Below are 72089 nucleotides of genomic sequence, written 5' to 3'. Positions count from 1 at the left end.
TCCCCCCTGCTCTATGCAGCCTTTGGATATGGTGCCCTGAGTCTCAGCTGCTTCAGCTCTAGCCATGGTTAAAAGGTGCCAACGTACAGTTCATGCCATTGCTTCAGCAGGTGCAAGCCCCACGTTTTGGTGGCTTACACGTGGTGTTGGGCCTCCAGGTGCAAAGAAGTCAATAACTGGGGTATGGGGACCTCAGCCTAGATTTCAGAGGATGTATGGAAATGCCTGGATGTCCAGGCAGAAGTTTGCTGTAGGGGCAGAACCCTCAAGAGAACCTCTGCTGGCGCAGTGTGGAAGGAAAATGTGGGGCTGGAGTCCCCAGAGTCCTAACTGGGGCACCACCTAGTGGAGCTGTGAGAAGAATGCCAGCATCCTCCAGACCCCAGAATGGTAGATCCACTGACAACTTGTATCATGTGCCTGGAAAAGCTGCAGACGCTCAATGCCAGCCCATGAAAGCAGCCACGAGTGGGGACATACTCTGCAAAGCCACAGGGGCAGAGCTTCCCCAGGCTGTGGAGCCCACCTACTGCATCAGCATGACCTGGATGTGAGACATGGAGTCAAAGGAGATCATTTTGGAACTTTAAGGTTTAATGACTACACTATTGGATTTTGGAATTGCATAGGGCCTATACCCCTTTGTTTTGGCCAATTTCTCCCATTTGGAACAGGTATATTTACCCAATGCTCATACCTTCATTTTATCTAGGAAGTAACTGACTTGCTTTTGATTTTACAGGCTTATAGGCAAAAGGGACTTGCCTTGTCTCAGATGAGACTTTGGACTCAGGGCTAATCCTGGAATTAAGATTTTCAGGGACTGTTAGAAAGGCGTAATTGTGTTTTGAGTTGTGAGAAGATGAGATTTGGGAGGCACCAGGGCAAATGATATGGTTTGGCTCTGTCCCTACTTAAATCTCATCTTGTAGTTCCCATAATCACCATGTTTCATGGAAGGGACCCTGTGGGAGGTAATTGAATCACAGGGACAGTTATCTACATGCTGCTATTCTCTTGATAGTGAGTTCTCACAAGATCTGATGGTTTTATAAGGGACTTTCCCCCTCTTTATGTGGCACTTCTCCTTCCTGCCATCATGGGAAAAAGGATGTGTTTGCTTCCCCTTCCACCATGATTGTATGTTTCCTGAGGCCCCCCCAAGCTATGTGGAACTGAGTCACTTAAACCTCTTTCATGTATAAATTACCCACTCTCAAGCAGTTCTTTATAGCAGCATGAGAACAGAATACAGATGAAATGTTTTAATTTGCACTTCTCAATGTCTATTAAGTTTGAATATTTTCTCTACGTTCCCTGCCTACTTTCTACTGATTTGAAATATTTCTTTATAAGAAAATACTAATAGTTTATCTGTCATATATTATAAAATATATATCCCCAATGTCCTGTTTATATTCTGATATTGTTCATGATGCTTTCATCACATGCAAGTTTTCAATCTTAATATAATTAAGTCTATCAGTCCTTCCCTTTATTCATTTCCTTTGCTATGATTCAGCCTGATTTTCCCCCACACAAGTTCCTTTTAAGAATTTTTCTTTATCATCAACTCTTGGCATATTTTGAAGTTCCTTGTGTATTTTTGTCTGTATTTATCTTGCTTGAAGTTCATAGTACTTCCTCAATATGTAGGTTGAGGTCTTCAGTTTCATAAAATTATCAGTCATAACTGCTTCACATATCACCTCTATCCTCATCCTCATTTTCCTCTGAGATTAAAACCGTATATTAAAACTTTTCATCATAACCTGTGTGACTCTTAAGTTTTCCATTATTTCATCACTTTTCCTTGACTCTTACCTTGTTTTTCTTACCTGTCTTATCTGTTTTTTTCAGTTGTTATCTAAACCCAGAGTTTTAATTACAGCTGTGTTTTTCAATTCTAGAATTTCCATTTACTTTTAAAAAAGTTTCTAGCTCTCTCAGAAATTCCCCTTGTCTTTTAATTCCCTCAACACAGTAATCAAAGCTATTTTAAAAGTCTGTTATAACTTCCCCTATAACTTCCTTATATGTATTTTTCATGGATTTGTTTTTATTGTCTGCTCTTATTTTCTCTTGGTTTTCGCTTAAGTGTTCTGTTTTCATATACCTGGCTATATTTGACTAAGTGCTGAAAACCATTAATGAAAAATTTTATAAATAGTTGACGCTTTGGATGATATTTTTATCTTCCTTCAAAAACAGCTTATATTTTCTTCCCATGGGCCACGACTCTGGGAGTACTAACAATCCCACATCACTTACACCATCAGATATTTCAATGATTCAAAGGTAATTTTATGTCTCTCTGGGAGTCGTTCCTAATTCATGATTACCCAAAGGGTAATAAATCTTAACTCAGCTGCTTTTGAAATTGACAGCTGTCTTAAGAGGTAAGATGACACAAAATGCTGGGCTTATCCCCTTAAGCTTTTCTTTCCAGATTGTAGCCTCACAAATTCTCATTGACTTGGAAGCTCTACAATGCTTTCAAAATTGAGTTTTCTAGATTTTTTAAAATAAAACCTCAGCCTGATTTTTTTCTCTTTATTCTTAGTCTATCTTTGGATGTATGTAAGATTTTCTTAAGTTAAAAGAAATTGGTCAGGCTATATCTAGATATGATCTCTTAAAGTGATTCATTTGTCTAAAGCTTGCATGCAAACACGTGCTCTCCTACCCCACAACCAGATAATGGAAATACTTTTCTCTATTTCTTGAAAAATTACATCAGTTCCACTTACTCTGGTCTTTCATCCAAAAATACCTATTATCCACATACCGTGCTCTCTAATTTCCACCATGTATATTCAAATATTCTTGGTCAGCATTTTTCTCTTCGTCCTTTTAATCTGAATTCCAAAAATCTTCCCTGTTTCATCTGCTGATTCAATTCTCTACAATTTCAATTCTGCTCTTCATGTCTGACAGTAAATTTTAATGTATAATATTTGTGTTACAATTTTCTTACAAAATTCTTACTCTTTTTAATCTCATTTTATGATTTTCATTTCACCTTAGTCTCCCTTTGTGACTTTTTGCTATTAATTCATAGACTTCATGTGAACTTTTAAGGCTGTTGAATGGCTTCCTGAAGTCCTCTAAATCCTGCAACAGTTGTGTGCTCATCGTTTGAGTCTCTCACATACTGTTAGACATTTTCTTTTTATTGATTCATAATTTGTCTACTGCTAACTTCCACTTGGGGCAGCCATTTAAAAATATACATAGACAGGAAGAGAATGTGTTTATAGTCTCAGAATTTAGAAATAACTTAGGGTCACCATCAGAATATTTGGAGCTAGTAAAATTGAGTGTTTATATTACATTCTTGAAATTTTAGTAATAAAATGGATCCCAAGGTTGCATTTTTGTTTAAATATATGTAATGTTTGAAACTACCTTAATGCCAGCAGCACACTTTAGTTTGTATTTCTTGTTCAACAAACATAATGAAAGGATATGTGTACCTAATTTCTTACAGGGAATGGGGTAAAAAAAAAAGAAAGAAGAGAAATGTGTTAGTGAAGCAAAGTATGGGAGTGTACTAGTAGAGAAAAGTATAACCTATTTGAAAGATGCTTGATGAAAAAAATGGGAATTATTTGTCCTATTTCATCCATAGGCACTATGTGCAATGTTGTCAGTTAACTTATTTAAACTTAATTCCATCTGTGAAAACACTGTTTTAGTTCCTAAGTTGCCTAAATTTTGTGTATTAATGGGAAAATATGAGGAATGCTCTGCATTTGACATAAGAAAGTCCTTGTATAAATTCAAGGTGGATTATTAATGCTATATTTTTTACGTAATTATTATTCTCTGTGCTTCTCTAGGTCAATCTTTTATTAAATGCACAGAGAAGAATCCATTGGGATTGATGCATCTTCAAAAACATAGCTTATATAACAAATAGATACATTAAAAGCTGATAAGTGATACTTAGAACTGTTTCATGAAGTTACTAAATTAAAGGAACTTTCATATGTTTACATCTTTTCCTTACATAGTTTGCTGTCTTCTTAATTATACAAAGTTTTTGCTACCTTTGCTTGATTCTCCGATATCCCCATCATTAGATATTATTTGGTCTATTTTAGCAAACATCAATGCTTAAGATTGCCAGTGAGAATTATGAGGTAATTATAGCTCATGTTGGGGTATTTACTAGTAATATGTAGGGTCAGAAACGCACACACACACACGCCCAACACACACATCACCCCAGCTTTGTAGATGACTTGGTCCTTTAATTTTAGAGATTTTCTTTCTTAGCTTTTATAGTGTCAACCTGTGTGCAAGAGGCAGTGAAAATTCACTGTGACAATTGTTATATATTTTACATATGTATCATTTTATATATATATATATGTTATATATATCTGATATGATAGTAAAAGTTCTCATATCTTACACTTTGCACTTTCAGTTTTGTAGTAATGGAGATTAGGTGGAAATTTTTATTTTAATTTCAAGTCCCAACTTCACTAACCTCTGAAAAAGATACACAAAGAACCTTTCTCACAAGCCACTAGCACTGAGTTTACGTTTCATTTTCTGAAGCAGATTGTCTTCTATAATTGCATGCTTTGAACATTTTTAACATAGAAAACAGTCTTTAATTCAAATATCTGAAATAATACCTCCATTGATCTACAAACTAGTATCCGCTAGATTGCACACCTACTGATTAAATAGTACTGAAAAACAGAAACAGCATATTGTGTTAACTCAGAAATATGACAGAGAGGAATCATCTTTAAGGAGAGAAGCCTTATTCATCTGACTTCATCCCCTGCCATTATTCACCTGTAATATTTGGAGTAGACAATTTAGTTTGTCCCTTGGATTTAAGCTATTTGTCACTAAATTTCTACTGAGCCATGCTTACAAAAGAATTATTTTGAGAAGGCATGATGACTGCTAACAAAATTCGCCATTATGACTGGACCATCATGTCAGCAAACACTTAGTGCATGTGCTGTGTATCAGACATCATGCCAGGCAGTGGGGGACTAAAGAAATGAGAAAGACATGGTCCTTGCATCAACGGAGTTTTTCAGGGGGGACCAAAAAGTTTTTCTTAGTATACCAAATTTCATTCAGAAGGGAGAATTCAAAATAAAGTCTAGAAGACTAATGAGCCAAGCGAAAGGTGTTAAAATTCACAAGAAGTCCCAGGCTCTGAATATTTACATGGTAGCATTGGGATCCATCTGCCCAGCAAAATGTAGCCATAATCATAGCTGACATTTGGACGGCACATTTACAAAATTTTTTAATTCACAAATAGTAATTGTACATATTCATGAGGTATATACTGGTGTTTTGGTACACAATGTGTAGTGATCAGAGTAATTAATATCCATCATATCAAATATTTGTCCTTTCTTTGTGTTGGGAACATTCAGTACCTGCCTCCGAGCTATTTGCAACACTATATTATTGTCAACTATGGTCACCCTACAGTGATATAGAACAATTGAGTGTATTCCTCCTATCTGCTTGTAATTTCATATCCTTTAACAAATCTGCCTCTCCAGTCTCTACTATCCTCTACTCTATTATTTACTTCTAAGAGATCAACTTTTTAAAACTTCCACATGAGTGAGAGCATATGGTGTTTAACTTTCTCTTCCTGGCTTATTTCACTTATCATAGGGCCCACTAGTTCCATCCATTTTGCCACAAACTACAGATTTCATTATTTTTATGGCTGAATAGTATTCTACAGTGTATACGTGTCATATTTTCTTAATCCATTCATCTGTTGTTGGACAGCTAGGTTGATTCACTATCTTGGCTATTATGAATAGTTCTGCAATAAACATAGGGTCTCTTCAATATCATTATTTCCTTTCCTTTCCTTTGGATAAATGTCCAGTAATGGGATTGCTGAATCATATGTAGCTCTATTTGTAGTTTTATGAGAAACCTCCACACTGTTCTCCATAGTAGCTGTACTAGTTTACATTCCCACCAACATTGTAGAAGGGTCCTCCTTTCTCCATATCCTCTCCAGCATGTGTTATTGTCTGTATTGTTGATAATAGCCACCCTAATGGGGTAAAATGATACCTTATCATGGTTCTGATTTGCATTCCCCTGATGATTACTGATGTTGAATGTTTTTTCATATGTTTCTGGCCATTCGTATGTCTTTTTAAGAGAAATGTCTGTTAAGATCATTTTCCTGGTTTTTTAAAACTATAAGATCTGGGATACATGTACAGAACGTGCAGGTTTGTTACATAGGTATATATGTGCCATGATGGTTTGCTGCACCCATCAACCCATCATCTATGTTAGGTATTTCTCCTAATGTTATCCCTCCCCTAGCCGTTCACCACCTGACAGGCTCCAGTGTGTGATGTTCCCTCCCTGTGTCCATATGTTCTCATTTTTCAACTGCCACTTATGAGTGAGAACATGTAGTGTTTTCTGCTCCTGTGTTAGTTTGCTGAGAATTATGGTTTCCAGCTTCATCCATGTCCCTGTAAAGGACATGCACTCATCCTTTTTTATGGCTGCATAGTATTCTAAGGTGTATATATGCCACATTTTGTTTATCCAGTCTATCATTGATGGGCATTTGGGTTAGTTCCAAGACTTTGCTACTCTGAATAGTGCTGCAATAAATATATATATGCATGAGTCTTTACAGAATGATTTATAATCCTGTGGGTATATATCCAGTAATGAGATTGCTGGGTCAAATGGTATTTTTGGTTCTAGGTTCTTGAGGAATTGTAACACTGTCTTCAACAATGGTTGAACTAATTTACACTCCCACCAACAGTGTAAAAGCATTTCTACTTCTCCACATCCTCTCCAGCATCTGTTGTTTCCTGACTTTTTAATGATAGCCATTCTAACTGGGGTGAGATTGTATCTCATTCTGGTTTTGATTTGCATTTCTCTAATGACCAGTGATGAGTTTTTCATGTTTATTGGCCGCATAAATGTCTTCTTTTGAGAAGTGTCTGTTCATATTATTTGCCCACTTTTTGATGGTTTTTTTCTTGTAAATTTGTTTAAGTTCCTTGTAGATTCTAGATATTAGCCCTTTGTCAGATGGACAGATTGCAAAAATTTTCTCCCATTCTGTAAGTTGCCTGTTCACTTTTTTTTTTTTTTTTTTTTTTTTGAGACGGAGTCTCGCTCTGTCGTCCAGGCTGAGTGCAGTGGCGCAGTCTCAGCTCACTGCAAGCTCCGCCTCCCGGGTTCACGCCATTCTCCTGCCTCAGCCTCTCCGAGCAGCTGGGACTACAGGCGCCTGCCACCACGCCCGGCTAATTTTTTGTATTTTTAGTAGAGACGGAGTTTCACCGTGATCTCGATCTCCTGACCTCGTGATCCGCCTGCCTCAGCCTCCCAAAGTGCTGGGATTACAAGCGTGAGCCACCACGCCCGGCCTGCCAGTTCACTCTCATGATAGTTGTTTTTTTTGTTTGTTTGTTTGCTGTGCAGAAGCTCTTTAGTTTAATTAGGTCCCATTTGTCAATTTCAGCTTTTGTTGCCATTGCTTTCGGTGTTTTAGTTATGAAGTCTTTGCCCATGCCTATGTCCTGAATGGTATTGCCTAGGTTTTCTTCTAAGGGTTTTTATGGTTTTAAGTTTTACATTTCATTCTTTAATCCATCTTGAGTTAATTTTTGTATAAAGTGTAAGGAAGGGGTCCAGTTTTAGTTTTCTGCATATGGTTAGCCACTTTTCCCAACACCATTTTAAATAGGTAATTGTTTCCCCATTGCTTGTTTTTGTCAGGTTTGTCAAAAATCATATGGTTTTAGATGTGTGGTGTTATTTCTGGGGCTTCTATTCTGTTCCATAGGTGTATATATCTGTTTTAGTACCAGTACTACGCTGTTTTGGTTACTGTAGCCTTGCAGTATAGTTTGAAGTCAGGTAGCGTGATGCCTCCAGCTTTGTTCTTTTTGCTTAGGATTGTCTTGGCTATACAGGCTTTTTTTTGGTTCCATATGAAATTTAAAGTAGTTTTTTCTAATTTTGTGAAGAAAGTCAATTGTACCTTGATGGGGATACTATTGAATCTATAAATCACTTTCATGACATTGATTTTTCCTGTCCATGAGCATGGAATATTTTTCCATTTGTTTGTATCCTCTCTTATTTCCTTCAGCAGTGGTTTGTAGTTCTCCTTGAGGAGATCTTTCACATCCCCTGTAAGTTGTATTTCTATGTATTTGATTCTCTTTGTAGTAATTGTTCATGATTTGGCTTTCTATTATTGGTGCATAGGAATGCTTGTGATGTTTGCATATTGATTTTTTATCCTGAAACTTACTGAAGTTGCTTATCAGCTTAAGGAGATTTTGGGCTGAGATGATGGGGTTTTCTAAATATACAATCATGTCATCTGCAAACAGAGACAATTTGGCTTCCTCTCTTCCTATGTGAATACCCTTTATTTCTTTCTCTTGCCTGATTGCCCCGGACAGAACTTCCACTACTATATTGAATAGGGGTGGTGAGAGAGGGCATTCTTGTCTTGTGCCAGTTTTCAAAGGGAATGCTTCCAGCTTTTGCCCATTCAATATGATATTGGCTGTGGGTTTGTCATAAATAGCTTATTATTTTGAGACACGTTTCATCAATACCTAGTTTATTAAGAGTTTTTAGCATGAAAGGGTGTTGAATTTTATTGAAGGCCTTTTTGCATCTATTATGGTAATCTTGTGGTTTCTGTCATTGGTTCTGTTTATGTGATGGATTATGTTTATTGATTTGCATATGTTGAACCAGGCTTGCATTCCAGGTATGAAGCTGACTTGATCATGGTGGATAAGCTTTTTGATGTGCTGCTGGATTCGGTTTGCCAGTATTTTATTGAGGATTTTCACATCGACGTTCATCAGGAATATTGACCTGAAATTTTCTTTTTTTGTTGCATCTCTGCCAGTTTTTGGTATCAGGGTGATGCTGGCCTCATAAAATGAGTTAGGAAGGATTCCCTCTTTTTCTACTGTTTGTAATAGTTTCAGGAGGAATGGTACCAGCTCCTCTTGATACCTCTGGTAGAATTCAGCCATGAATCCTTCTGGTCCTGGGCTTTTTTTTTTTTTTTTTTTTTGGTTGGTAGGCTATCAATTACTGCCTCAATTTCAGAACTTGTTATTGGTCTATTCAGGGATTTGACTTTTTCCTGGTTTAGTCTTAGGAGCCTGTATGTGTCCAAGAATTTATCAATTTCTTGTAGATTTTCTAGTTTATTTCTGTAGAGGTGTTTATAGTATTCTGATAGTAATTTGTATTTCTATGGGATCAGTGGTGATATACCCTTTATCATTTTTTATTGTGTCTATTTGATTCTTCTCTCTTTTCTTATAAGTCTATCTAGTGGTGTATCTATTTTGTTAATCTTTTTAAAAAAAAAACAGCTCCCGTATTCATTTATTTTTTGAAGGGTTTTTGTGTCTCTATCTCCTTCAGTTCTGCTCTGATCTTAGTTATTTCTTGCCTTCTGCTAGTTTTTGAATGTGTTTGCTCTTGCTTCTGTAGTTCTTTTAATTGTGATGTTAGGGTGTCAATTTTAGATCTTTTCTGCTTTCTCCTGTGGGCATGTAGTACTATAAATTTCCCTCTACACACTGCTTTAGCTGTGTCCCAGAGATTCCGGTACATTGTCTTTTTTTCTCATTGGTTTCAAAGAACTTATTTATTTCTGCCTTAATTTCATTATTTACCCAGTAGTCATTCGGAAGTAGGTTGTTCAGTTTCCATGTAGTTGTGCAATTTTAAGTGAGTTTCTTAATCCTGATTTCTAATTTGATTGCATTGTGGTTGAGAGACTGCTATGATTTCTGTTCTTTTGCATTTGCTGAGGAGTGTTTTACTTCCAATTATGTGGTCACTTTTAGAATAAGTGTGATGTGGTGCTGAGAAGAATGTATATTCTTTTGATTTGGAGTGGAGAGTTCTGTAGGTGTCTATTAGGTCTGCTATGGTCTAGAGCTAAGTTCAAGTCCTGAATATCCTTGTTAATTTTCTGTCTTGTTGATCTAATATTGACAGAGGGGTGCTAAAGTCTTTCACTATTATTGTGTTGGAGTCTAAGTCTCTTCGTAGGTCTCTAAGAACTTGCTTTATGAATCTGGGTGCTCCTGTATTGGGTGCATATATACTTAGGATAGTTAGCTCTTCTTGTTGCATTGATCCCTTTGCCATTATGTAATGGCCTTGTCTCTTTTGATCTTTGTTGGCTTAAATTCTGTTTTATCTCAGACTAGGATTACAACCCCTGCTTTTTTTGTTTTTTTGCTTTTCATTTCCTTGATAAATATTTCTCCATCCCTTTGAGCCTATGTGTGTCTTTGCACATGACATGGATCTCCTGAATACAGCACACCGATGGGTCTTGACTCTTTATCCAATTTGCCAGTCTGTGTCTTTTAATTGGGGCATTTACCCATTTACATTTAAGGTTAATATTGTTACATGTGAATTTCAGATGCTAGCTGTTATTTTACCCATTAGTTGATGCAGTTTCTTCATAGTATTGATGGTATTTGCAATTTGGTTTGTTTTTGCAGTGGCTGGTACCGGTTTTTCCTTTCTATATTTAGGGCTTCCTTCAGGTGCTCTTGTAAGGTTGGCCTAGTGGTGAGAAAATCTGTCAGCATTTGCTTGTCTGTAAAGTGTTTACTTCTCCTTCACTTATGAAGCGTGGTTTTATTGGATATGAAATTCTGGGTTGAAAATTCTTTTAAGAATTATTAGGCCCCACTCTCTTCTGGTTTGTAGGGTTTCTGCAGAGAGATCTACTGTTAGTCTGATGGGATTCCCTTTGTGGGTAACCCGATCTTTCTCTCTGGCTGCCCTTGACATTTTTTCTTTCATTTCAACCTTGGCGAATCTGATTATCATGTGTCTTGGGGTTGCTTTTCTCTGGGAGTATCTTTGTGGTGTTCCTTTTCATTCTTTTTTCTCTAATCTTGTCTTAATGCTTTATTTCATTAAGTTGATCTCTAAATCTCGGATATCCTTTCTTCCACTTGATCGATTTGGCTATTGATACTTGTGTATGCTTCATGAAGTTCTTGTGTGGTGTTTTTCAGCTCCATCAGGTCATTTATGTTCTCTAAACTGGTTATTCTAGTTAGCAATTCCTCTAACCTTTTTTCAAGGTTCTTAGCTTCCTTGCATTGGTTAGAACATGCTCCTTTAGCTTGGAGGAGTTTGTTATTACCCACCTCCTGAAGCCTACTTCTATCAATTTGTCAAACACTCTCCGTCCAGTTTTGTTCACTTGCTAGCGAGGAGTTGCAATCCTTTGGAGGAGAAGAGGCTTTCTGGTTTTTGGAATTTTCAGCCTTTTTGTGCTGTTTTTTCCTTATCTTTGTAGATTTATCTACATTTGGTCTTTGATGTTGGTGAACTTCGCATGGGGTTTGTGTGTGGACATCCTTTCTTTTGATGTGATGCTATTCCTTTCTGTTTGTTAGTTTCCCATCTAACAGGCCCCTTTGCTGAACGTCTGCTGGAGTTTGCTGGAGTTCCACTCCAGACCCTGGTTGTCTGGGTATCACCAGCGGAGGCTGCAGAACAGCAAAGATTGCTGCCTCTTCCTTCCTCTGGAAGCTTCATCCCAGAGGGGCACCTGCCAGCCAGAACTCTCCTGTATGAGGTGTCTGTGAACCCTTGCTGGGAGGTATCTCCCAGTCAGGAGGCACAGGGGTCAGGCACCCAGTTGAGGGGGCAGTCTGTCCTTTAGCAGAGCTCAAGAACTGTGCTAGGAGATCTGCTGTTCTCTTCAGAGCTGGCAGGCAGGAACATTTAAGTCTGCTGAAACTGCACCCACAGCCACCCCTTCCCCCAGGTGCTCTGTCCCAGGGAGATGGGAGTTCTATCTATAAGCCCCTGACTGGGGCTGCTGCCTTTCTTTCAGAGTTTCCCTGCCCAGATGGGAGGAATCTAGAGAGGCAGCGTGGTTACAGCAGCTTTGCTGAGCTGCGGTGGGCTCCACCCAGTTGGAACTTCCAAGCTTTGTTTACACTGTGAGGGGAAAACCGCCTACTGAAGCCTCAGAAATGGTGGATGTCCCTCCCTCCACCAAGCTCAAGTATCCCACGTCAACTTCAGACTGCTATACTGGCAGCGAGAATTTCAAGCCAGTAGATCTTAGCTTGCTGGGCTCCAACGGGGTGGGATCCACTGAGCTAGACCACTTGGCTCCCTGGCTTCAGCCCCCTTTCCAGGGGAGTGAATGGTTTTGTCTCACTGGCACTCCAGGCATCACTGGGGTATGAAAAAAAAACTCCTGCAGCTGGCTCCATGTCTGTGCAAATGGCTGCCCAGTTTTGTGCTTGAAACCCAGGGCCCTTATGGTGTAGGCACCCAAGGGAGTCTCCTGGTCTGTGGGTTGCAAAGACCATGGGAAAATCATAGTATCTGGGCCAGAATGCACCATTCCTCATGGCACAGTCCCTCACAGCTTCTCTTGGCTAGGGGAGGGAGTTCCCTGACCCTTTGCAGTTCCTGGGTGAGGTAACGCCTCACCCTGCTTCAGTTCACCCTCTGTGGGCTGCAACTACTGTCTAACCAGTCCCAATGAAATGAACCAGGTACATTAGTTGGAAATGCAGAACCACCTTCTGCATTGATCTCACTGGGAGCTGCAGACTGGAGCTGTTCCTATTCAGCCATCTTGCCAGCGACCTCCTTTCCTGTTATTTTAGTTGGATTTTTTTTTTCTTTTGCGATGTCTGTTTTTTATATGTTCTGGATATTAATCCTATTGGATGAATAGTTTTCAAGTATTTTCTTTCATTCTATAGGTTATCTTTTCACTCTGTTGATTGTTTCTTTTGTGTTATAGCACTATTTAATCTATAAATTCATGTCCCTGCATGATTATATTTCATTTGCATAGTGACTCATTCACTTTTTAGCTACATGACCCTAAGCAAATCATTTACCTTCTATGAGTCTTAGTTTCCTTTTGGAAACAGGGATAATAGTGCCTATCTCTTAAGGCTGTTCAGGAGGTTAAATAAGCATAGCACTTAAAATAATTTCACTGAAAACTACAAGCTTTTGCTGAGATTAAAGTAAAGAATAGTAAATAAATAGAGGAAAATACCATATTCATGGACTGGAATAGTTAACATTGTCAAATTTAAGAAGCTAAATTTGCCCCCAGGTGATTGATCCAATCAAATTATCAGAAGGTATTTATAAAAATTGGTAAGCAGATTTTATTATTTACATGGAAATACAAAAGATCTAGAATTGTGAAAAAAATGTTGAAGAGCAAAGTTCAAGAATCTAGTTGAAAGCTATAGTACTATAAATATTATGTATTTATCAGTGAAAGACATAGAACAATGAAACATAGGAATACTTCTACATAAATACCATCACACAGTTTATTACAAAGATGCCATTACAAGTCACTGGGGAAGGATGTCCTTCTTAATAAATGTCGATTGGATGTTGATATAGGAAAAATGAAACTGACCCTCCTATCTTGCACCATAAAATTAAGATAGACTATAGACCAAATATAAAACATAAAATGATAAAATTTCTAGAAAAAAGAATAGGAAAACATCTTCAGAAGCCTTGCCAGAAGCAAATATTTTTAGACAGGACATAAAGATCAATAATCATAAAAGAAAGGATATATTAATTTTGGCTTCTTTAAAATTAAGAACTATGGGCCAGGCATGGTGGCTCACACCTATAATACCAGCACTTTGGGAGCCTGAGTTGGGAGGACCATTTTAGGACAGGAATTGAAGATCAGCCTGGGTAACATAGAGATACCTTGTCTCTACAATAAAAGAACTTGCCCAGCATGGTGGTGCATGTCTGTAGTTCCAGCCACTCAGGAGTCTGAGGCAGAAGTTTAAGGTTACAGTGAGTTATGATTGTGCCACTGCACTCCATCCTGTGTGATACAGTGAGACACTGTTAACTAAATATTAAGACCTATCAACAGAGTGAAAAGTCAAGACACAGAGGGAAAAGATATGGGCAAAACATATACTTTACAATGGACTATCACCTGTAATGTATAAAAACTCTTATAAACCAATAAATAATAAAAACAACAAAATTTAAAAGGCAAAAGACCTGAATTTCAAATAGAGGCTATCCAACTGGCCATTACACATATAAACAGTTGCTTATCATTATTAGTCAGAGAAATTCATATTAAAGCCATGACAAAACATTTTTAATAGAATGACTAAAATTAAAGACTAGCAATACCAACTGTTCATGAAAATACAAAGCAACTGGAACTCAAATTGTTGTTGCTGGTGGGAGTGAAAATTGGTATAGCCTGGTTGAAAAACCACTTGGCAGTTGATATTAAAGGTAAACATACATAATTCCTAGATCTAGCACCTTCCAACCATCCCGGTTATATACTCAAAAGAAATAAAAGGATTTCCACCAAAATATTTCTACAGGAATTTTCAAAGCAGCTTTATGCGTAATAGCAAAACCTGGAAACAGTCCAAATGTTCATCAATAACAGATTTGATATAGTATAGTCATATAATAAGACAGTACACAGGAGTAAACAAAACTAATTACTGTTACATGCAACATGGATGAATCTCACAAACATGTATGAAAAGAGCCAGGAAAAAAAGAATGCATCTTGTATGAATTCCATTTATATAAAAGTCAAGAATATCCATAACTAATCATATTAGTCCATTCTTACATTGCTAATAAAGACATACCCAAGGCTGAGTAATTTATAAAAGAAAGAGGTTTAATTGACTCAGTTCCATATCGCTGGAGAGGCCTCAGGAAACTTACAATCATGGCAAAAGGCACCTCTTCACAGGATGGCAGGAGAGAAAATGAGTGCCCAGCGAAAAGGGAAGCCCTTTATAAAATCATCAGATTTCATGAGAACTCACTATCACGAGAACATGATGGTGGAAACCACCATCATGATTATCTCACCTGGTCCCTCCCATGACACATGGGGATTATGGGAACTACAATTCAAGATGAGATTTGAGTGGGAACACAGCCAAACCATATCATTCTACCCTTGGCCCTTCCAAAATCTCATGTCCTCCCAATTCAAAACACAATCACGCTCTTCCAAAAGTCCTCCAAAGTCTCAACTCATTCCAGCATTAACTCAAAAGTCCAAGTCTAAAGTCTAATCTGAGACAAAGCAAGTCCCTTCTGCCTATGAGCCTGTAAAATCAAAAGCAAATTAGTTATTTCCTAGATACAATGGGGTACAGGCATTGGGTAAATACACCCATTTCAAATGGGAGAAATTGGCCAAAACAAAGGGGCTACAGGCTCCACGCACATCTGAAATCCAATAGGTCAGTTATTAAACCTTTGGAACTTTAGTTCCAAAATGATCTCCTCTGACTTCATGTCTCACATCCAGGTCACACTGATACAACAGTTGGGCTCCCATAGCCTTTGGCAGCTCTGCTACTGTGGCTTTTGCAGGGTCTAGTTCCCCTCCTGGCTGCTTTCATGGGCTGGTGTTGAGTGTCTGAAGCTTTTCTAGGCACACAGTGCAAGCTATTGGTGAATCTACCATTTTGGGATCTAGAGGACAAAGCCCTCTTCTCACAGCTCTACTAGGCAGTGCTCCAGTGAGGACTCTGTGTGGGAGCTCCAACTCCACATTCCCTTCTGCATTGCCCTAACAGAGGTTCTCCATGAGGGCTCCATCCCTGCAGCACACCTCTGCCTGGACATCCAGGCATTTCCATACATCCTCTGAAATTTAGGCGGAGGTTCCCAAACCTCATTTCTCATCTTCTGTGCACCTGCGGGACCAACATCACATGGATGCAAGGCTTGGGGCTTGCATCCTCTGAAGCACTGACTCAAGCTGAACCTTGGCTCCTTTTTAGCCACAGCTGGAGCTGAAACAGCTGGGATGCAGGGCAACATGTCCCTCAACTGCATAGAGCAGGAGGGAAACCATTTGGCCCAGCCCAGGAAATCATTTTTTTCCCTCCTAGGCCTCTGGGTCTATGATGGGAATGGCTGCCATGAAGGTCTCTGATGTGCCCTGGAGACATTTTCACCACCATCTTGGTGATTAACATTCAGCTCCTTGTTACTTATGCAAATTTCTGCAGCAGGCTTGAATTCCTCCCCAGAATATGGGTTTTTCTTTTTTACTGCATCATCAGGCTGCAAAAGTTTCCAAACTTTTATGCTCTGCTTCCTTTTGAATGCTTTGCCACTTATAAATTTCTTTCACCAGATACCCTAAATCATCTCTCTCAGCTTCAAAGTTCCATAGATCTCTAGGACAGAGGCAAAATGCCACCACATCTCTTTGCTAAAGCATAACAAGAGTTACCTTTGCTCCAGTTCCCAACAAGTTCCTCACCTCCATCTGAAACCGTCTCAGCCTGGACTTCACTGTCCATATCACTATCAGCATTTTGGTCAAAGCCATTCAACAAGTCTCTAGGAAGTTTCAAACTTCCCTACATCTTCCTGTCTTCTGAGCCCTCCAAGTCTCTAGGAAGTTCCAAACTGTCCCACATTTTCCTGTCTTCTTCTGAACTATCCAAATTATTCCAACCTCTACCTTTTACCCAGTTCCAAAGTCACTTTCACATTTTTGAGTATCTTTACAGCAGCACCACACTACCCAGTACCAATTTACTGTATTAGTTTGTTCTCATGCTGCTAATAAAGACATAACCCAGACTTGGTAATTTATAAAGGAAAAGGGTTAAATTGACTCACAGTTCCATATGTCTGGAGAGGCCTCAGGAAACTTACAATCATGGCAGAAGGCGCCTCTTCACAGGGTGGCAGGCAAGCGAATGAGTGCCTAGTGAAGGAGGAAGCCCCTTATAAAACCATCAGATCTCATGAGAACTCACTATCACAAGGACAGGATGAGGGAAACTGTCCCCCATGATTCAATTATCTCTACCTGGTCCCTCCCACAACACGTGAGGATTATGGGAACAATTCAAGATGAGATTTGAGTGAGGACACAGCCAAATTCTATCACTAATCTATTGTGATGGAGACCAAATATCAATTACCTTTGGAGGCTTTGAATTGGGAGAAGACATGAAGGTCTCTTCTGGAGTGCTTGTCATCTTTATCTTTATCTGGATAGTGGTTTTACAAGTGTATAAATATATAAAAACTCACTAAGCTTTACCCTTAAGATTTGTGCACTTTATTGCAAATATATACACTTACACATATATATGTGTAAATATATACACACGCACTTTTAACATCATCTGGTACATAGTGAGCACTCAATAGATGTTAACCGTTTTCATAATTAAAACCCCACAGAGGAAATAGAACAAGTAATGTTGTCTCATTTCACAGATGGAAATGAAGCTTGACTATATTCAAGTCCTCATCTAAGCTTGCAGAACTGACAAGTGGAGGAGCTGGGGTTTGAGCCTTGACTCTGACGCTGGGTCTAGGGTAGGCAGTGCTACCTGCTTTGTCTTGGTGTGCTCTCTCACACATGTGCATTCTCTCCCTCTCTCTCTATATATATATATAATATATATTATATAATATGTATGTTTTATGTTACTTTTAATTGACAAATAATTGTTTATATTTAATGAGGTACAATGTGATGTCTTGATACATGTATACATTGTGGAATGATCAAATCAGACTAGCATATCCATCCCATCAAATATTTATCATCTCTTTCTGGTGAGATCATTTAAAATCCTAACTTTAAGCTATTTTGAAATATACATTAACTATGATCACTATGCTGTACAATAGAATATCTGAACTTATTACTTTTAACTGAAAATTTGTACCCCTTGACCAAGGTCCTGTTTCCCCACCTATTACCCCTTCCCCCAGCCTTTGATAACTACCATCCACTCTTTACTTCTATGAGCTTGATTTTTTAAAATTCCACATATAAGTGAGGTCATACATATTTGCCTCTCCGTGCCTGGCTTATTTTACTTAACATACTGTCTCCTAAGTTCATGCATGTTGTTGCAAATAACAGAATTTTCTGCTTAAGATTGAACAACGGGCTGGGCGTGGTGGCTCACGCTTGTAATCCCAGCACTTTGGGAGGCCGAGGCGGGCGGATCACGAGGTCAGGAGATCGAGACCACAGTGAAACCCCGTCTCTACTAAAAATACAAAAAATTAGCTGGGCGTGGTGGCGGGCGCCTGTAGTCCCAGCTACTCGGAGAGGCTGAGGCAGGAGAATGGCGTGAACCCGGGAGGCAGAGCTTGCAGTGAGCCGAGATTGCACCACTGCACTCCAGCCTGGGCGACAGAGCAAGACTCCGTCTCAAAAAAAAAAAAAAAAAAAAAAAAAAAAAAGATTGAACAACGTTCCATTGTGCACATATGCCATATTTTGTTAATCAATTTATCCATTAATGGACACTTAGGTTGATTCCATATCTTGGCTATTGTGAACAATATTGCAATGACATTGGAGTACAGACGTCTCTTTGGCATACTGATTTCAATTCCTTTGGGTATATATCCAGTAGTAGGATTGCTCTATCACATGTTTATTATTCATTTTTGGAGGAGTCGCTATACTGTCTTCCAAAATAGCTGCAATAATTTGCAATACCACCAACAGTGCATAAGAAGTCCCCTTTCTCCACATCCTCACCAACATTTATTTTTCACCTTTTCAATAATAGCCAATCTAAATGGTGTGAGGTGATATCTCATTGTGGTTTGAATTTGGATTTCTCTGGTGATTAGAAGTGTTGAACATTTTTTTCACATATCTCTTGGCCATTTATATATTCTTCTGAGAAATGTCTTCATTTTGAGAAATGTCTATTTGACATTTCTTTGCCCATTTTAATAGTTTCTGTTTTGAGTAGCTTGAGCTCTTTGTATATTTTGGATATTAGCCCTTTATCCCTGTTGGTGCTCTTTCAAGTGTGACTTCAGTTTCCCCTGACTGCTCCTCAGCTATCAGGGCATGCTTTCTACTTTTCCGCATGGGGTTGGGAGGCTTCTCAGGTCTTTGGCTGATTAGGGGAAGCAGGCAGGCAGCCAGAACACCCACAGGATGCCTCACTAAAGATGTATTTACAGCTACGTACCAAGTGCTTAGAACCATGCATTAATTCTAATTACTCACAATTACTCACTTGGTATATTATAAGCCCAGAACACAGGGATTGAGAAATAACGGGGTTTTCACACAGTCAATGTAAAAGATGCCCCTACTTCCTGTGTTCTGAGCCCTGCACATGGCTGTGTTCCAGGCAGAGGACAGAAAAAAACAAAGGGGAAAAATTCACTCCACACTAAGACCTCTTTATGGTTCTTTTCTATGATTCCATTTCCAATTTCTTGAAGTACAAATGTGGCTGCTATATTAGGTACAATCTGAGTAAAGCAAATCTTCTGAGTAGTCATAGGTGCTACGGTTTCCCTGATTAGCTCTCAGCAATCATACATCCCTGAGGCCACCCTGCTCTCATCCTCATAACTAAGTCTTGACCACCTAAGTCATGGCCGGAAGGGAGAATCTGTCATTTATCAAATCCTTTTGGGGAGAAGTCTGTCCTATGCTGCTATCAGATGTGATTGAAAATTTTGACTGGGTGTGGTGGCTCACACTTGCAATCCCAGCACTCTGGAAGGCTGAGGCAGGCGGATCACTAGAGGTCAGAGTTCGAGACCAGACTGGCCAACACGGTGAAACTTCGTTTCTACTAAAAATACAAAAATTAGCTGGGCATAGTGGTGCACGCCTGTAATCCCAGCTACTCAGGAGGTTGAGACAGGAGAATTGCTTGAGCTCGGGAGGCGGAGGTTGCAGTGAATGAAGATCACGCCACTGCACTCCAGTCTGGACAACAGAGTGAGTGAGACTCTGTCTCAGAAAAAAGAAAAAAAAAAAAAGAAGTTTGATCATTTGTTTGTTCATCAGACCATGTGATGGATACTGTTCTGGATCTGGGGATGTATCCATAAACAAAAGAGATGAAAATTCTTGCCCTCATTGGAGAAGATGAAGCATAAGAGAAATAACTGTTATGGTAGGTTTAAAGGTGGCATGTGTCACAGAAGAAGTAGAGCAGGGTATGGAGGATGGAACGTGCTGGCTGGGGAAGGGGCATTGGTGAATGAGTCCCCTGAGAGGGTGATGTTTTGGCAGAGGCTTGAAGGAGGTGAGGGAATGAGCTTTTCTCAGGGAAGAGGCCTCTGAAGGGAAAAAAGAACAGCCAGTGCAAAGGCCCTGAAGCAGGAATATGGCTGCTTTTCTTAAGAAGCACCAAGGCTGGGGCAGGTGAGTGAAGAGGAGGAGCTCACTAGAAGCTGAGGTCATGTGAAAATATTTTTTTTTTTTTTGAGACGGAGTCTTGCTCTGCCCCCCAGGCTGGAGTGCAGTGGCGAGATCTAGGCTCACTGCAAGCTCTGCCTCCCGGGTTCACGCCATTCTCCTGCCTCAGCCTCTCAAGTAGCCAGGACTACAGGTGCCCGCCACCACGCCCAGCTAATTTTTTGTATTTTTTAGTAGAGACAGGTGCTCCAGGAAGGTCTTGATCTCCTGACCTCGTGATCCTCCCGCCTCAGCCTCCCAAAGTGCTGGGATTACAGGCGTGAGCCACTGCGCCCGGCCTGTGAAAGTATTTTTAAAATGCTTCAGGAAGGGGCCTCTGAGAGCTCTCTATTATTTTCTGCTCTGAGCCCTGTGATTAAAAGGTGTTTGGGAGGAAGAGGAACTAGGGCAGGTGGCTGGATGGATTTTGCACCCCTGTGGTGTGCCATTGTCTAGGAAAAAAGCACCCCATGCTGGGAATGACTGGAGCACAGGACTAAGGAATTATATATATGCATTTTTAAAGAATCCAATTCCCCTCCACCGTCCTAAGATCCCTGCATCTTGGGGGACCAGTGCAAGTTGGTCAAGTTTCTGTTCTTATTTAGCTTCAGTCAGAATACATTCTGACTCTCATCCTCCTTTCCTTCCCTCCCAGAATCAGGCAGAGAAGGTACAGAATTTATTTTTGTGCTTTTGTGGCAAGGATATTTTTATCTTTATAAATTACTTCCCATTTTAAAAAATATCTCATTTAATGAGCTGTGTTTCTAAATGACTAGGGTTATACATATTTCAAAAGGCACCCTCAGGGGCCATCTGAGAGCCTCGGCTGGCAGGAATGTTTCCAAGTCCTCCTTGTTCCCTTTCTGGGTGCAGCCTCAGGTGGTCACTGGGCCCCAGGACACTATGAGGATGGAGGATGCAAACCTGAGGAGGTGGGGGTAAAACAGACTCTGCCCTCCCAGTCCCCCTCCAAGGTTGTCTTTGTCAACTAATAACCTTGTTATAGTTGGGGTCAAATTTCCATGGAGACTGACCAAACAGGGCAATAAAATGCCTCTCTATTCAGTCCTCAGTAACAATTTTTACTGTAAACTGCTGTGTGTAGATCATCACTAGAAATTGAAAAGGAAGTCCCAGGTTCCCCCATCCAGAGTAAACATCATGGTACCTACATCTTCATCATAGATACTTCCAATTATGGGTTGAAAACATTTTGACACATGAGCAAACCTCTGGATTTACATAGAAGACAGTCTTAAATTAATAGAAAACCCAGGAAAATCTAGAAATGGCTTTCTGACATAGGAAAAAAGAAACAGAAAAGGACGTATGAATAAATAAAAATAAAAACAGTAACACTGGCAGCAATGGCTAAATATAAGAGCTAGCAATTATAACACTTTATGTGCTGGATACTGAGCTTTAGGCCCTATCTTTATTACTCATTTAACCTTGAAAAACCTCTATGAAGCTGCTATTATCCCCATTTTTCAGAAAAAAAAAAAAAGGAATTTTAAAGACGTAACAAGTCCAATTCCAAAGAGCTTTTGTCAGAAAAGGTCTGTCTGCTCTAAGTTTTTGAAGAAAAGAAAAACAGAGGGTAAAGAAATGGGAAGGACATTGGGAGAAGCAGAGAGAAACTTACAGGTAAGAATACAAGAAGCAAGTTCTGTTTGGATGGTAAAAGATTAAAATATTTGAGCTTGTAAAACAAATGTCATATCAAGAACTTCCATAAAGTTATGTTTTTAGATACAAATGTTCTTTCTTAACTGGTTGACAGGTGTTATATTTGTCCATAGTCTTTTGAAACATTAGAAAGATGAGTTATAAGATGTTAAAAGGTAAAAAATTATCCTGGTGTGTCAGCTACTCATCTGGTGGTAGAGATTAATTACTCTGAAAGCCAGGTGCTAGTTGTTATCACACTTTCAGAATAGAGTGAGGTTCTGGTCACCTGACAGCTCATGAGAGCTTGTTAGGCCCACTCAACTCCTGGAGTGGTGACTCTAATTGACTTCTAAGTTTCCCTCGCAACCCTAAGATGTTATAATTTCCTCCCTTTGGTGAGGTCACACTATCTCATCTATCTACTTATTCTATCTATTCTATCATTTATCTTCATCTCTGTAAATGGCTCCCAAATCAAATTGCAACTCAGAATTGCACATTTCTGAAGCCTTGAAAACTAAAATCAGGTTAAAAAAACCTAAAATATATAATACTCTAACATTTAATGTATATAATGCTAATACAGTATAACAAAACTAATCCCCCAAAACAGTTTTTTTGTTTGTTTGTTTGTTTTAAGGCAGAATTTCACTCTGTCGCCCAGGCTGGAGCACAGTGGTGCAATCTTGGCTCACTGCAACCTCTACCTCCTGGGTTCAAGTGATTCTCATATCTCGGCCTCCTGAGAAGCTGGAATTACAAGCAAGCACCACCAGGCCCAGCTAACTTTTGTATTTTTAGTAGAGACAGGGTTTCACCATGTTGGCAAGGCTGTTCTCGAACTCCTGACCTCAAGTGATCCACCTGCCTCGGCCTCCCAAACTGCTGGGATTATAGGCGTGAACCACCACACTCAGCCAACAAGTTTTAACTCTTATCAGTTTGCCCCATTCCAAGTTTGCAAGAAATCCAGGCAGGAAGCAAAAATGGCAGCTTCAGGGGCTACTTTGTCAGAGTTAGTCATAGGTTGGCAACTCTTTTCCAAAGGCGGGCATTTTAACTCCTGAGCACAAGAACATGCAACTGATCTTTGTAACCACCAAGGCACCCAGTTCTGTGCCTGTCACATGGAGGTGTTCTGCATTGGTTTGTAGGATAGATGGATGCACTGAGCTGAGACAAACAAGAGGAGAGGTTGACTATATCCCAGCTCTGCCACCTACTACCTATGTAAATTAGGTAATTTCCTTAACCTCTTTAAGTCATAATTCCATATCTTCCAAATGCAGAACTCATACCCATCTCATATTTTTTGTTATGAGAAGCCAATAAAATCATCTCTATAAAGCACACAGCACAATGCCTGGTGTTTTTAACTTGCTTAATAGCTTTGACCTAAAGGAGGATAGGGATAAATGTTTAAGATGGAGAGAACAGAAATTCAGAGGTCTCATGGTAGATGACAATGTAGGAAACAAGGTATTTTATTCAAGTTGAGACTTAGAAAACCTGTCAGAATTCTAGAGGAGAGTCAATAAGAATACAATAGATGGTGCCAGGCGCAGTGGCTCACACCTGTAATCCCAGTACTTTGGGAAGCCGAGGCAGGTGGATCACCTGAGGTCAGGAGTTCTAGACCAGCCTGGCCAACATGGTGAAACCCAGTCTCAACTGAAAATGCAAAAATTAGCCAGGCGTGGTGGCAGGTGCCTGTAAACCCAGCTACTCGGGGGCGAGGCAGGAGAATCGCTTAAATCTGGGAGGAGGAGGTTACAGTGAGCCAAGATCGTGCCATCGCACTCCAGCCTGGGGGACAAGAGTGAGACTTCATCTCAAAAAAAATTAAATAAATAAAATAATAATAGTAATAATACAACAGATGGTACCTAGTTGGGAAACTAGGATCTGATTCTGGGTCAGAAGTTTTGGGAAAACATTTATTCCAAAAAGTACGTAAACAAGTAAAGCCACAATCTTAGCTCAAGACCAAGGAGTAAAGCTCCTTTTCTCACATGACAGCTGAAAATAAGCCCTATATCTTTAGAGAAATTGATACTAAATTAGTGCACCCTTGTTTTTAGACTTTGACACAGCAAACATTTACTAAATATTTGCTATCTTCTAGGCATTGTATCATAAAGTTCTTTGACTATCACTAAGAAGCCCCGCGGTTGCCAGTTTGATGTGCAAGGAGCTTGCCAATTGTAACTCCTGTCCTCAACAACAAGAAATAAACTGAAAACAAGTAATTCTTCTTAGATCCATCAGAAAATTAAGGTCACAAAGCCAACTATTAAATACATCCTCAAAATTGGAGAGGCAGGTGAATATAGAGAACTGCAGCTTACATGGAGCAGAAGCTGCTGCTAGAGACAGGTAGGAGTATTTAAGGAAAATTGATTAATTGCTAGAGACTTAATGTAAACCAGCTTGAGAGAGAAAACTTCGGGTGCCTCACTGTAGGGTGATCTCCACGTTTTCATGAATTTTACCTTCAGGAATTTCACCAGATTCTTGGGGTGAAGATTGAGGAAACCCTGCCCCAACCTGAAACATAAAGCCCCCAACATAAAAAACAAATTGTACCCAACATAAAAGAAAGCAAAAGCACACACACAGTGAAGCCTGAGACCAGCTGGTAGAACCCAGTGTTAACCAGAGGTGGCCACAGAGTTGACTCTTTCAAAATCAACTCAATTGTTTGGGTTATCTAACTGGTAATGCTGGGGATTTCAGGGGGCTATTACGGTTGAGAACTGGTAAAGTAGGTCAAGGTCACAAGAAATTATGGTGAACACATCATAGACAGTGAGAAGGGAAATAAGTGAGGTTGGGAGTAGGTGGGATGGGATGGTGGAATTAGGGAGGTCAAAGAACTGAGTTCACAAGATGGCCGACTAAAAGCAGCAGCGATCAGAGGCTCCCACTGAAAAGAATGATTAGGCTGGGCACGGTGGCTCACACCTGTAATCCTGGCATTTTGGGAGGCTGAGGCAGGCAGATCACTTGAGGTCAGGAGTTTGAGACCAGCCTGGCCAACATGGTGAAACCCAGTCTCCACCAAAAATACAAAAAAACAACCAGGCATGGTGGCAGCTGCCTGTAATCCCAGGTACTCGGGAGGCTGAGGCAGGAGAATTGCTTGAACCCAGGAGTCAGAGGTAGTAGTGAGCCGAGATCACACCATTGCATTCCAGCCTGGGTGACAAGAGCAAAACTCCATCTCAAAAAAAAAAAAAAAAAAAGAAAAGAAAGAAAAAGAGAGAAGAAAAGAACCATTATACCATGTGAATCCTGCACTGGCAATCAAGGTATCCAGCTTCTCTCATCAGAACTGACTAGACAGCTGGTGTGATCTACAGAGAGGAAGGAAGGGCAGTGTGGTGCAGTGGCCCACCTGAGAGCCACATGAGGCAGGCGAGTCCCCATCCCCCTGTCAAGGGAGGCAGTGAGTGAGCATGCTACCCAGCAGGGGAAACCATGCTTTTTCCACGGAAATGTGCAACCCACGGATCAGAAGATCCCACTTGCAAATCCACCCCACCAGGGCCTAGGGTCCCAATCCTGGACCTGCACAGATTCTCAACAGCCTCTCAGCTAGAATCTGCTTAAGGTTGGCAAGTTCCTGGGGAAAGGGGCAACCAGCACCAAAGCTGCTGCTGCCTATCTAAGCCATTTGAGCTCCTTCGGAGAGGGGCAGCAACCAGCATTGGGACTCATACCTGCCTAATATGCTAAGCTTCCTGGGCTCCACCTCTGTAACTCCAGGCCACGCTTTTCCCCTGCTGGAGCTAGGAAGGCTGGACACCTTGATCCCAAAATGTGTCCTCCACAGCCCAACACACCAGATATGGGAAACTGCAGCCAGAGCGCCTCTTCAGGCCTGACCCTGACCCATCCTTCCTCACTGGGTGGGGCCTCCCTGCAGGAACTCTAACAACTCCAGCCAGAGGCTCAGGGACAGAACCCCAATCTCCTTGGGCCTGAGCCCCTAGAGGGAGCGGTGGCTGCAGTCTCTGCAGACTAGCAGACTTAGCCTTTCCTCCTGGTGTGTTTGAGGAATCCAGGCAGCACAGACAAGTGGGTTTCCCCCCAGCAAAGCACACTCCCTCCACCAAGGACAGTCAAAGTGCTTGTTAAACTGGTCCTATTTCCCATGCCACCCACCTGGGTGAGACCCTCCAACAGAAGTTGTCAGACACCCTACACAGGAGCGATCCTACTGCATCAGGTTGGTGCCACTTGAGGTCAGAGATCCCAGAAGAAGGAACAGGCACCCATCTTTGCTGTTCTCCAGCCTCCTTGAGTGACATCTCCAGGTGCAGGAGGTAACCAGATGAATAGGGCCTGAAGTGAACCCTCAGCAAATTGCAGCAGCCCTACAGAAGAGGGACCTGACCATTGAAAGAAAAACAAACAGAAAGCAACGACACCATCAACAACAAAAAAAGTCCCCACAAAAACCCCATCCAAGGGTCAGCAGCTTCAAAGATCGAAACTAGACAAACTCATGAAGAATCAGTGAAAAAATGCTGAAAACCCGAAAGGCCAGAGTGCCTCTTCTCCTCCAAATGATCACAATACCTCTCCAGCAATGGCACGAAACTGGACGGAGGATGAGATGGATGAATTGACAGAAGTAGACTTCCGAAAATAGGTAATGAGAAACTACACTGAGATAAAGGAGTATGTTCTAATCCAATGCAAAGAAGCTAAAAACCTTGATAAAGGTTAGAGGAACTGCTAACTAGAATAACCAGCTTAGATAGAAACATATATGACCTGATGGAGATGGAAAACACAGAACGAAAACTTCGTGAAGCATACACAAGTATCAACAGCTGAATCAACTGAATGGAAGAAAAGATATCAGAGTTTGAAGACCACCTTGCTGAAATAAGGGATGCAGACAAGAATAGAGAAAAAAGAATAAAAAGGAATGAAGAAAGCCTCCAAGAAATATGAGACTACATAAAAGGACCAAACCTATGATTGATTGGAGTACCTGAAGGAAAGGGGGAGAATGGAAACAAACTGGGAAACACCCTTCAAGATATTATCCAGGAGAACTTCCCCAACCTAGCAAGACAGGCCAACTTGCAAATTTAGGAAATACAGAGAACATCACTGAGATATTCCACGAGAATATCAACCCCAAGACACATAATCAACAGATTTTCCAAGGTCAAAATGAAGAAAAAAATGTTAAGGGCAGCCAGAGAGAAAGGCCAGGTCACCTATAAAGGGAAGCCCATCAGAATAATAGTGGACCTCTCAGCAGAAACCCTACAAGCCAAAGACATTGGGGGCTGATATTCAACATTCTTAAAGAAAATAATTTTCAAGCCAGAATTTCATATCCAGCAAAACCAAGCTTCATAAGCAAAGGAGAAATAGAATCCTTTCCAGACAAAAAAATGATGGGGATTTCATCACCATTAAGCCTGCCTCACAAGAGAGTTCCTGAAGGAAGCACTAAATATGGAAAAGAAAAACTTGTACCAGCCCCTACAAAAACACATCAAAACATAAAGACCAATGATATGATGAAGAAACTGCATCAACTAGTGTGCAAAATAACCAGATAGCATCATGATGACAGGATCAAATTCACACATAACAATACTAACTTTAAATGTAAAAGGACTAAATGTCCCAATTAAAAGATAGAGACAGGAAGGGGAACATCACACACCAGGGACTGTTGCGGGGTGGGGGGAGGTGGGAGGGATAGCATTAGGAGATATACCTAATGCTAAATGACGAGTCTAATGCTAAATGACGAGTTAATGGGTGCAGCACACCAACATGGCACATGTATACATATGTAACAAACCTGCATGTTTTGCACATGTACCCTAAAACTTAAAGTATAATAATAATAAAATTTTTAAAAAAAGATAGAGACAGACTGGCAAATTGGATAGAGTCAAGACCCATCAGTGTGTTGTATTCAGGAGACCCATCTCACGTGCAAAGACACACATAGGCTCAAAATAAAGGGATGGAGGAAAATTAACCAAGCAAATAGAAAGCAAAAAAAAAAAAAAAAAAAAAAAAAAAAAAAAAAAAAAAAAAAGCAGGGGTTACAAAGAAGGGCATTACATAATGGTAAAGGGATCAATTGAACAAGAAGAGCTAATTATCCTAAATTTGTATGCACACAATACAGGAGCACCCAGATTCATAAAACAAGTTCTTAGAGACCTACAAAAAGACTTAAGATTCCCACACAATAATAGTGGGAGACTTTAACACCCCACTGTCAATATTAGATCAACAGGACAGAAAATTAACAAGGATATTCAGGACTTGAACTCAGTTCTAGACCAAGCAAACAGAATATACATTCTTCTCAGTATCACATGGCACTTATTCTAAAATCTACCACATAGTTGGACATAAAATATTTCCCAGCAAATGCAAAAGAACTAAAATCATAACAGTCTCAGACCACAGTGCAATAAAATTAGAACTCAGGATTAAGAAATCCACTCAAAACCACACAATTACATGGAAATTGAAAAACCTGCTCCTGAATGACTCCTGAGTAAATAATCAAATTAAGGCAGAAATCAAGAAGTTCTTTGAAATCAATGAGAAAAAAGAGACAATGTACCAGAATCTCTGGGACACAGCTAAAGCAGTGTTAAGAGGGGGAATTTATAGCATAAAATGCCCATATTAGAAAGCTAGAAAGATCTCATATTGACACCCTAACCTCACAATTTAAAAAGCTATAAAAAAGAATGAGTTCATGTCCTTTGCAGGCACATGGATGAAGCTGGAAGCCATCATTCTCAGCAAACTAACACAGGAACAGAAAACCAAACACTACACGTTCTCACTCATAAGTGGGAGGTGAACAGTGAGAACACATGAACACAAGGAGGGGAACATCACACACTGGAGCCTGTCAGTGGAGTGGGGGACAAGGGGAGGGAGAGCATTAGGAGAAATACCTAATGTAGATGGTGGGTTGATGGGTGCAGCAAGCTGCCATGGCACATGTATACCTATGTAACAAATCTGCATGTTCTCTACATGTATCCCAGAACTAAAATTTAGAAAAATAACAACAACAAAAACACTTAAAGGAGCTAGAGAAGCAAGAGCAAATGAATCCAAAAGCTAGCAGAAGACAAGAAATAACTAAGATCAGAGCAGAATTGAAGGCAATAGAGACACAAAAACACCCTCCAAAAAAAATCAATGAATCCAGGAGCTGGTTTTTTGAAAAGATTAACAAAACAGACTGCTAGCCAGACTAATAAAGATAAAAAGAGAGAAGAATCAAATAGACACAATAAAAAATGATATAGGGGATATCACCACCGACCCCAGAGAAATACAAACTACCATCAGAGAATGCTATAAACACCTCTATGCAAATAAACTAGAAAATCTAGAAGAAATTGGTAAATTCCTGGACACATACACCCTCCAAAGACTAAACCAGGGAGAAGTCAAATCCCTGAGTAGACCAATAAGAAGTTCTGAAACTGAGGCAGTAATTAATAGCCTACCAACCAAAGAAAGCCCAAGACCAGACAGATTCACAGCCAAATTCTACCAGAGATACAAAGAGGAGCTGGTACCATCCCTTCTGAAACTATTCCAAACAACTGAAGAGGCAGGACTCCTCCCTAGCTCATTTTATGAAGCCAGCATCATCCTGATACCAAAACCTGACAGAGACATGACAAAAAAAGAAAGCTTCAGGCCGATATCCCTGATGAACATCAATGTGAAAAGCCTCAATAAAATACTGGCAAACTGAATCCAGCAGCACATCAAAAAACTTATCCACCGTGATCAAATCGGCTTCATCCCTGGAATGCAAGGCTAGTTCAACATACACAAATCAATAAATGTAATCCATCATATAAACAGAACCAAAGACAAAACCACATGATTATCTCAATAGATGCAGAAAAGGCCTTTGATAAAACTGAACATATTTTCATGTTAAAAACTCTCAATAAACTAGGTATTGATGGAACATATCCCAAAATAATAAGAGCTATTTATGACAAACCCACAGGCAATATCATAATGGGCAAAAGCTGGAAGCATTCCCTTTGAAAACCGGTACAAGATAAGGATGCCCTCTCTCACCACTCCATTCAACATAGTATTGGAAGTTTTGTCCAGGGCAATCAGGCAAGAGAAATAAATAAAGCATATTCAAATAGGAAGAGAGAAAGTCAAATTGTCTGTTTGCAATGACATGATTGTATATTTAGAAAACCCCATCATTCAGCCCCAAAACTCCTTAAGCTGATAAGTAACTTCAGCAAAGTCTCAGGATACAAAATCAATGTGCAAAAATCACAATCATTCCTTTACACCAACAATAGACAAGCAGAGAGCCAAATCATGAATGAACTCCCATTCACTATTGCTACAAAAATACCACCTAGTAATACAGCTAACAAGAGATGTGAAGGATCTCTTCAAGGAGAACTACAAACCACTGCTTAAGGAAATAAGAGAGGACACAAACAAATGGAAAAACATTCCATCCTCATTGATAAAAAGAATCAATATCACGAAAATGGCCATATTCCCCAAAGTAATTTCTAGATTCAATGCTATTACCATCAAACTACCACTGACGTTCTTCACAGAATTAGAAGCAAACTATTTTTAATTTCATATGGAATCAAAAAAGACCCTGTATAGCCAAGACAATCCTAAGCAAAAAAAACAAAGCTGGAGGCTGTTCTGACTTCAAACTGTACTACAAGGCTACACAAAACAGCATGGTACTCGTACCAAAACAGACACATAGACAAATGCAGCAGAACAGAGACTTCAGAAATAACACCACACATCTACAACCATCTGATCTTTGACAAACCTGACAAAAACAAGCAATGGGGAAAGGATCTCCTATTCAATAAATAGTGCTGGGAAAACTGGCGAACCATATGCAGAAAACTGAAACTGGACCCCTTCCTTACACCTTATTCAAAAATTAACTCAAGATGGATTAAAGATTTAAGTGTAAAACCCAAAATGATAAAAACCCTAGAAGAAAACCTAGGCAATACCATTCAGGGAATAGGCATAGGCAAAGACTTCACGACTAAAACACCAAAAGCAATTGCAACAAACGCCAAAATTAACAAATGGGATCTAATTAAACTAAAGAGCTTCTGCACAGCGAAGGAAACTATCGTCAGCGTGAACAGGCAACCTACAGAATGCAAGAAAGTTTTTGCAATCTACCCATCTGACAGAGGTCTAATATTCAGAATTTACAAGGAACTTAAGCAAAGTTACAAAAAAAAAACCAACTTCATCAAAAAGTAGACAAAAGATACGAACAGACACTTCTCAAAATAAGACATTTACGTGGCCAAAAACCATATGAAAAAAAGCTCAACGTTACTGATCATTAGAGACATGCAAATCAAAACCGCAATGAGATACCATCTCACAACAGTCAGAATGGCAATTATTAAAAAGTCAAGAAACAATAGATGCTGGCAAAGCTGTGGAGAAATAGGAACACTTTTATACTGTTGGTGGGAATGTAAATTAGTTCAACCACTGTGGAAGACAGTGTGGCGTTTCCTCAAGGATCTAGAACCAGAAATACAATTTGACCCAGCAATCCCATTACTGGGTATATCCAAAAGAATATAAATCATTCTACTATAAAGAGTAGACTATTCTACTCTTTTTTAAATATCCTTTATGTATATATATCTTTTAAAAATGTTTATCAAAAATATTTATAAATATTCTTATATTTATGGAAACATTCTACCATAAAAGTACACTTATGCTTATTGAAGCACTGTTTACAATAGCAAAGTCATGGAACCAACCCAAATGTCCATCAGTGATAGAATGGATAAAGAAAAATAAATAAAATGTGGTATATATACACCATGGAATACTATGCAGCCATAGAAAGGAATGAGATCATGTTCTCTGCAGGGACATAGATGAAGCTGGAAGCCATTATTCTCAGCAAACTAGCACAGAAACAGAAAACCAAACACTGCATCTTCTCACTCATAAGTGGGAGCTGAACCATGACAACACATGGACATGGAGAGGGGAACAACACACACCAGGGCCTGTTGGTGGGTGGGAGGATAGGGGAGGGAACTTAGAGGATCAGTCAATATGTGCAGCAAACCACCATGGCACATGTATACCTATGTAACAAACCTGCACATGTTGCACATGTATCCCAGAACTTAAAGTAAAATAAAAAAAAAAAAAAACTGAGCTCAGGATGGGGTGCAGCGCAAAGGTGAGTATGGGAGGTGTAAATCATAAAACAGAAAGGATGTTTAAAGTGTGGAGGTACAATAAATGTGAGTAATGTAGAGTTCAATTAGTTTGTATATACTAGGATAGGATTGAAAAATGGGGAGGGATACATTCAAAGGCATCTGTGTGACTGAATGTGTAAATCAAAGGACATGTTCTATGGGTAGAGGATAACTTGCAATCTTTACACATTTACCTTTTATTGTTTTAGAGTGATTTTTGATCCTCTTACGCAGATACCTCCTGTCTCCATGTTTTATCTATTACATCAGACTATGGCTCTAGCTTTTTAGGCAATAAGAAATTTTTTCAAGCTATGGAAAAGGGGAAAGGGCATAATAAACACTTTGGACTTAAGTCATTGTGGTGGATTATCTTGCCACTTGGTTTGAAATCTAAGTTTGCAAATCAGAAAGGTAAAACATTCTGAAGCATCACCAGCTGTGAGCTGGGCAGGCCACTTCAGGAAGGGCTTAATCACTCAAGTGGCAGAAAAGGAGGAGTCAGGAAAATGTGTATGGTCAGCAGCAGAAAGTACCAGATGACAATGCTTGATTATTTAGAATTTGAGGTTTGATGCTTGGGAAATGTGAAATAATAAGCCACATGAATCATTATCACCTAGGTCGGTATTGCTCTTGTTTTAGAATAGACAATCGCCTGTGTGGTATGAATTGAAGGACATCACAAGGAAATATCATGAAGTCTTACACTACTAGAATGAAGACAGACCTTAGAAGTCACCTAGTCTAGAAGTTCCCTCCCTGTGTGTTATGGGTGTACCTCAACCCTTAGGGAAGACTCTAGAAGCCTCATTCCCAGGGGTGCAGTACAAAAATTACTTTCTATGTGTGTTATGATGGGAAAAGGCTTATGGGTACTAAGTGGTGCAACCTCATCATAGTCCATGTGAAAAATCTGAAAGCAATGAGGTGAAGGAGCTTGGCAAGTTGTTCTGGGTAGTTAGAACTGTGATCCAGATGTCCTGAAGCTGCTTCTCAATACACTGTCTTAGCTCTTCCTCTGCTGGCTTGAAAGTTTCTCCACAGGTAGAGGAACATTCTGTTAAGTTAGAGCCTGACCTTTTAGTAATTAAATTGAAAGTCAGTCCCCTTCCAAAACCCTCCAAAGACTTCCCATTGCACTTATAAAATTTAAACTTCTTATCAGGGACTACAAAGCACTGCATGACTTGACTGTAGCCCACCTCTTCGGGCTTATCCCCTCCACTCTCCTTACTCATCACGCCACAGCCATCCTCACTTCCTTCCCTTTCCTATCCAAGTTGTTTCCACCTCAGAAACTCTACACTTGCTCTTCCTTCTGCCTGGAACACTCTTTTCCCAGATCTTGCTCTGCTTCATTCAGGGGAAGATTCAAATATCACTTCCTCAATGAAGCCCTCCCTACTCACCCCAGCTCAACTAATTATTCTATCATATTACCTTCTTTATTTTCTTCATAGAACCTACTACTATCACAAATGGTCTCGTTTATGTACTTACTGTCTGTCTCTCCCACTGGAAGGTAAGCAGGGACCTTGTCTAAATTGATCCCTAGAATAAGGCTTAGCACATGGTAGGTATTTCAGTACTTTTGTGAATTAATGAGTAATATATTATTTGCCTAGGATACTTCACATTTTTTATTAAAATATGAAGTATCCTAGGCAAATAACATATAGTCATTATCAGTTAATAGATTATTAGGAAATTGTTTATCAGCTTATTTCCAGGGCTCCAGCTAGCAGGGATGCACGATTATCTCTAGCAGTTCAGGGGAGAAACTAAAGAGGATTAAATAGGACTGCAGATTGGTAAAGAGGTTTTGTTATGGGTAAGTAGGAAAAAGAGAGGCCCAGGTAGGAGAAACTGCCAGGATGAGGGTGCACACAGGTCAATGACATTAGAAGGGACTTCTAGAAAGGAGAGGAGATTGCCATCATGACAACTCACTCTGTTCGCTGGTGTGCTCAAAGCTGACCCCAAACATGGGCATTTATGGAGGCAGCAGAGTGGAGCCAGAAACATCAGGACAGTTGTTCCAACATAAATGTGACTCTTTCAACCACTCACCTGTGTGGTATACAAATGCCTGCCATTGGCCATCAGGATTCCTGCCAACCTGTACCACTTACTAGGAGGAAGTTCAGAGAACTGTTGTAAGCAGTTACTAAATGTAAGCTGGAAAAATAATCTAAAGAAATGGATTTCTAAAACCTCTGGAGGCCTCTTTCTAAAACCACTCAGAAGGTAAAGATAGAAAAAGGAAAATGGAGAGAGAGATGCCAAAGGAATGAGGGTGGGAGGTGGAAAGAGACGTTCCTTCAAGAGTTTAATAAGAATAATGTTAAGGCTTTTGGAAATGATTAACAACAGTGACAGCTCTATTCAGAAGTGAAATGAATAAATATTAGAGCTACCCCACAACATCTAGGTGGGAAGCACTTGACAGACATCAGCTATAACAGACAGCACCACTCACAGCTGCACGGATGGAAAAGCTGAAGTTTCCCAAGTTTCATAGTCTCTCAGATTTTCTGTTGAATCTCTCTTGATGGTTCTTTTGGGATAGGGCTGTCCTTTCCCGTTTGATTGTTCTGCAGGCCTGTGGCACAGACTTACATAAGGCATATGCAGAGAAATAACAGGATTTCTGGGAAGCAGCACTTAAAGGCTTATTTTTTTAAAACTGCATTGCTATATTTAGGGAAATGATTCAGAAGACACCCCCACTCCATCACATGCACACCTCTCTGTCTAGTGTTCCATGCACGTTTGACTGTTTTCCTTGGCATTTTATGTTTTTCTAATTTCAGTATAGGGTTTTGCATCTCTCCATAAAGGTTCTTTCTGTAGCAATCATTTTTGCCTTTTTTTTTTTTTTTACAGGTGATGTGATGGCTTGGGCTATCATGAATAAAATATAAAGCAGCGTATGACATCTCCTCACATGGATCAAAAGTTTGGGAACTGCATGGTTCATGAGGGAAAATGGGTTCTCTAAAGGCCTGGGGAGGTTTGGGGTAATTCTTCTTGTCACAGGACATGAATCTTTGAAATGTCAAGCTAAAAACAAGCTCTTAACATCATATTAGTGCTATTGGCTCATTCAGCAGGTTCTCTCCCCATTGCCTGGGATGCAGAGGCTGTGGTGATTTTCTGTGGAAAAAAGCACAGCAAGGAGAGGTCTAGGTTCTAATCTCAGACGCACTGATAATAAGGTAAATGTCTCTGAGTGTGTTTTTTGTTTTGTTTTGTTTTGTTTGAGACAGTCTCGCTCTGTTGCCCAGGCTAAAGTGTAGTGGCGCAATCTTGGCTTACTGTAATCTCCACCTCTCGGGTTCAAGTGATTCTCCTGCCTCAGCCTCCCAAGTAGCTGGGGTTACAGGCATGCGCCACCACACCTGGCCTTGCTATTTCCTCTTACAGCCTCATTTTCCTCATGTATAAAATGAGAGGATTGAATGGTATCAGCCCTTCCCACACTGACCCACAGAACTCTAGTGAGAATACACAATATACCTGTATGTCCCTTCTTTTGGTCATTCATAAGGCTCAATAGCACTTTAAAGACTCATTATGTTCTATAATAGTAATAAAACTTTGTTGATTACATTATTTTCCAAACTAACTTGCCCATGAAACAGCCCCTGAACCTCTCTTTCCTCTTCCCCTGACACCTTTTAATCTCTATCTCATTGGGCCCTAATGTTCTAAGGAACCTATTAACTAGATGATTTTGTGGGCTCCTTTCAGCTCCAGATTCAATTTGGTTCTGCCATAAGGCCCTACTTCTTGCCAAACATGTGCTGGTGCAATGAGAAGGGACATGTCCCCTGCCTCCAAGCTGCTCATAGTCATGGTCTATTCTGGTCCCTGTGATAGAAGAGCAAGTTGTCTAATTAGCTGAGGACATCACTTTGAAGGGTGAGCAGAATGCCCAGAAGCTGAAGATTGCTTATAGTCCATTGGCTAATAGCTTGCTCTGTGCTTTAGATGTTTACTTGTGAGTTCACCAGGAATATGTGAATCTATGATGAAATATTAAAGAGAAACTGTGTCATTGTTTTCCCAAGAAATCCCCTGAGAGAGCTCTGTGCTGATTTTAGAGAAGACCATGATCAAATGTGCCCATTGGGATAAAATGATGGTTGCCAAGGATCACGCAGGTAAGTGTCGGGAGCTTCTGCCCAGAATGGGCATGTCTGAAATCATCTGAGGGGAAAAATTGCACAGAGAACAGGAAGATTCTTGTTTGGTGGTAGAGCAGCTTTAAATTTGTTCCAGAATATTTTATGAAAACATTTCTCTGATTTGGGACTCTCTCTTCTGGACAAAGCAAATGCAAATCTGTCTCAAGCTTTACCACTAATGGTACCACCCACCAAGTCTCCATATGGCCCCGTGACTAAGGACATTTGTTTTAACTTTAAAGTGGCCCCTAACTGTGCCATAGGCACAGTAGTACATGATATCAAGCTACTAGAGATATGGCTTGTGGGGGAAGAGAGAGAAAGAAAAAGCAGGCAGAAATGCTGCTTTGTGCTACACTGATGACAGATGGATCACCTATGGCATGTGGAACATTTCCTAAACCACAGCTCGCCTCTAACAAGAACGCAGAAAGAAGAGCTCTCTCTGCCCTTCTTCCAATATAGTGTTAACAGAGATGACATTTGATTTGGAAGAGGAGTAAATAAAAATGAAACAAAAATGTGGGGAGACTGTGGGATTGGAGGACGGCAACTGATGAGCAATCAGACCACAAGGTGATAACACTGAGCACATGTAAATTAGAGAGAATTTCAGTAGAGATGGATTCAATTTCAAGTCCAGGGAAATCAAATGCCCACTCCTGCTACCCCCCATATGTGTGGCAGCAGGCAGGAGAGAACATTGTTCCCTAAAAGGAGAGTGGGATGTTAGAGAAGTGGGAGAGAGAGAAATAGGAGCTATTCTGCGACTGTGTTTCCTAAACTGGATGACTACAGGTGCTGCAGGGAGCCGTGCTAAGCCTGCCTAGGGAGGGGCACTTGATTTCCTGATTAGCCTTCTCATCAGGCTTCTGTGAAGCTGGAGAGGTGGGCTGCTTTATGCTGCTGCAGCTTTGGCAGGCTGATGTCTTTCAGGGAGAAAATGGGAGTACGGCCAGCAGGCAGTGCCAGCATGGCGTTGAGGCCCAGTGGGCACTCAGGTCCTAGGGTGCAAGGAAAGCCAAGCAACTGCTGAATCTTAACTCCTCTATGAACCCCTTTTCTGACATTACCTCCTTCCTGTCTTGCCCCTCCTTTCACAGCCCATTTTCCAATCTTGTTGAGATGTTGGATTTTTCTTTCCTTGTTTTCCTTCTCTTCTTGGCCCATTTTCTCACTGTCCCGCTCAGACCCACAGCCAGTCTCGCCAGCAACTGTCTTGTCAGCACATTACATAACTTTGTGTCTTTGTCTTTATCCTGTGCTCACTCTGCAGACTTTAACCCCAAGGAAACCCAGCAAATGTTTCACTTTTCTGCTTGCATGACTGATTGCTAAAGAATCTGTTTCCGCTGAGTTCCCCAGCATCCCTGGCATTCCTTTCCCTTGATACTCCTGTCTCCCTTTTCCTTGTAGAGGCCACTTGGCATTACCCTACCCCCTTCCCAAGCCCTTTATTACTCCTGCCCTCCCCACCTTAGCTCCCCATCTTAGCAGATGGCCTTGCTTCTATCTGCACACCGGGCAATAGAAAGGGAAACCAGGCAGCTGGATCTTGTTTCATGGAAGATCTTTTCATCAGTGGAAAGCCTTAATGAACTTGGATTTACAAAGGAAGGCTTAGACCAGAAAGGCGAGTAAGGGATAGGAACAGTTGCCTAACATAGTAGAGTGGGAAAAAATAGCATTCTGAAGGACAACAAGGAGAGGAATAGGGAAGAGTCGGCAAGTTGGCCAAAGTTAACTGACACTCAGGAGAAGCCCCAAGTGCAAAATCCCAGTGGGGAAAACAAAGGCTTTTAAGAACAAGAGTGGATAAATACCCCTTCTTTGCCTCCCATCAAAAGCCTCTGTACAGTCTACCACAAATACAAGTGCTTTGTGAGAATGTGGTTTTGTAGAATTTAAGGAAGGAACACTTTTCTATCCGGGGCAATGAAGCATAGACAACAGAGTGCTATGATTGAGACCCAGAGGAATCTATGAAAACCCAAGCCCTGGAACTCTGTAGAAATTTTGGGAAGGCCTTAATAACTTTCACTTGTTTGAAATACTGAAGCACTCTTATCTCAGTTTAAAGGGGAAGAGAGGACCCCCGCAAATGGATATCTGGATTAAACAGAAAAAGAAAAACAAAAAACATGCCTTCAAGAGTAAATTTCTTCAACTTTGCCCCCATTCCACAAACACATCTTCATCTATACCTATCTTACCTCAGTCACATTCATCTCAAAGAAGAGGTATAGAGGCAGTGTGATTTGAGAGAAGAAGAACAAACGTGAACAAACACACCTGAACAAAACTAAACAAAAAGAAAAAACAGATTTGGCTTTTGAATCTTAACTCAAATCTGACTAGCTGTGTGGCTTTGGGCAAGTTGCTTAACCTCTCTGAGCTAAGGTCAACTTTCTAATCTATAAAATGAGGAATAAAACCCTTTGAGTTGTTAGGTTTAAATGACAATGTATGATAGTAACCCCATGGTCCCTCCCTAAGAGAGCTCAAGCAAAAGCTCTACTCTAGCTCTAAGATCCCAGTTCTTCTACCTGTCAAGGACAGGGGCCAGCAGGAAGCCCCAGACACTCATGCCTCCATACCCCCAAGTGCTCACAGCTCAACACTCAAAGTTTCTCATCAACATCTGCCTTGAGTCCACTGGAACCAATCTCATTATGGAGTTTGTCCCTGTTTGTGTTACTTGCCCCAAGAAGCTGCTGGTTCCCAGGACACTCTCACTTCCCATCTTTTTATCGCTATATGACTCTGTACAACCTAATTCTATCCCCACATCCCACCCCTCCCGAGCTCCCCAGACCTTCCACTGTGCCCTCTTGAATTCATGATCCATCATTAGCAAAAGTTCCCTCTGCCTCCAGCCTCTTCTCTGAACATTCACTTTCTTGCTCTAACCAAAACTTGGCTCTCCCCAGAGGACACCCTCCAGTAGCGCAGAGGCTGCTTTTCCTCCCACAGCCCTCAGACTTCTGGGCTTGAAGGCAGGATGAGGTCCTCCTTGCTGCTCATCACAACTTCCAGACCATTCTCCCTCTCTCCTCCCAAAATACCCCTGCTTTGAATCATATGTCATCCAACTATATCACCCACTACCCTTCATTGCAGCTAAACTTACTGACATTTGTCTCACTGTCATTTTCTTCAACATTACTTCTATCTTGATTTTTCGTGGTTTTAATATACCACCTGAAGAAACTTCATGTGTCATGGCCACTCACTTCACTAAATGTCCCTGCATTGGTGATCTTGTCCTCCACCCTCCCTCATTACTCTCATGGTGACACCCTGGGCCTTATCATAACAAATTATTGTGACTATTCCATGATACTCCCTCTGTGATCACTCATATTTTTAGCTCTTTCTGAAGCCCTAGATCCAAAAAATCCTCTGCACCCCCCTCCACAGGACCTATAATCCATTGATCCTGCCACCTTTTTACTGTCCCCACCCACTTTATGTCCTCTTCTCTTCCCTCCTAAACCAGCTTAGATCCATAGTCAGTCATTAGTCACTTCTGTGTATATATCCTCACTTTCCATGTCCCTGTTGTTTCATTATATTTGCTTGGCTAAACTCCAAGTTTGATTATTTCTCAATTTTGCTACTTTGGCCTATGAAGTCAGTCCAGCTAGAAGTGGCTGGAAACATAAAAAACCATGCTGACATGTCTTGCTTTAAATTCAACTCTTGACCTTAAGGAGGTCCATAAAGCTGCCTGACAACCACACTGTATTTCCCTAGTACATTCACCCTCCCACTCTACTAGATGAGTATTTCGCACCTTCTTCTTTCTCCTCACACATCCAACACCTCTGCCCCCACTCACAGCAGACAACCTTGCTTCTTACTTTCCTGGCAAAATTGGAGCAATCAGAAGAGAACTTCCACAAACTCCCACTCCCTCAATCTACCCACCTTCCACCATCTGCACCCATATATTCTGCCTTCCTGCTGTTACTAAAGATGAACCCTATGCTCCTCTTTCAAGCCAATCTTTCCCTCACGTAATTAAGAACACCTGACTGGGGTAAGTTGCGTGTGTATGTGTTGAAACTGTGTATGCTTTTAATTTCTTCCTGTTATAAACAAGACTGTTACGAATAACCTAATGCCAAATATGCTGAATTTTGGATCATTTCCTTAGAATGGATTCCCAAAAAGATATAAGAATGAGGGCAAACCATATTTCTATTTTCATGGTAATATAGTATGTGCTGAGGGGAGTGGGAATCAGGGGAATAAGCTATCTCTGGCTCACTGTTGCATATGAGAGGGAAAAATTAACCTTACGAAAGAAAAACTTAAAATAGAGCTAAGCTACAATGAAAACATGAATAACACTTAGGAAATATGTCTGAGTTTATATGTTACAATGCAGTTAATCCAAATGATAACTTTTACACCTATTCCTTTCTCCAAAAAAGTCAATTTTTCATGTTTACAATTTTGTTCAGAAACCAAATAACAAAGCAACAAAAACTAAAATATTAATTTTTGCTTGTACTATTGGTGCCAATTCACAGAAAACAATTCTGGAAAGGAGTTTTAGTGATGTGATTTTTCTCATCAATAAGTATTCCTGAAATTGAATTATTAAACCTTCTTAATATTTCAAGAATTGCATAAGCACCTACAGAATTCCATGAAACCTTTGCTGATATTGGAGGGAGGTGAGTGGAAAGAAAATCAAATCATGTCTGTTGGCCACTTTCTTGCTGTACTTGTATAGATTTTAGTAATTCATAGTGAGCAGTGTTGGCACTTCCTTATAATTATTTTATTCAGATTTTTCCATTACAAAAGCAATATATCTCCAGGTAAAAGAGGTAATTTACCATTTATTTTCTAAGAGAAATTTCTTCTCTGTTCCTACATGCCGTCAAGTCTCAGTGAAGGAATAAAAATACATAAATCCCACAAGAAACAAGAGAACACACAAGCAAACCATAGATAAGAAGAAAATTTGGCAAGTTTGAAAGATCTCATTTATGTCAAGTCCAAATACCAGATGGAGGAGTAATGACTGACTGCAGAGTGGAGTAAGCCCAGCCCACATGCCTACAGCAGAAAGGTAACTTGCCCAATGGGTTCCTGGGAGGACTTAGCATTTGGAAGACCCAGGCACTGCCAAAGACGAGGATGAGGCATAAGACTAAAAATAGAGGGCTTGGTTGAAATCTGTATGTAGTTGGATCCTCCCAAATCCCCTTCTCAAAACTACACAGGCCGGGCGCGGTGGCTCAAGCCTGTAATCCCCAGCACTTTGGGAGGCCAAGGCGGGCGGATCACGAGGTCAGGAATTCAAGACCAACCTGCCCAATTCAGTGAAACCTTGTCTCTACTAAAAATACAAAAATTAGCTGGGTGTGATGGCGCGTGCCTGTAGTCCCAGCTATTCAGGAGGCTGGGGCAGAAGAATCGCTTGAACCTGGGAGACAGAGGTTGCAGTGAGCCAAGATTGAGCCACTGCACTCCACCCTGGGCGACAGAGCAAGACTTCATCTCAAAACAACAACAAAACAGAAACAAAAAAAAAAAAACTGCACAACCAGATGACTAACCCTGCAAAAGATCAGAAATTGATTCTCTAGCAAAATTGAATAAGGCTTCCAAATGTGGGGACACCAGGCATTGAAAATACAGAATTTAGTGAAAGTTTGCACTTTAAATAATGAGACTCTTCCCACACCTTGCTCTCACAACACAGACAGATATATGTGCCATCCCACCTCCCAAAATATTGGAGGACTATTCTATTTGGATATTGAATAGCCCCAAAGGATTTTCATGTACTGGCACATGTGGGTCTCTCAATGAAGACCTAACCCCTGCTTAATGGTCTACAAGACCCATCCATGCTTACAAAACTTTGTATCAAATTTTTAATACCTTATTTTTAAATTGAATGGTCAAAAAGCATAGGATATTTAAGGAAAGCCTCTAACATCCAAAAGAGAAACAACAAATGGGAAAAAGGAATTAGAAGAAAAACAGACTATACCAGCAAGGAATTATTATAATACTGAGAGGAGAAAAAATACTGCATTCATGAAGCAAGACAGAATGCCATGAAAAAAAGAAAAAGCATTGTATTAAAATATAATAGGCTATGCTGTAGCAACACTCAATTTTCAATGATTGAGGACAACTAAAGTTTATTTCTTATTTATAGCAAGTCCAAAGCAATTATAAGTTGTTCTCCTTTATCTGGGACTCAGAGATGCAAGTTCCCTTGATTTTAGGACACCACCATTTTTACACGTGGCTTACAAGGACACCAGAGCAGGAGGCAAGAGGGATGGACCCAGGCACAGTAGCTTTTAGCTGCCTCTGCCTGAAAGTGACTTATGTCACTTCTTCTCACAGACCACTCACCAGAACTAGTCACATGGCTCCAATCTAACTAAAGCCAGGAAATGTAGAAAAGCACATGGAATATTTGTTGAGCTTCACATGTCTGCAACAGGAACTATCAGAGAACAAGAAAGAGCTCATGAAAATGAATAATGATAGCTGAAATTAAAGATTCAGTAGAAAATTTAGAAGATAAACTTGAGAAAACCTATCAGGAGATACAGTTGACCCTTGAACAACACAGGTTTGAACTGGGCAGATCCACTTATAAGCAGATGGAAAATATAGCATTTGAGGAATACAAAAAGTGCTTACACTTTTTCTGTATGCAAATTTCACAAGGCCAACTGTGGAACTTGCATATATGTGAATTTTGGCATACAAGATGGTCCTGAAAATGATCCCCTGTGTATCCTGAGGGATGACTATACATTTTTAAATCACAGAGAAACTTAAAGAGGTTTATAATCCATCCAATTATTAGGAATTATGAAGATTGCAGACAAAAAGAATGGGAAGACATTGTTCTATAAATACCAAAAAATCATCCACAAACTAAAATATGCAAGTCTCCAAATTAAAAAGGCCCACTAACACAGACACTCACCCTTTGGGCAAAAGCTATGATAAGGAGTCATGTGACACAAGACCCAACAGCCTGTGGTTGAAACAACAGACCCTCAGAGGTATGGCCTGCACTTGGTTTAATGGAAGAGAGCGGGATGACCGGCAAGTACCTTGCAGAGCCTGTTCAGTTTAGTGTAGGGTGTCATGCCTTTTATCACTTAACATTGTATAATAATTGTATTTCCATGGAACTTGATGACCTTCACAGCTATTACATTTAATGGTTGCAAACATCCTATACGACAGACACACCATATTTTACTTAACCCTCCCACTAGCTAGACTTTAATATTGCTTCCAATCTTTTATTGTTCTAAATAAGATCATTGTGACTATCTGAGTAAATTTTAAGTTTTAAATGATTTCCTTAGGAGGGACAGCCTAAAGCTGTAAAGAATGGGAGCAAACCTAATTACATTTCCATGATTCTTGGTGGATTTTACAGAAATCAACTTCTACAATTATTATACCAACTCCTAATGCATGCAAGCTTAAATGCACATCCTCACAGTCATTGGCATTGTTTTTATTGAAAAATATTTTGCTAACTTAGGAGGAAATGGATTTGTATACATTTCTGTATATTTGTATATAATTTCATTTTAATGAATTATCTGTCTGTAAACATCACTTATGTATCCATTCAGTGCATAGTGCTTTTCTTATTACTTTGTACAAATTCTCTATATTGATCCATCAGTTACTTATTTGCCTTTTAATAGATTTGTCCTTAAAATCTTTAAATCAGTTGATCCTCTTTTAATGATTACTAATAATCACATATTTCTCTAGAAATTTCACTATTACTTGTTTCACTGTGATTAAATTTTGTAAATGCAGGTCCTCAGTTAAATATGCTCAGTATTATTTGAGTGCCTCCTACATTTCAGGCATTGGAGGTACAAGATGAGCAGAAATGGTCCTGCCTCCAGTAGTTTACAGAACTGATGCTTCCTACAAATTGTTAATCCCAGCTCCATCACTGAGCAGAATGCTTTTCCCACTGCTGTCTCATGTAAAAAATTCTTATATGTAAATGCATTCTATTTTTAGCTGTTTTTCCTGTTTTTTCTTGTGTCAGAACTATAGTTTTAATTATTGTCATTTGTTTTGACATCTGTGAATTTAAGTTTTTCCTGTTTTTCATTATTTGATGTTCTTTTTTGTAGAGACAGGACTTCACCATGTTGTCCAGGCTGGTCGTGAACTCCTGGCCTCAAGCGATCCACACATCTTGGCCTCCCAGAGTACTGGTATCAGAGGCATGAGCCACTGTGCCCGGCCAGATGTTCATTTCTTTAAACAAACATTAAAAATCATTTTTTCAAGTCCCCAAATATTGGAATTTTTATGGGACATGTATTAATGTCAAGTAGGTAGAAAATTGTTGAAGTCCTTACATTATTTGGATGTTTCAATTTACAGTATGGTAGGGTTCTCTATTTATAAAGTTTATAGTTTTTATTTTTTTATTTTTTTATTGAGATGGAGTTTCACTCATGTTGCCCAGGCTGGAGTACAGTGACGTGATCTCGGCTCACTGCAACCTCTGCCTCCCGGGTTCAAGCGATTCTCCTGCCTCAGCCTCCTGAGTAGCTGAGATTACAAGCGCCCACCACCATGCCTGGCTAATTTTTGTAGTTTTGGTAGAGACAGGGTTTCACCATGTTGGTTAGGTTAGTCCTGACCTCCTGACTTCAGGTGATCCCCCCGCCTTGGCCTCCCAAGGTTCTGGGATTACAGGTGTGAGCCACCACACCCGGCCTTTAAGTTTATAGTTTAACACTCGTTGAGTATCTGGCAAAGTGTTGCCTGTTGTTTAATAGTGCTTAATATTTGTGGTATTGTGTCCAAGTTCAATGATGAGAGAATAAAAGGCCAACTTATGAACAAAGGAAAATAAAGGTAGGTGTGAGTACTACATTTATCTTTGTAACCTTTAATAAGCCAGTTGAATATCCTAAACTTTTATACCTTTTTAATAGTTTTAGACTCTTGCAAAGTTATTGGATTTTGTTTTGTTGTTGGTTTATTTCGCATTCAGAGGTGTGTGTGTTTTATGGCATGCAGGGGTGGCAATGTCTGCCAGTGATATCTTGAGATTCAGAGATAATATTAACCAACTGAGAAGAAGAGCTGTAGCTTATACTTGTTGATTCTGGTGGAATCCTGAGACCTGTCCACCTATTGCTGAGTAACAAAGCATCTCGTAACTCAGTGGCCTAAGACAAACATAATTTACTGTTGCTCATATTCAGTCTGTCAACTGGGGTTTAGCAGATCTGGACTGGGCTCTGCTTCTCACTGCAGCTCTACAGATCAGCTGGCAGGGTAAGAGGAGGGGAGGTCGGCTTTAAGCTGCCAGTGGTGGGAGCAGATTTGTACTACATGAGTCTAATCCTCCCCACCCTGGGCATGTCCTTCTCATGGCAAATGGTGAAAGTGCAAGAGAGCAAATGGAAATGCAAAGCAAGCAATAGAACTAAGCCCAAAGTCAAGCCCCACTCACAATGAGGCCATGACAAAGATGTGAATGCAGAGAATGGGGCAGAGAATGCAGAGAATGGGGCAAAGAATTGGGACCAATGATACCACGAACTCATGTAGGAAAGAAGGAACTGGTGAGGAAGGATCCATAAGACCAAGGGAAGATTGGGATATGAGGAAGTAGAGAAGTAAGACAAGCACTCTGTAAATAGTTAAGCCTATAGGAGATCAGTGGGGTTTCTGCTATCATCTAGGCAAGGAGTCCAGGACATGGAAAAGGAATGATGACAAGAACTTCATCAATTCTTAACTTCTTCCAAGTCTTTGACCCAGTAGTAAAGAGCACTACAACCTTTTAAACAAAAGGCTCTGTGTTTGTTCTTGGGGCCTGCAAGAAGGCAGCTGTAGTCTTCTTGTAGAGACTCACACATTCAGTCACAGGAAAGGACTTTACACAATTAAAATGGAGACTGGTTGAGATTAGCCTCTTTTCAGATTGCTTCTGTTCTGGGCTGCTGGCCTTAGGTGGCCTTCTGGGGAGGGTAAAAATCCTATGCAGCAGTGGAGCTCCCCCCTGCTCCATTTCTTTTCCTCCTGGTGATATATCCCTGGAAAGTTTTGGAGAAGTTTAAGGATCTGTGTGAACATGAGGGAGAGGAGTAGATTCTCAAAGACTTGGTATAATTCAGATTAGATTTTCCCTCTCTCCGTGCAGAGATTTTGCTCCCTCTCAGTCTTCTCCTAAAGCTGGACTCAGGAGGAGCCAGCTGGCAAACAAGCTCTTAGAGGGAAGAGAGATTATACTTTCCAGTCAGAATAGGGGGAGTTTCTGGTTCCCCACATTTCTCCATGAAGCTTAAATCTGTTTTTATCCCCAACTGTGAGTCATACTCATTGTTTGTAAGGTATCTATTTTAAACCATTTAAAAACAAGATTTGATATATTACAAGCTCTTACCAAAATGTATAAATTTGTTAATTGGCATAATTATTTGAAAGCCCCGCTTAATAGTAGAAATTTAAAGTAATCTACTAGCTACTTATATTCTCACTCTACAACCCAAAATGTAATCAGACACCCAACCCATTTTAAGAAATTGACTCTGTCTAATTGGTCTATTTAAAAATTTCCAAGTTCATGAATTCATGAATGTCTTTCATGAAAGACATAGGTACTCTTGGGGAAGATAATTTTGTCATAAGTTTATGATAAGTAATGATACCACATCAAGCACAGCAGTTGCAATTAGGAATACTATTTGGTTTCATATTTAATAATCCAATATTGTTCATAATTCATCTGTTTGCAGGGACCAAACTGGTGAATTAAAGGGGAATGCCATGAAGACAATCATACCTGCATCCTTTGGATCTCAGGGTGGTGCTAATCTCTGCCATTCCTTTGTGATAAAATTTTTTTAATCTTGATGTGGGCAGAAAGGGGACAGGTGGTGTGAAGTTTCAGGGGTTTCCACTTATTCTTCTCTACTACAGGACTTCTTACTGTATACATCAAGAAATGAATGTGAGGTTTCCACCAAATGCTAAATATGTCTCTTCCAATTACCAAGCTTAGAAGCAGGAAAATGAGCACAGCGTGGGACTATGACCCATTGGATCCACCGTGAGGTGGATCTGGGCTAAGATTCCATTTGCTGTCTCAGCTGCAAATGTGCCCCTTCTCTAACAGGGGCATCACATTGGTGCTCTGAGCCCCCTGGGTATCAGCATCAACCCAAAATGTGCATCTAATAGCTATAGAAAGATCTGGGTAAATGGTCAAAGATTTTTTTGGAGGGGAAGATTGGAGAAATAACTACTGTGTACAATTGCCATGGTGTTGCAGCATTCTTCCTCATAGGGACCTGGCCTCTCCTTCAGTAAATGGGTTCTAACCAGAGAGCCAAAACCTGATTAGGAGATTATGACTTTCTACAGAAGTGGCTGATTTCAGCCTTCTACCCAACCATTCTTGATCTCTTGATTGTATATAATAAGCAGTACCCTTTTTGGCTGTCCATTTATTTTATCCCTAGGAACACCATGTTCTAGCCATCTCCTTTGATATCTGTAGGTTAGGCCTCTCTGGCTGCCATTCTGAGCCTGCTGCCCATTATGATTATTACACCCACCTTGCTTCTGACAGTTAAGTGCTGCCACCTGACTTGTTTTTCCAGACTCCTATCATCCCCGTTGTTATTAGGGACCCAATTCTGTAACCGCATGCCCTACCACCAGAACTGGCTTACAAAAGACAGCTACTGCTGAGGTTTTCTATGATGCTGAAGCCCCCTCACCAGTGCATTTCTTTCTAAATGGATTGCCCTGTGGGTCCTCTTGAGAATGTGGTCATCTAGTGGTTTTCTTGCCTTATTTAGCAGATGTAACCCAGCATACCCCACTTCTCTGAAATTTCTAATACCTTCTCCATTATTTGTCACAAAAGTTCCTGCATTTTTACTTCACTCTGCTTCATTGCCTTTTTCAATCTTCCAAAACATTTCCTAGCATCAGCTTGAGTCACCTCCCAAGTCCTTGCTAGGGAATTAGCTTACAGCAGTGGTGGAGTGCCCCAAATCCCCAAGCTTTCCCTTAACAAACTTATACTCTGTTCCCTTTGGTTAGGCACTCCTAGGGTCCTCTCTTAGACACACTCTCCCAGCTTCTGCTTAGTAAGTTTTCTCTAGGTCTTGAGGTTCCTTGAACAAATAATGTCATCTTCCTTTAAGAAGGCCCAGCACTTTTCTGATTGAGCTGAGATTTGATGCTAGTTATGCATCTGGTGGCTAAGAGGGGAAGTGGGGGCATATCCTGAAGAGGACCCTTCATGGTCTTGTAAGGCCTTATTTGAAGTCTCTTTATACTCTTCAAGCAAGATGGAGAATGGGGGACAATCTTCAACAATGGAGAATAGGCCATTTCTTCAGGAACGGAGGGTTCAGGGGAAATTAAAGTTCGAAGTGCATATATGCAAAGATCTATTCCAAGAGTCAAGATCACATGCTTTCCCTATTAAGATCATGACTTTGGCTTAAGAGACTTTCCTAGCCTGAGAGCTCTGCCTTCTCAGAGTTTTGCACTATTGCAGTCAAGTCCTGTGCCCCCACCCCATTCCAGCTGCAGGAATTGAAGCCTTCTACCATGCTTTGCCTTAAAATTTTGACTAATTTATCTGAGTCTGTAATTTTCTCTCAACTACTCATTCAACTCCAAATAACTTATAACTATTTTCCCTCATTTCTCAAATGCCTGAGACACTGCACCAGAAATTCCACCCAAACCCACACCAGCTCATTACAATGGAAATCTTAGCAATCACACTGTATAGTGTACCAGGGATTAATTCTCCACCTACCTCCACCAGTGGGGTCCTCATTGCCATCCAGCCAGCAAGTGAATTAACCCTAGAATCCATCTCCAATGCCAGTTGTCTTAAATTGGGTTCCTAAGCAGTGAGGACTGAGATGAAGATTCTTATACTTGATTGGGAAAGTCCTCCCAGGATAAGAGGAGTGAAGGAAGCAGGATAGGACGGGAATAGAAAACTTAAACAAGAGTGTGGTCATGGCTGAAGACTAGTTTTGGTATGATTCTACAGGGAAGCTCAAGCTGCACTACGTATTAAGCCCACTTTGAGGTAGTGGGTAGAAAGCGCGGCGGGCAGCCTTTTGTACCACTGTGTCTGTTACAATTGGCTGTCCTGGGAGGTGGGGGCGTTTCCTCGCAGGAAAGGAGGCTTCTGTTTGGCTGAAGGCTAGTTCCTAGTGGAGGGGCAGCTGAGAATTATCAGTAGCCAACACAAGCAACAGCAACCAGGAGATATAAAGAGGCCTATAAAGAGGATCTAGGTGGAGTACAAAGCTAATCCTTTACACTAAGGAGTATGTAGTATATGATAAGCTTTCTTTCCTTTTTTTTTTCTTCAGACGGAGTCTCACTCTGTCGCCCAGGCTGGAGTGCAGTGGCGCAATGTCAGCTCACTGCAACCTCTGCCTCCTGGGTTCAAGCAATTCCCCTGCCTCAGCCCTCTGGAGTAGCTGGGATTACAAGCGTGTGCCACCACACCTGGCTAATTTTTAGTAGAGACGAGCTTTCACCATGTTGACTAGGCTGGTCTCGAACTCCTGACTTCAAGAGATCCACCTGCCTTGGGCTCCAAAAGCACTGGGATTGTAGGCAGCCTAATGATAAGCTTTTTAAAATTGACTGTGTCATTTAAACTTCACAACAATTCCATGAAAGAGATATTATGATTATCTCCATTTTAGAGACAAGGAAAATGAATCTTGAGAATTCAAGTGACTTTCTCACGGTTATACAACGAAGGGCCATGTTTTCAGGTGTAATAATATCATAGATAAAAAGGCATATCTCAGTTTCTACATGTTTTAAATGGGTACATGCAGAACCTATCTCTGTTTATATCTTAATGTAGGGACACTAAGGTTAGCCAACTGGATTCATATCCTGGGTTTTAAGTGCTTTACAATAATAGTGCCCTTAGAATTCAATTGTGAATCTTATTCCCTAAGTATTGTTGATCTTACCTATTGGTTCTACGTGTGTGTGTATCAACTCAGTTGCTGGTAATATTCAATTAATTGAAACACTATATTTAGCAATTACCTTGGATAGTCATTGTTAAAAATTACTAAGAAATTCTCCATTAAGTAATAGAAAGGCCAGAAAACAAGTCTCCATACAGGATTAATAATTTATTTGGCTTTGGGCTGTGTGTTAAGCACTTTACATCCATTTTCTCACTATGAAGTAAGTACTAGCATCACATCCCAATGCAGATAAGAAAACTGAGACTCTAGGGGGTTTTTTAACTATTTTTAAATCACAGAACTAGGAAGGGATGGGTCTGAGAATGAAACTAAAACTACTATCCGACACCAAAACTAATATTGGACATTTAATGAGAAAATGGCTTATCTTAGATTTACATACATAGACACATTGGTGATAGAGAGATCAGTATGAGTAAAGGAAATTTTCCACCTTCTCAGCTTTCTTTCACATGAGCCAAATCTGAAGGCTATGAAGGAGATGGAAAATTTCAAAAAATACTCATTCACCCAGCACATCACTGAGCAGGAGAACATTTCTGAAACAAGAAAGAAGAATCATTAATAATCACTTGCTAAAATAAAAAGTATTTTTCTAGAGGCAGTGCCCTGAGCTGACACAGAATTGAGTGACTCTGACTCCATAGCTTGGATTAAATCATCAAATTGGGTCCTCTGGCGTAGAGGAGGAGGTTTTGTGCAGGGGTTCGTATCTATTACTATAGGAACCATGCCAGCCACCTGCCCTCAAGGGTGGCTTCCCCAGAATGCTGAGATTTTTTGCTTTCTTTTTCTGCTCACCACCTCCTACGACCAATGGAGAAGACAAGTGCTGAATCCCTCTGTGCTCTGTCTCCTAAGGCTACTCTGAAAAAGGAAGCAAACCTGTCCCTCTGTTGGCAGAAGCCTACTCCTGTTGTCCTCAGATGTTACTTACCTTTCTAGACATCAATTTCCTCATTTGTGAAGTAGGAATAGTTCACTCCTTTGGACTGTTGTGGGGATGAAATTATTTTATACACACACACACACACTATTTTGTGTGTGTGTGCACGCACATACATGCGTGTCTAGGACAAAAACATTTCTGAATAAATTCAGATACTCTCCCCATGCCTCACTTTATTAAAAGTAGAAGAACTGAAGGAAGGGAATATTATTATCCTGTTCAAAATTCATACTGATTCTCTACAGCCTACGAGATTAAGAACAAACCCTGGCCAATATTCAAGACCTTCCTTGATCCGGTCCCGGATTGCCTTCTCAGCTACCTTTCCCATGATGCTGCATCTCTCGCTAGTCACTGAACATGATCTGCACTTGTTGACCTTTATGCTTTTCTCATACCTTTCTACTTGCATCAGTCTTTCTAAATTTTGCCCAAATCTTATCTACCAGTTTAGTCTTGGAATGTGGAAATTCTATACAAATTTCAGGAATAGTTATGGGTAATAGTATTTCATTCCGTCAATGTAACTTATCATTTGCTGTGGGTGAAACTACAGTTTAAGAATGTTTCTTAATGTTATCAAACCATCTGTGTATAACTTGATGGATTTCTACAAGGTACACATGCTCACATAACTACCTCCCAGATCAAGAAACAGAGTTTTAGAAATACCCAAGAAGCCTCCCTCGTGCCCCTTTCTAATCTGTACACCCTTCTTCAAACGTAGCTGTTGTAGTGATGTGTCATAGATTAGCTTTTGTATTTTTAAAAATTTTATATAAATGGAATCATACAGCATATATTCTTTTGTGTATGGATAATTTTGACTAATATGTTTATGATATGTATTCATATTATCACATATAGCAGTTCATTATTTATCATGGCTTCATAGCATTCAGTCACATAAAAATACTACTAATCATTTTATAGTGTTAATGGGCATTTTGGTTGTTTCCAGTTTGGGGTTATAATGAGCAATGTGATATGAATATTTTTATATTAATATTTTTGTCTACATGTGTACATGTTTTTGTGAGCTATATATAGGAGTGAAATTGCTAGGCATAGGGTATGCTTAGTTTAAATTTAGTGAATACTGCTAGTTTTCCAAAGTGGTTGTACCTGTTTACACCCACACAGAATATAGAATTTCAAGTGTTTTCTGTCTTCACCAACACTCATTATTGTATGTCTTTTTCATTATAGTCATTTTAGCAGATGTATAGTGGTACTTTATTATGGTTTTTTCATTTTCTGGATGACTAATGATTTTGAGCTCCTTTTCATGTTTACTGGATATTTAGTATTCTCTTCTGTGAACTGCCTATTCAAGTTCCTTGTCCCTTTTGCTATTGGGTTAAGACTGTATAGCTTTTATGATTTCAACCCATTATTCCTGTATTGTCCCTCAGTGATTAAAATCTTACCTGTCTTATAGACCCTTTTATATAAAGCATATGTAGAATTTCATCAGTAATTGTTTCAGAGTCCCTCAGGGCAGCCTAGAGTTGAGGCTTGAGCAGCAGGATCTCTGAATTTTGAACCTATAAGAGTTCCTCTGACATTTTATCTGACTTCAGTAAAGAAAGTTTGTTTTTTTAATTATGTATAGTGAGTAATGAAAATTAAATGAAATGAATGAATCCAGGTATCAGTAGATAAAAAGTTTATTTCACAGACTAACCTTTTTAAAAAGATACATCCAAAAATATCGAGATGGGATTGTTCCCTTGACCCTGACTCCCTTCATGGGTGTGAACTAGGGTGACTCGTTTCACTCAGCCTGCCACTGGCCACTCCTCAGAAGAGGGAGTGTGTGAGCAAGTGAGCGCAGGAAACAGAGGGAACAAATGCTGGAACCAGCCGGTCACTCCTGTCTGGAAGGAGCAGGCTCTGTGCAGGCCCCGCAGCAGCATCCAAGCCCCTGGCCTCTTGGCACCCGAGTTGTCTGGCGTCCAGGAAGAATCAGGTCACACAAACGGATTGAAGGGTAGTATACACGGAGGATTTTATTGGGCAATAAGCATGGCTCTCAGTGGGATGGGGAATTGGAAAGGAGGTGGTGCAGGAAGAAGGTGATCTTTCTCTGAAGCCACACCAACTGAAGTTAGCCATGTCTATCCTTAGACTCTGATGTTCAGTTGCTGCTTCTCTGCTTGACGCTCAGCCACTTGTATCCCGGATGCTCAGCAGCTTGTGTTCCTGACGCTCAGCAGATTGTATACCTCTGCCAGCTGAAATATTTTTGTGACCACAGGAAAGGGGCGTGGCAGGCCAAAAAAGCAACATTTGGGTGGAAAAACAGGGTCACCTGTTTTCATTTAGAGTGATGGTTCCAGGCTTAAGGGTGGGGTTTAGCCGGGATCCCAGCCATTCTGGATCAATATGATAATTGACCTCTAGGCAGGGGATAATGGCAAATAGGAGGCAGGACTAACTTGCATCTCCCACTTAGATGGACAGAATAGCATGTGGAGACTCACATTGTGAACTTTTGCTCCAAGAACCACCGGAGAAACATACCAGGAAAACCAAAAGAATTCACAGACCCTTTGGAAGCAGCAGCTTGCTGCTATAAACTCCAGGAGACAGCTGAAAAACTGCGAGTGCCCAAAGCGTGAGGCGGGAGAATCTACCTCTGAACACATATCCTCACTGGAGAGCCTGAAAATCCAGATCACAGGAGAATTTAACCTTACCTGGAGCTGAAACGAATTTAGAAAGCTGGGAGAAATACAAAAGTAGAAGCAGCAGCATGAAGAGCCCTGTAGGCACTCCCAGGCCCCAAGAAAGCCCAGGGAATCCATTTCTGACTTTATCTCACAGAAGTCCTTGGGGAGGGCTGTCAGTGGAGTTGGGGAAGGACCACAGGGAGAAGGAAACTTCCAGCTGCTTTGTAATAATTTCAACCAAGCATGAATTTTCCAGGGCAGAATCTGGGGGTGAATGGGAAGTGCAATCACAGAAGCCATGGTGAGGAGGGGCAAAACCTGAAAACCCTGCTTGCTTTCTTAGTGGGGGGGCTTGTAGCCTGGGGCAAGTTCCCAGCCCTGCTTACCAGCTGCCGGGATATAAACTCGGTGCTGTTGGGGGAGCATGGTGGGAGTGAGACTGGCCTTACTGGCTCTGTGGGAGCTGGGTGGGGCCTGTCACTGCAGCATCCTCCTACTTCCCTGGTGACCTGTATGACTCAGCAGAGGCAGCCATAATCCCCCTAGGAATATAACTCCATCAGTCTGAGAAACACAGCCCCATCCCCACAGTGGCCACAGCAAGCCCCACCCAAGGAAAGTCTGAGCTCAGACACACCTAACCCTTCCCCCACCTATGGTCTTTCTCTACCCGCTGTGGCAGCTGAAGTCATAATCTCTTGAGAGCTCTATGGCACCACCCACCACCTGAGAAACCCCAGTATCTATCTAGGCTACCCTAGGGCAAGCTTGTATCCTTCCTATAATACCGCAGCAGATGCTTTCTTGAAAGCGCCACCTCCTGGCTGGAGGCCAACCAACACAAACCATTACAGCAACTCATAAAAGAACAACCCTGCCTCAAGAAAGGAGAAAACAATAGCTAACTCCACTGCCTATGACATCCTGGCTAACTAGAGGTCCTGAGTCTGTCCACGTGACAACTTTACTGCCAGCACAACCAGCATTCGAGAACACCAGAGCATTAAACAAAACTACAACTAAGGTCCCACACAGAGTCCACCTCACTCCCCTGCTACCACCACCAGAGCAGGTGCTGGTATCCATGGCTGAGACCTGAAGATGGATCACATCACAGGACTCTTTGCAGACATTCTGCAGTACGAGCTCAGAGCCCAGTAGACCCGCTGGGTGGCTAGACCCAGAAGAGAAATAACAATCACTGCAGTTTGGCTTTCAGGAAGCCCCACCCCTAGGGGAAGGGGGAGTGCACCACATCAAGGAAGCACACCGTGGGACAAAAGAATCTGGAGTGCAGCCCTTGAGTCCCAGATCTTCCCTCTGTCATAGTCTACCCAAATGAGAAAAAAACAGATAAACAATTCTCATAATATGACAAAACAAGGTTCTTTGACACCCCCAAAAGATCACACTAGCTCACCAGCAATGGATGCAAGCCAAGAAGAAATCACTGAATTTCCAGAAAAAGAATTCAGAAGGCCAATTTTTTTTCTGATAAATAGTTTTATTTATCTCATGATATTTCTAGGGTTATTTTTATGTACCTGTTATATTTTAGCACCCATGATAGCCACACCCTAAATCTAGCTCTGAACATGCTATCAAATTAATTAAATTGTAGCAATCACTAACACGTGGGTTGACTATGTGCCAGGCATTTTACACATATATATATATATATTTTTTTAATTATACTTTAAGTTCTAGGGTACATGTGCACAATGTGCAGGTTTGTTACATATGTATACATGTGCCATGTTGGTGTGCTGCACCCACTATCTTGTCATTTACATTAGGTATATCTCCTAATGCTATCCCTCCCCCCTCCCCCAACCCCACGACAGGCCCCAGAGTGTGATGTTCCCCCTCCTGTGTCCAAGTGTTCTCATTGTTCAATTCCCACCTATGAGTGAGAACATGCAGTGTTTGGCTTTCTGTCCTTGCGATAGTTTGCAGAGAATGATGGTTTCCAACTTCATCCATGTCCCTACAAAGGACATGAACTTATCCTTTTTTATGGCTGCATAGTATTCCATGGTGTATATGTGCCACATTTTCTTAATCCAGTCTATCACTGATGGACATTTGGGTTGGTTCCAAGTCTTTGCTATTGTGAATAGTGCCACAATAAACATATGTGTGCATGTGTCTTTACACCAGCATGATTTATAATCCTTTGAGTATATACCCAGTAATAGGATGGCTGGGTCAAATGATATTTCTAGCTCTAAATCCTTGAGGAATCGCCACACTGTCTTTCACATGGTTGAACTAGTTTACAATCCCACCAACAGTGTAAAAGTGTTCCTGTTTCTCCACATCTTCTCCAGCACCTGTTGTTTCCTGACTTTTTAATGATCGCCATTCTAACTGATGTGATATGGTATCTCATTGTGGTTTTGATTTGCATTTCTCTGACAGCAGAACGCCAATTATTAAGCTACTCAAGGAAGCATCAGAGAAGGGTGAATACCAACTTAAAGAAATTTTAAAAATGTTGCAGGATATAGACAGAAAAATCTCCAGAGAAATAGATAGCATAACAATCACAACTTCTAGAAATGAAGGATACACTTAGAGAAATGCAAAATACACCAAAAAGTCAACAATAGAATCAAACAAATAGAAGAAAGAACTTCAGAGCTCAAAGACAAGGCTTTTGAATTAACCCAATACAACAAGGACAAAGAAAAAGGAATTTTAATAAATGAATAAAGCCTCCAAGAAGTTTGGGATTATGTTAAACGACCAAACCTAAGAATAACTGGTGTTCCTGAGGAAGAAGATAAATCTAAAAGTTTGGAAAACATATTTGAGGGAATAATTGAGGGAAATTTCTTGACCTTGCTAGAGATCTAGACATTCAAATACAAGAAGCTCAAAGGACTCCCGGGATTTCATTGCAAAAAGATCATCACCTAGGCACACAGTCATCAGGTTATCTAAAGTCAAGATGAAGGAAAGAATCTTAAGAGCTTTGAGGCAAAAGCATCAGATAACCTATAAAGGAAGACCTATCAGATTAACAGGAGATTTCTCAGCAGAAACCCTACAAGCTAGAAGGGATTAGGGTCCTATCTTTGGCCTCCTTAAACAAAACAATTATCAGCCAAGAATTTTGTATACAGTGAAACTAAGCTTCATAAATAAAGGAAAGATACAGTCTTTTTCAGAAAAAAAAATGCTGAGAGAATTCACCACTACTAAGCCCATACTACAAGAACAGGTAAAAGGAGCTCTAAGTCTTGAAACAAATCCTTGAAATACACCAAAACAGAAGCTCCTTAAAGCATATATCTTACAGGGCCTATAAAACAATAACAAAATGAAAACAAAACAAGGTATTCAGGCAACAACTAGCATGATGAATAGAAAAGTACCTCACATCTCAATACTAACATGGAAAGTAAATGGCCTAAATGCTCCACTTAAAAGACACAGAATGGCAGAATGGATAAGAATTCACTAACCATGTATGTGCTATCTTCAAGAGACTCACCTAACAAATAAAGACTCACAAAAACTTAAAGCAGTGAAAAAAAATATTCCATGAAAATGGACACCAAAAGCAAGCAGAAGTAGCTATTCTTATATCAGAAAAAACAGAACATTAAAGCAACAACAGTTTAAAAACACAAAAAGGGACATTATATAATGATAAAATTTGTAGTCCAACAGGAAAATATTACAATCCTAAATTTATATGCACCTAACACTGGTGCTCCCAAATTTATAAAACAATTACTACTAGATCTAAGAAATGAGACAGATGGCAACACAATAATAGTGGGGATTTCAGTACTCCACTGACAGCACTAGACAGGTCATCAAGACAGAAAGTCAACAAAGAAACAATGGACTTAAGCTATACATTAGAACAGGCCGGGCACAGCGGCTCACACACCTGCAATCCCAGCACTTTGGGAGGCTGAGGAGGGTGGATCATTTGAGGTCAGGAGTTCGAGACCAGCCTGGTCAACATGGTGAAATCCTGTCTCTACTAAAGATACTAAAATTTGCTGGGCATGGTGGTGCATGCCTGTAATCCTAGTCATTCAGGAGGCTGAGACAGGAGAATTGCTTGAACATGGGAGGCAGAGTTGCAGTGAGTCAAGATCACACCACTGCACTCCAGCCTGGGTGATAGAGTGAGACTCTGACTCAAAAAAAATAAAAAAATTAAAATAAAATAAAAAATAAACTATACCCTAAAACAAATGCACTTAATAGGTATTTACAGAACATTCTACCTAACAACTGCAGAATATACATTCTATGAATGAAACATTCTCCAAAATAGACCACATGATAGGCCACAAAACAAGTCTCAATAAATATAAGAAAATTCTACCAAGTACTCTCTCAGACCACATTGGAATAAAATTGGAAATTATCTCTAAAAGGAACCCTAAAAACCATGCAAATATATGGAAATTAAATAACCTGCTTCTAAATGATCATTGGATCAAAAATGAAATCAAGATGGAAATTTAAAAATTCTTTGAACTGAAAGATAATAGTGAGACATCCTATCAAAACCTCTGGGAAATGGCAAAGGCAGTGCTAAGAGGAAAGTTTATATTTTTAAATGCCTACATCAAAAAGTCTAAAAGAGCACAAATAGACAATCTAAGGTCACACCTCAAGAAACTGGAGAAACAAGAACAAACCAAACCAAAACACAGCAGAAGAAAAGAAATAACAAAGATCAGAGCAAAACTAAATGAAATTGAAACAAACAAACAAAAAATACAAAAAACAAATGAAACAAAAAGCTTGTTCTTTGGAAAAATAAATAAAATTGATAGACCATTACTGAGATTAACCAAGAAAAGAAGAGCGAAGATCCAAATAAGCTCAGTTAGAAACAAAACAGGAGATACCATAACCGATACCACAGAAATAGATCATTCAAGACTACCATGAACACCTTTACGTGCATAAACTAGAAAACCTAGAGGAGATACACAAATTCCTGGAAATACACAACCCTCCTAGATTAAGCCAGCAAGAAACAGAAACTCTGACCAGACCAATAACAAGCAGCAAGATTGAAATGGTAATTTAAAAATTGCCACACACACACACACACACAGACACACAAAGTCCAGGACCAGATGGAGTCACAGCTGGTGCTGTCTGATATTCAAAGAATAGTTGGTACCAATCCAATTGACACTATTCCACAAGATAAAGAGGGAATACTCTCTAAATTATTCTATGAAGCCAGTATCACCCTGATACCAAAACCAGGAAAGGACGTAACAGAAAAAGAAAACTACAGGCCACTATCCCTAATGAATATAGATGCAAAAATCCTTAACAAAATACTAGTGAACTGAATCCAACAGCTTATCTAAAAGATAATCCAACATGATCAAGTGGGTTTCATACCAGGGATTCAGGGATGGTTTAACATATGCAGGTCAATAAATGTGATACACCACATAAACACAATTTAAAAAAAAATCACATTATCATCTCAACAGATGCAAAAAAAAGCAGTTGACAAAACCCAGCATCCCTTTATGATTAAAACCCTCAGCAAAATTGGCATAGAAGGGACATATCTTAATGTAATAAAAGCCATTTATGACAAACCCACAGCTGACATAATACTGAATAAAGTTGAAAGCACTCCTCCCGAGAACTGAAATAAGGACGCCCACTCTCACCACTTCTAATCAACACAGTATTAGAAGTCCTAGAGAGAACAATTAGACAAGAGAAAAAAATAAAGGCATCCAAATTGGTAAAGAGGAAATCAAACTGTTGCTGTCTGTGGATGATACGCTCATATACCTAGAAAATCATAAAGACTCCTCCAAAAAGCTCTTAGAACTGATAAATGAATTTAGCAAAATCTCGGGATAAAAAATTAATGTACACAAATCAGTAGTTATGCTATGTACCAACAGTAACCAAGCTGAGAATCAAATACAAAAGTCACCCCCTTTAATAATAGCTGGAAAAAAAAAAAAAAACCTAGGAATATGCCTAACCAAGGAGGTGAAACACCTCTACAAGGAAAACTACAAAACACTGCTGAAAGAAATCACAGATGACACAAACCAATGGAAAAACATCTCATGCTCATGGATGGATAGAATCAATATTATGAAAATGACCATACTGCCAAAAAGAATATACAAATTTAAAACAATTCCTATCAAAATACCATCATCATTCTTCAAAGAATTAGAAAAACATCCTAAAATTCATATGGAACCAAAAGAGAACCTGCATAGCCAAAGGAAGATTAAGTAAAAAGAACAAATCTGGAGGCATCACATTACCTGACTTCAAACTACACTACAAGACTATAGTCACCAAAACAGTATGGTACTGGCATAAAAATAGACACATAGACCAATGAAACAGAATAGGGAGCCCAGAAATGAAGCCAAATACTTGCTGCCAACAGATCTTTGACAAACTAAACAAAAACATTAAGTGGAGAAGGGACACCCTATTCAACAGATGGTGCTGGGATAACTGGCAAGCCACATGTAGAAGAATGAAACTGGATCCTCATCTCTCACATTAAACAAAAATCAACTCAACACGGACCTTAAATCTTAAGACCTGAAACCATAAAAATTCTAGAATATAACATCAGAAAAACTCTTCTAGACATTGACTTAGGCAAAGACTTCATGACCAAGAACGCAAAAGAAAATGCAACAAAAACAAAGATAAATAGATGGGACTTAATTAAACTAAAAGGCTTCTGAAAAGCAAAAGAAATAATCAGCAGAGTAAACAGACAACTCATAAGAGTGGGAGAAAATATTTGCAAACAATGCATCCGACAAAGGACTAATATCCAGAATCTACCAGGAATTCAAACAAATCAGCAAGAAAAAAAACAAACACTCTCATCAAAAAGTGGCCTAAGAACATGACTAGACAATTCTCAAAAGAAGTTATACAAGTGGCCATATGTAAAAATGCTCGACATCTCTAATTATTAGGGAAATACAAATCAAAACCTCAATATGATACAAGCTTACTCCTAAAAGAATGGCCATAACTTAAAAAATAATAATAATAATAGATGTTGGCGTGGATGTGGTGAAAAGGGAACACTTTTACACGGCTTGTGAGAATGTAAACTAGTACAACCACTATGGAAAACTGTGTGGAGATTCCTTAAAGAACTAAAAGTTGATCTACCATTTAATCCAGCAATCCCACTACTAGCTATCTATCCAGAGGAAAAGAAGTCATTATACGAAAAAGACACTTATACAAGCATGTTTATAGCGGCACAATTTGCAATTGCAAAAATATGGAACAAGTCCAAATGCCCATCAATCAACAAGTGGATAAATAAAATGTGATATATATATATATATCTGTAAACAAGCAGCCCCAGAAATATGTGTACACACCATGGAATACTACTGAGCCATAAAAAGGAATGAAATAACGGCAGTTGCAGCAACCTGGATGGAAGTGGAGGCCATTATTCTAAGTGAAGTAACTCACAAACATCGTATGTTTTCATTTATAAGGGGAAGCTAAGCTATGAGGATGCAAAGACAGAAGAATGACACAATGGACTTGGGGACTTGAGGGGAAAGGTGAGAGTGGGGCAAGAGATAAAAGACTACACACTGGGTACAGTGTGCACTGCTCAGGTGATGGGTGCACAGAAATCTCAGAGATCACCACTAAAGAACTTGTCCATTTCATCAAATACCACCTGTTCCCCAAAAACCAATTGAAATAAAAAAACTGCTAAAAAATAAAAAGATACACCAGGTTAATTTTTATTTCATCAAACACTAGCAAAAAGTTTTTCAAGGCCTGGGCCATGGTTTACTTATTTCTAGTAAGTGCCCACATAATATTCTAGGACAAACAAAATAAATCAAAACAAAACAAAAACCTCTGCTGAAGTCATTGAGAATCATTATAATAAGCTCCACAATTAAATACCAATCCTACTCAAGTATGTAAGGGCAAAAAAAATATGATCACTTTGAATATCTATATGTAAATAAAAAAGTAAAAGAATCAGAGCTGAAAGGAAAAAGGATATTTATTTTCCAAGTTTCTACCTGATGAGCACAGTCTTGTATCAGGACAAGGTCTAGTATCAAAGCCAAATGCTTTTGATAGAAGACACAAGGCATAAATGAGATAGATCTAGAGAGACACATAATATTATGGCTTTGGCTATGATGAATAATGAATTTTGGACTTACTTTCCAAATGAATAACTCTAAAAACGTACAAATACGTAAAGCATCAATTTTGAGATGTTGGATAAGAAGTAGCACAAGGCAGTGATCCTTAAGAAGAAAACACAGGAGGTGAGCTCAATATTCATCATAGGTTCTGCTTGAGGGCAACACAAAAGGCAGTGGCCATGCTGGACGGAGAAAACACAGACTAGAGGTTGGTAATGCTGGGGTAGCTCAAATCTGTGGTACTAATGAGGCAGATCTGTAAACAAGCAGCCCCATAAATATGTGTAGAAGTCTCCTTAGTTTTTTGGGTGAAAACTAAGTTGCACAAACATGTAAGAAGACTCTACGAGGACATGGCATGGAATCGCTGCTGGGGTTGTGGGGGGCGGTGCTCTAGCTGGATGAAAATGCAAGAGCTTGCACAAAACTAGGAGATCTTGGGATTCCTACCAGCCAAAGTGAAGGCTTTGCTGAACACTCAATGTAAACAATCGAATGGTAGAAAGGCCACTCTTTAGGACTGAAGACCACAGCACAGAGTGAGGGCTACTCTAGACTTGCTCTAACGAAGCCTAAAGCCAAGTCACCCCAGGATCAAAATGACTCACTAGTAAATTAACTACTTGCTAGTACAAAACTCAGTACCTTTTGAAGGAGATGGCATAATCCAGACTTTCTTTAACATAGCAATTGATACATCTAATGTATGATTTAAAAAAAAACCACTAAATACAAGAATAGCAAAAATAGTGTTAATTATACATGCACACACCTAAATGAAAACAGATTCAAGATGACACAGATGTTTAAATTAGCAGAAAAATATTTTTAAACAACTATTATAAATATACTTGAGGGTTTCAAGAAAACTATACGCATAATAAGTGAGCAGATGCGGAAATCTCAGCAGAAAAATGGAAACTATAACAAAATCAAATGGAAATTATAGAATTGAAAGTACAACATCTGAAAGGAAATATGTACTTGAAGGGATTAATAGCAGATTGGATGCTGTAAAAGAAAGATTATTTACTGAAACAAGTAAACAGAAACTATTCAAACTGAATTACAAAGAGAAAAAAAATCATTAAGAAGAATCCCAGAGACATATGGAACAACATAAAGCAATATATACATATAACTGAAAAGAGAGAGAGAAGAGATAGACTGGAGCAAAAAAAAATGTTTGAAAAAATAATAGCAAATATTTTTCTAAATTGTTAAAAACAAATCAACCTACAATCCAAAAATTTCAACAATCCTGAGCAAGATAAACACAAGGAAAACCATACATAGGCACATTATGTCAAACTACTGAAGATCAAAGCCTTTTTTAAAACAAACAAAAGTCTTTAAAATAACCTGAAAAATATAGTCACAATACATAAAAAGGAACAATGAGAAGAATGGCAGTTGATTTTTCATCAGAAACACTGGAGGACCTGGCCAGGCATGGTGGTTCACACCTGTAATCCCAGCACTTTGGGAGACCGAGGCAGGCGGCTTGCTTGAGTCCAGGAGTTCAAAATCAGCCTGGGCAACATGGTGAAACCTCGTCTACAAAGAATACAAAAACTAGCTGGACATGGTGGTACACACCTGTAGTCCCAGCGACTTGGGAGGCTCAAGTGGGAGAATCGCTTGAGCCCAGGAGGCCAAGGTTGTAGGGAGTGATGATCATACCACTGCATTCCAGCCCTGGCGAGAGTGAGACCCCGTGTCAAAAACAAAAACAAACAAAACAAAAACAAAAACACAATGCAAACAAAAAATGATGGAGGACCCAAGACAAAGGAACAACATGTGTAAAGTGCTGAAAAAACTCCTACAAAACTTTCTTCCTAAAATTTCACATGCAGGGAGAATATCCTTCAAAAGTGAATGCAAAGTAGAGAAACCCATGAAGTAGATTGATTCAATTCATATAATTGAAATGAAAAAAAAATATGACTTAGAAAAGAAATACGACCTCAGATCTACTGTAGGGCAAGTGCTTCCCCTAGTCAATGAGATCTGCTGCCTCCTGCTGGCTCTTCTCAATGTATGGGATTTACTGTTGGTTATTTCTTGCTATCCTTAAGATAAAGCTTTGGAGGCCCAGTTTCATTTCATGTAGTATTTGTTCTCACAGGAAATTCTAATGTTTCATTTGCTACTCAATTCTTGGTTGCCTCAACATATGCTTTTTTTCTATACTAGACCAAGAATAAATTATTGGATTGTTTTTATTTATTTATTGAGACAGAATCTCACTCTGTCACCCAGGCTGGAGTGCAGTGGTGCGACCTCGGCTCACTGCAACCTCCACCTCCCAGGTTCAAGCGATTCTTCTGCCTCAGCCTCCCAAGTAGCTGGGACTACAGGTGCACGCCACCACACCCTGCTAATTTTTGTTTTTAGTAAAGACAGGGTTTCACCATATTGGCCAGGGTGGTCTCAAACTCCTGACCTCGTGATTTACCCACCTCGGCCTTTCAAAGTGCTGCGATTACAGGCATGAGCCACCGTGCCCGGCTGGATTCCTTCATTTTTACATAAGCAACCACTGTACTGTTAAGTTCAATTACAGTTTCAGACTACACGAAATATCTGACATAGTCTTTCTTGGGGTTTTCAGACAAAGTTCAATTCTCTAAAGAGTACAAAAGGAAAGACACAGAACTTAGCATTATTTTTTAGAGCAAACATGCAGAGGCAAGCTTCTAGAACCCCCTCCCTGATTCTGATGGAGGGGAGGGGAAGGAAGCACAGGTGTTGCTAAGTCCAAGTAAGTGAGGGTCATGTGAAGCTTGATTAATCCCCTCCAGTAGTTCTGTCTATAGACTAATCAGGATATGTCTTCATCTGAGTCAGGTGCATCTCATCAATCTCTGGCCCAGACAATGTACAACGTCACCTCCGAGTTCAGTGCAGTGTACAGAGGCTTAGACATAATAACCATTTTTCTCCTTCAGCCACCCCCTCTCCAAGGGTGATACAGCTTGGTCTGAAAACTTTCTTGAAGTTTAAAGCTGCAGAACTACAACAAGGTCACTTACCAAAATGCTTCATGGAGTTATGCCAATAGACCCTTAAAATAGCCATGGAACCTGTTTTTTTCTTTCTATTTTATCTTCTTTAATAATAGTGTTTCGGCCGGGCGCGGTGGCTCAAGCCTGTAATCCCAGCACTTTGGGAGGCCGAGGCGGGCGGATCACGAGATCAGGAGATCAAGACCATCCTGGCTAACATGGTGAAACCCCGTCTCTACTAAAAATACAAAAAAATTAGCCGGGCGTGTTGGCGGGCGCCTGTAGTCCCAGCTACTCGGGAGGCTGAGGCAGGAGAATGGCGTGAACCCGGGAGGCGGAGCTTGCAGTGAGCCGAGATGCGCCACTGCACTCCAGCCTGGGGGACAGAGCAACACTCTGTCTCAAAAAAAAAAAAAAAAAAAAACAAATAATAGTGTTTCAGAATTATGGATGTTGGCCCCATATGGAGGAAAAATGTACTTATGTTTTCTGAAATTATTGTGATTCACGAATTACATAATTTTAGGATGATAGACCTGAAAGGGACTCTGAAGCTCAGCTATTTTAATGCCCAATTTTCAAATTATAGAAAAGAGACTTAGGGACATCAGTGATTTTTCCAGGGCAAGTATCTTAGGAGCAGAATTAGGCCTAAAACTTGACTAGGAGTCCTTTCTCCAACAAGATACTATCCAAGCCACCCAGCAGATTTCATAACTATAACATGCCAACCTCACTTCCCTATAAACATGCAGTTTTCCTCACTGATTAGTAGACAAATATCTAGTTTCCTTCTGTGGGAGTGGGGAGGGGAGCCCACTACAGGTTCATCTCAAACCAAATGTATCTTTCCATTTTTTGGTAAATTGACAATTTATAAATGCATGTATTTATGGGGTACAGTGATATTATGATTTATGAATATAATGTGCAATAATTAAATCAAGCTAATTAACATATCTCCTCAAATTTTTTTTGTGATGAGAACATTTGAAATTTACTCTTAGCAATTTTGAAATGTAGAATACACTATTATTAACTATATTTATCATACTGTACAATAGCTCTCAAGAAAAAATAACACTTTTTTCTCCTGAGATATTGTACCCTTTGACCATCATCTCCACATTCTTCTCACCCTCCAGCCTCTGTAACCACCATTCTGTTCTCTGCTTCTGAGTTCAATTGTTTTGGATTCTACATGTAAGTGGGAATATGCAGTATTTATCTTTCTGTGCCTGCTTATTTCACTTAGCATAATGTTTCCCAATTCCATCTATATTGTCACAAATGACAGAATCTTTAAGGCTGAAAAATATTCCATTTTGTATATCTACACCACTTTTTTGTTAATCCATTCATCTGTTGATGAACATCTAGATTAATTCTATAACTTGGCTATTTTGAATAGCAGTGCAAGGAACATGGGAGTGCAGACATCTTTTTGACAAACTGATTTCAAATATTTTGAGTCAATACCCAGAGGTGGAACTGCTAGGTCATACGGTAATTATACTTTTAGATTTTTGAGGAAACTTCATAGTTTTCCATAAAGACTGTACTAATTTACATTTCTACCAACTGTATACAAGAGGGACCCTCTTTTCCACAAATCTTCCTAACACTTGTTCTCTTTCAGCTTTTTGATAATAGCCATTCTGACAAGTGTGAGATGATATGGAGATTTTAATTTGGATTTTCTGAATGATAAGCAATGTTGAGCATTTTCTCATATATCTGTTGGCCATTGATATATCTTCTTTTGAGAAATGTTTATTCAGGTCCCTTGCCCATTTTTTAGTTGAGTTTTTTTTTGTTTTCTTGCTATTGAGTTGAGTTCCTTACATATTTTGGATATTAGCCCCTTATTGGAAGTATAGCTTGCAAATATTTTCTCCCAATCCATAGGTTGTCTCTTTACACTGCTAAATGTTTTCTTTGCAGTGAAGAACCTTTTTAGTTTGATACAGTCCCATTTGTCTATTTTTACTTTTGTTGCCTGAGCACTGGGGGTTAAAAAAAGTCCAAAAAACTATTGCCCAGATCAATGTAATGTAGTTTTTCCCTTTTATTTTATTCTATATTTAGTATCCCTAGGCCGGGTGCAGTGGCTCATGCCTGTAATCCCAGCACTTTGGGAGGCCAAGGTAGGCAGATCATGAGGTCAGGAGATCAAGACCATCCTATCCAACATGATGAAACCCCGTCTCTACTAAAATACAAAAGATTAGCTGGGCATGGTGGTGCATGCCTATAGTCCCAGCTACTTGGGAGGCTAAGGCAGGAGAATCTCTTGTACTCAGGAGGCAGAGGTTGCAGTGAGCTGAGACCACGCCACCGCACTCCAGCCTGGCGACAGAGCAAGACTCTGTCTCAAAAAAAAAGAAAAAGAAAAAGAAAAAAAAAATTAGTATCCCTAATCTGAAAATCTGAAATTTGAAATGCTCCAAAATCTGAAACGTTTTTAGTTTTGGCGTGATGCTCAAAGGAAATTCTCATTGGAGTATTTTGGATTTTGGATGTTTGGGTTAGAGATGCTCAACCATTAAATGTAATGCAAATATTCCAGAATAAAAAAACAAAATCCAAAACACTTCCAGTCCCAAGTATTTTGAATGAGGGATACTCAACCTGTAGTACTTTTACAATTTCGAGTCTTACGTTTAAGTCTTTAATCCATTTTGAGTTGACTTTTGCATATGATATGAGTCCAATTTAATTCTTCTATATACAGATGCCCAGTTTTTACAAGACTCTTTTATTGAAGAGACTATCCTTTCCCCATTGTGTATTCTTGACTTTTTTTTCTGAAAATCAATTGACCTTACATACATGTAGCCATTTCTTGGGTCTCTATTCTGTTCTATTGGTCAATGTGTGTATTTTTTGGGCAGTACCAAGCTGTTTAAATTACCATAGCTTTGTAGTATAGTTTAAAATCAGGTATTGTGTTGCCTCCAGCTTTGCTGTTTTTGTTAGTGATTGCCTTTACTATTCAAATTTTTTCTGGTTCCATATCAGTTTTAGACTATCTTTTCTATTCTATAAAAAAATGACATCGTAATTCTGATAGGGATTGCTTCAAATCTGTATATTGCTTTGGGTAGTATGGACATTTTAACAATATTAATTCTTCCAATTGATGAATTGATTGGAAGGGGTATCTTTCCATTTGTGTCTTTGATTTTTTCATTAACATTTTATAGTTTTCAGTGTATAGGCCCTTCTCCTGGGTTAAATTTATTCCTAAGCTTTTTTTTTTTTTTGGTGGCTATTGTCAATGGGATTGTTCTCTTTATTTCTTTTCCAGATAGACTGTTGTTAGTGTATAGAAATGCTGATTTTTGTGTGTTGATTTTGCATCCTGCAACTTTATTTAATCTATTTATTAGTTTCAATAGTTTTTTTGAGTCTTTAGATTTTTCTATATATAAGAAAATTTTTCTATATATAAGACCATGTCATCAACAAACAGTGACAATTTCACCTTTTCCTTTTCTCTCTGGATGTCTTGTTTCTTTTTTTGCCTAATTGCTCTCGTAAAGACTTCCAGACAAGAAAAACAAGAGCTGTGAATTCCCAGGCAATTCCTTTGAACTCAAGCTGGAATCAGTGGCTCACCCTTATGAATTGGAACATGCATATTTAGGGTATGTACACAGCTGAGTTGAAGATCCAAGAAAGAGTATTCATCACTGTTTCACTGTGCATCGTTTTGATTAGTGAGAATGTTTTTCTATATGTTACTACATAAACATTTCCTCCATGTTTGTCATTTGTTTTCCAGTGGAGGCTCATTGGCTAAATAATTTCCAAAGCAACCCTTGAGAAATGCAGTGGAGTGCTAAAAGGGAATAAGTTGAAATGTAAGTTCAGAAAGGTTACTCCCACCTCCTCCACACTGTCCTTCTTAAATTTCATGCTGAGATAGAACAGTATATTCCAGCGTATTTCAAATATCATCATGTAATCAATATAAGAAATTGTTGCAATATTTTCTATTCTTTTTGTCATACTAAGTCTTTGAAATCTGGTGTATATTTTACACTTATAGCACATCTCAGTGCAGATGTTAAATTTTCATCAGAAATACTTGTAGTAAGATTTCATAAAATTTGCAGTTGAAAAAACAGATTTATATACCCAAATTGTTTCAAACATACTTAGAAGTTTTCCAATAACTGAACCATGTACCAAGACATCAGCTCCCTTTAAAATTTGCATGTACATTTGCAAAACTAGTTCATCCTTTTAGAAAAATGGCTTTGACTTTGAAGTAAATGTATTTCATGTTCGAAGCTGTTTGTCCAAGTTAACTCACTAACTGTTATATATTAGCATCAAATTCAAAGGGATAGGATATAAATAGCATCTCTAAATTTATAAATATTAACAACCTTTTCATATTTTTCTTGTGTTTGCTAATTTATATAACACTGCTGATGACAACTAAAATCTTGTGCATTTTGATTCATATTAGAGAAAATGTAAGAATTCTTATTATTGATTTTTATTATGAAAAGATTGAATTTCAATATACATACCTGACTAGCCAGGTCTTATGTGAGCTTTTCTTTTCCTTAGAGTTTCAAACTTAGCTGTTCAAATGAGAAGTATAATATCAATGAGAAATCATAAATGATATACTGCCATGTTTTATCTTTGATGACTGAGTATTTAGCAAGCACTCCTGTTTTTAAAAAAACTGGAATAGTATAGTATATCTCTGTAAAACTCTCCTAGTACTAAACCAACATGCAACTTTTGTCCCATTCTCAACTCTCCTGTTTTTCCTTCCACCACGTTTTTGCCCTTCTCCCCTTCTCAAGGGAGAGGAATTGCTAATCCAGTTGGGTTTCAAGTCACTGATTGGACCACATTTCTTAGTGGGTGCTTCTTTCATCTTTCAGTGCCATGTAGATACTCTCTTCCATTTCCTTTTTCTTTACAGCTAATGAACTGCCTCCTCACAGATGACAAGCCATCTTGTTCTCTCTCTGTTACTCCTTTTCACTTAAGTGGGTAAGCTGATTTAGAACTTCCCGCTTCAGGCCAGGCACGGTGGCTCACGCCTGTAATCCCAGTACTTTGGGAGGCCGAGGTAGGCGGATCACGAGGTCAGGACTTTTTTTTTTTTTTGAGACGGAGTCTCGCTCTGCCCCCCAGGCTGGAGTACAGTGGCGTGATCTCGGCTCACTGCAAGCTCCACCTCCCAGGTTCACGCCATTCTCCTGCCTCAGCCTTCCGAGTAGCTGGGACTACAGGCACCCACCACCACGCCCGGCTAATTTTTTTTTTTTTTTTTTTGTATTTTTAGTAGAGACGGGGTTTCACCGTGTTAGCCAGGATGGTTTCAATCTCCGAGGTCAGGAATTTGAGACCAGCCTGCCCAACATGGCGAAACCCCACCTCTACTAAAAATACAAAAAATTAGCCGGGCATGGTGGCAGGCACCTGTAATCCCAGCTACTCGGGAGGCTGAGGCAGGAGAATTGCTTGAACCCAGGAGGCGGAGGTTGCAGTGAGCTGCACCACTGCACTCCAGCGTGGGTGAAAAGAGCGAAACTCCATTTCAAACAAACAAACAAAAAAAGAACTTCCTGCTTCAAAACATGCCTTACCATCTTGCACTATCTTCTATCTTCCTCATTCATACACAAAGTAAAAATCCTTGGCTTGATCTCCAACATGCCACTGACTAGAAAGTGGCAAGGTCCCAAGATCTGCAGGTTTAGGGAAAAACAGATAGATCTGACATGACCTTTAGGTTAGGCTACATGTCCCTACCTCGGTTTACCGGGGCACTAGACATATATTTAGCTAGGACTCTCAGATGCAAATGAACAAATCTAATCGGAAGTACCTTAGGGGGTGGGGGAAATTTTATTGGCTCATATAATCAAATAATGCAAAGGACGGGAATGTAGCTATTCTTGGAGACTTACTAGAACTGAATTATTTTCCATTTGGACTTTATATCTTACCTCTGCTTTCCTCAGCAAGATGGCCTCCTTCTCTCAGACCAGCATCCTCTAGAAGAGTGGAGTCATGGGCACTAGCATCTTTCTGCTTCAACTTCAGGTAAAAGAGTCTTTTTTCTTAATTTCTATTTGGAAAATCTCAAAAGGATGCTGAATGACCACATTTACATAATCTGCCCATCCCTGGCAGAGCTGGGTAAAGAAATAGTTCCCAAAAAGAAGTAGGGAATGCTGTCAGCAGGAGAAGGGAGGGGTTCTAGAGAGACAAAACAAAAAGTACACATTACTGTAATTATCAAATACTAGCCCAACTAACAACAAAGTCCTTCTGTATTACTTTGTTCCCCCTGCTTAAAACCTTCGGTAACTTTGTGAAGGCAATGTGACTGGGCTGAGTCAAGATTTCTGGAATTTCTGGAATCCTAAAGTTAAAATCAATATTTCACCTGCACTTCTAGTGCAGGTCAAGAAATGAATATAAGCTTTAGAATGTTTAGGATGGTTTGGAGTGCTTATGATGCATATGCTTTTTAAAAAAAAATAAAAAGGTGACAAAATCTGATTATCTAATTAATTAGGACTCTTTTTGTTGTCAATTAAAAGAGAAAAAATACAGACTGGCTGAAGCCAAAATAAAGCTATGGGTTCACATAACTAAAAATTCCAGGGATAATTTCACATCAGACACAGTTAGGTCCTGGGGCTCAAACAGTGTTCTCAGAATCCAGTCTCCTTGTCGCCATCTCTTGTCTTT

Source organism: Nomascus leucogenys, chromosome 9 (genome assembly GCF_006542625.1).
Source record: "Nomascus leucogenys isolate Asia chromosome 9, Asia_NLE_v1, whole genome shotgun sequence".
Classification (NCBI taxonomy): Eukaryota; Metazoa; Chordata; class Mammalia; order Primates; family Hylobatidae; genus Nomascus; species Nomascus leucogenys.
The sequence above is the reverse complement of the archived record's forward strand: the minus strand, read 5'-3'. Positions refer to the sequence as shown.